Raw genomic sequence first — 72,089 nt, forward strand, 5'->3', positions numbered from 1 at the left:
ATTCTCACGTCCTCCTTCTCAAGTTTATTCTGTGGTATGAACAGAAATAAGAGTATGTAGACAAAGTATCCTCACTCTTTTCAAAAGTGAAATGTGGAACATATTTTCAAATGTGTACCCCTATAAACTAGCATTTTTCTCCTGGGCAAGAAAGCCTATTGGAATGCAAGTGACAGAATAATTCACTAATACCTACATATATATGATTATTATATCTATGAACATGTGTGCATGGGAATATCCACTTCAAAAAATTAACAATTATGGCTTGGCACTCATAGCTCAGTGAGTAGGGCACCCGCCACATATCCCAAAGCTGGTAGGTTTGAGCCCGGCCCAGGCCTGCTAAACAGCAATAACAACTGCAACCAAAAAATAGCTGGGCGTTGTGGCAGGTGCCTATACTCTCTGCTACTTGGGAGGCTGAGGCAAGAGACTCTTTAAGCCCAGGAGTTTGTGGTTGCTGTGAGCTGTGATGCCACAGCACTGTACCATTACCCAGGGTGACAGCTTCAGATTCTGTCTCAAAAAAAAAAAAAAAAAAAATTAACGATTATTTGTAAACGATTACTTGACACATCTCCTAACTAAAAGAGATGCACCTTTGGGTTCAGACATGGTGGTTGAGAGTTGCCAAGGTAAAGATTTCTGATGCCCAAGAAAGGTACACATTGTAGTTCTCATTCTACACTGATAGTGGGGCTGTGGGGTCTTCTCTGCTTTCAGATGAGGTGCTGCCTGGCTTTTGTTTGGCTTTGGGTTGGTGACATGGGAAGCTTCTTGCCAGCACATTTCTCTATTATCCTATCATAAAAGAAGAGAGGCTTGTGGCAGACTTGTGGTTTTTGAGGAAGTTGGGATATTTAGCACATAAAAATTTAGAAATCATAAATTTTTCTGATTATATGTTTGCCAGGAACTTGAACTGGATTGAACAGAAACCCAAACCTGGGGCTGGCTGACCAGCTTCGATTTCTGAAACAGTAAGTTATTAGTTAACCACAAACCAGTGAAGAAATGTTTCAATTTAACCCCCCACAACCTATTCAAAACAAAATCAGCCCTGCGTATTTTATCTAAAACCACAGAACCATAACATCAAAATGTTCTCAAAGCAAACCTGAACTGAAATAAAAATTTCTTGGAGCTCCTGGCATTAACTATCATAGTTGAGATGTTTTTATAACATTCTGTTTGTTTAGTGTTGATGATAATTTGATATACAGTTGGTCCTCTGTCTCTGTGGATTGAAAATATTAAAAAAATGAAAATTAACTATGCAAGAAAAATAATACAAATAAAATTATAGTATAACAACTATTTACACTGTATTTGATTTTTTTTTTTTGGAGACAAAGTCTCACTCTGTTGCCCAGGCTAGAGTGCTGTGGCTCGAGTGATCATTTAGCCTCAACCTCCCGAGTAGCTGGGACTATAGGTGCCCGCCACAATGCCCGGCTATGTTTTGGAGATGAGATCTTGCTCTTGCTCAGGCTGGTCTTGAACTCTGGATCTCCAGCAATCCACCTGCCTGGTCTCCCAGAGTGCTAGGATTACAGGTGTGAGCCATTGTACCCAGCCCTCATCCAATTCTTATTATCACCAATGTAGGTACTGTCCTATACTGTCTTATAGGGAGAGACCCTAAGGTTCTGAGAAGGTCAAGTCACACAGCGATAAATGGAAGACAGAAGTCTTAAAGAGTCCCAGATGGTAACTAGCATGCTATACACCTTCTCTCTTCAGATGGTGTCCTGTTCTTGCCTGTTTATTCCCATATTTCACTCTATTTTGATGAAACTAGCTAAAGACCAAGCTGATTACTTTTAAGCTTTGACAATATGACACTGAAAACTGAGAGGTTATGGACCCAAAGATGAAAGATCATTCCAAGGCACGAGTCGAAGGGAATCTGGAGTCCTGATTTTGTGCAATCAGAGTGGTTTTATTCTACCTGGGTGCAGGTGGGGTGAAATCAGAAAAGGAATTCCACATGTGGGTTATGGCAGATGGGGATATGAAGGAGTTGGAAGGGTGGGACATATACTTGGTCCTTCCTGGGTGGGTCAGTAATCTGATTCTATCAAAAAAACTTTTTTTTTTTTGGCTCAGCTCCTGCAGCTCAGCAGCTAGGGAGTCAGCCACATACACTGGGGCTGGTGAGTTTGAAGTCAGCCTGGGCCAGCTAAACAACAATGGCAACTACAACAAAAAAGTAGCCGGTTGTGTGGTGGGTGCCTGTAGTCCCAGCTACTTGGGAGGTTGAGGCAGGAGAATCGCTTAAGCCCAAGAGCTTGAGGTTGCTGTGAGCTGTGACGCCACAGCACTCTACTGAGGGTGATATAGTGAGACTCTGTCTCAAAAAAAAAGAAAAAAAAAGAGAGAGAGAAAGGGAGGGAAGGAGGAAGGAATTATGGAAGGGAAGGAAGGAAGGAAAAGAAAAGAAAATGTGGTAAAACTACCAAACAAAAATATTGTACTTCTCTCTGGGTTTCACTGTTATACATTTTAAACTCAAAGACTTGGTGGTGTCTGAAGCTCAGTGGGTAGGGCACCAGCCACATACACCGAGGCTGGCAGGTTAAAACACAGCCCAGGCCAGCTAAAACAACAATGACAACTGCAACAGCAACAAAAAACCCCTTTTTAAAAACATTTAATTTTCTTTTCAGAGAGCAAGAGGCATTTATAACTGAGTGAGAGAAAAACCAGGGAACGGCTTGGTTCATTCATTCCTTCTCAGAGGGTTCCCGAATATTAGCAGAGCTCGAGCATCATGAGCCCCAGCCCAGTGTTTTGCCTTGAGCTCTGTCTCAGGTCCCTTCTCTATCCTGAAGTGAAACTGAGGCAGCAAAAAACCAGTGCGTGAACACTAACTATGAAACTGCCCCAGCCTGTGTTTTACCATCTCTTCCAAAATGAATCTCTTAAAACCCTCATATTCCCATTAGGGGATTGTTTAAAACATATTCTCAAAGAGACAAATTTGATTCTTTCTTTCTCCAGGTCTCTTTGGCCCTCTATTACTTTAACTGCAGGCTTACATTTCCTGAAGTATGTCTGCAGTGAAGCCAGGCAGAGCACATTAACAGACCTGGCATGCCACGGCTAAGTAATCCAGTAAAAGTATTCTTGTTGTGCAGTGCATGCATTCATGGGACCATTTTAGTTATTGCTGTCATTAGTTCTGATTCAAGTATTCCGCAGAGAATGAGGTTTCTGGATTGAAAGTGGTCAGATGCAGGTTGACAGTGGGGATGGAGGATGCAGATGGCAGACAGAGCCTGAAGGAGGGATGAGAGATGTTTCTATATGCCCCCATTTGTGGCAATTCTGATTTTTATATGGACATTATTAAAGTTGGTCAAGCTGAAGTGCCATTTGCTGTAAGAGAGGATAATGTAGCCTTACCACTATGCTTTCTAAAAAATGGACTGAAACTGGAAGGGGCACAAGCATGGGATGGTGTCTGCGTCACACATATAACGAAGGGCTGACAAATAGGAAAAGAGTAAGCACACTTTAACTGCATAGTTCTAAGTGAGATTATTTTGGCTCTTGACCTAAGATACAAGATCATCGATCTTAGCTCTGGAAGAGGCCCAAGAGATCGTGCAACCTTTCTTGAATTACAAGTATAATAATTTTTATTGCTGAGTCAGCAGGATATCTACTATGAGCCAGGGACGTCAAGGCATCAGGAGTGTAGGGATAAATAATACACAGGATCCCCGTCCCTCAAGAAGTGCGATGTCCAGTGGAGGAGACAGCAATCTAAATAATTTTTAAAAATAAGATGAGAAGTGGTATTTGGCATGTGTCTCCTGGGAGTTCACAGGGACACTCCTGATGTCTGGGGCAGGGTGCTAGAAGGTTAGGAACGGTGTCAGAAAGGACATTGCCTCTCGAACTGACACTTGAAGAATGCCAGACACCTCTAGTTTAATGGGGTGCATGGTTTGGGTGGTATTCTAGGCATATGGACTCTTGTGTTCAAAGATTTGGTGATGTCAAAAAGCACCTTGCTTTTAGGGAAGTAAGATGTTCAATAAGGGTAGAGCTCACGAGGGACTGACAAAGGTGGGAGAAACTAGATTGTGAAAGTTTGCACCATCAAATTAAGGAATATGGACATCGTTATGTATATAGAAGGGAATTATTTTGGATTTTATTTTATTTTACTATTTTTTGAGACAGAGTCTTACTTTGTTACCCTGGGTGGAGTACCATGATGTCATAGCTCACAGCAACCTCAAACTCCTGGGCTCAAGTGATTCTCTTGCCTCAGCTTCCTGAGCAGCTGGGACTACAGGTGCCTGCCGCAATGCTCAGCTACATTTTAGAGACGGGGTCTTGCTCTGGCTCAGGCTGGTCCTGAATTCCTGAGCGCAAACAATCCATCTGCCTCAGCCTCCCAAGTGCTAGGATTATAGGTGTGAGCCACCTCGCCCTGCTATATTTTGGATTTTAAAAAGAAGAGGCCCATTTACATCTGTCATTTTCTGGTCATTTTTCATATTTTTCTTACTTTAAGAAAAAAGGTGTGGCTCGGTGCCCATAGCACAGTGGTTACAGTGCTAGCCACATACACCGAGGGTGACGGGTTCAAACCCAGCCCAGGCCAGCTAAACAACTGCAACAAAAATTAGCCGGACATTGTGGCGGGCGCCTATAGTTCCAGCTACTTGGGAGGCTGAGGCAGGAGAACCACGTAAGCCCAAGACTTTGAGGTTGCTGTGAGCCGTGATGCCATGGAACTCTACCCAGGTGACAGCTTGAAACTCTGTCTCAAAAAAAAAAAAAAAGAAAAGAAAAAAGGCATATTGCTAAAGTAGGAAATAGCATTGGGGAGAGGCATGAATTAAGGAAGGGGTGGAGATGAGGGTACCTATTTAAGGGACGTTAAAGAATAGAATCACATTATTGATAGGAGATAAAGGAATAGAAAAGGTAAAGAAAACTGCCACATTTATGGCAGGGGAGACTGATGGGATGGGGATGCCATTAGCTGCAGAAAAAGAAAAAAATTCAATTTTGTGAGAGTTTAACTTTGGACATACAAAGTTGGAAATTGTCTGAGATATTCAGGTGGAATGTCCACTTGTCAATTAGAATTATATTTCTGGAACTGAAACTAGATGTCCAACTAGAGATATAGTTTGGGGAGTGAACCAGTCTTAACCAGTCTTTAGATAGCAGATGAAGCCATGGGAATAAATGCCACCCACTGACAGTTTATAAAATAAGATAAAAAGAGGGAACTTCTGGTCTGACAATATGGCAGACCAGAAGACTTGAAAAGCCACCCACTGCAAACATATAAAAATGTTAGATACAATGCAGCAAATTTTACTGAAGTGAAACTATACTCAGAAAGTAAAGGATACTTCTAGAGGGCAAAAATGAAGAGGGAATGAAGAACAATGGTGGTAAGTGAGTGCGCTAAGATGGTGCCCATCTGCTAGAGTGACACGGAGTTTTCAGTAACCTGACAGGTTAGGTTGTGATGCCCGTACAGGGTGAGGAGACGAAGCTTTTGGTCTCACTGAGTTGCAACAGTAAGATTCAAACCCTGTTGGGATCTTCCATGGGGGTCCGTGCCATTCAAATGGCGATTAGAGAGAAAACATGCCCACTGGTATAGAAAGAAGACAGGCAAGCTATTCGGTTTTACTTTGGTTTTGACATGGGGGGCGGGGGGGAGTCTTATTTGGAAATTTTAAAATCAAAATTTGTATCAATATGAATTTGGACAAGAAACAAAAACCTCATAAGGAATGATGAACATAAATACATTCAGACAAGGAATCAGACAATTGCTACATTGAAATATTAAGCAATAATAATAGTAATAATGCAAAGAAAGTAACATTCACACTGTCAAATAAGTGTGTGTCTATTATAGAATGCTTTGACTCTGAGATTCAGTATGGTGTCCTTTTTGTTTCTAGTCCTTATTTTAAACATTGTTATTGTTATTAAAATTGAAACCTTTTTAATTTTGTGAAGGCAAAAAAAATGGAAACCTAATAAACACATGTATATGTAAAAATAAAATAAATAAATATGAGTTTGGGGTTAACATTTTTAATGTCATTTATTGAAAGAAAATTTGCATACTGTAGGTTCTATCTATCTATCTATTTTTCAATAAAGTCTCCTTTGCCCCTGGTAGAGTGCTGTGGCATCACAGCTCACAGCAACCTCAAACTCTTGGGCTTGAGTGATGCTCTTGCTTCAGCCTCCTGAGTAGCTGGGACTACAGGCGTGCACCACCATGCCCAGCTAGTTTGGTTTTATTCTTTTAAAGTGAACAATTTGATGTATTTTGACAAGTGTATATACACAGTTGTGTAATCATCACAATCATTAACGTACTAGAACATTCACATCACTTCAGTAAGTTCCCTTGTGTTCATTTATAGTTAATCCCCTTCTCCTCTCAGCCTCTGGCAATCACTAATCTGGTTTCTGCGCCTCTAGTTTTGTCTTTTCTAGAATGTCATGTCCATGAAATCATGCCGTGTATAGCTTTAATGTCTGGCTTCTGTTACTCCTGATTCACCCACGTTCATGTGCCTGTCCGTAGCTTGTCACTTTTTATTGTCCTGTGGTATACCTCATTATATTTCTGTGACAGAATTTGTTTATTCTCCTTTTGATGGACATCTGGGTTATTTTTAGTTTTGAGCTATTATGATAAAGTTTTTTTATGCAGTTCTTTGGATGTTCAAACTTATATTTTTATTTTTATCTATTTATTTTTCTTGAGACAAGTCTCACTCTGTTGCCCCAGGCTAGAGTACCATGGTGTTAGCTTAGCTCACAGCAACCTCAAACTCCTGGACTCAAGCAATCCTCAGACTCCTGAGTAGCTGAGACTACGGGCACGTGCCACAAGGCTTGGCTAATTTTTCTATTATTAGTAGAGACAGAATCTTGCTGCTCCTCAGACTGGTCTCAAACTCATCAGTTCAAGTGATCCTCCCACTTTGGCAACCCACGGGGAGGATTAGAAGCCTGAGCCACCTCCCCTGGCCTTGCTGTTCAAACTTATACTACATATTTGGTCTGGGAAGTACTCAGGTCAAAATATTAAGGTAAAATTTGATTCTGATCTGGAAATACTCCTGAGGTACCTAATATAAGCAAATGTAAAATATTTTTTGGAAGGACTCATGTCCACCCAGGCTACACAAAAATTCTAAAAAAAATGTAATTCTAAAAAAAAAGAAAATTCATCGGACACAAAAAAAGCTGAATTATGGACCTCAAAACTTTAAACAATAAAGTAGTTTGGTAGATGCCATAACTAAGAAATTTAAAAATGATTACATTTTTAAAATAAATTATTAAAAATCTAAAAAAATGCTCTGAACATAGATTTAAAAGGAAAAGAGTTAACTTCTAGGAATGAAAAATATAGTCTGTGGAATAGAAAACTCAGTTATATAAGGTTAGTCACAGTTAAAGAGAAAAGTGATGAACTGGAAGACAATTTTGAGAAATAATGCTGAAAACAGTTTAGAGAATACACACATAAACACAAAAACAATGACTAATACGGGAAAAATGAAAATAAGTACTAAAATTCTGGACAAATACATCTAGTAAAATGTAAGGGATATTACAATTTTATAGGTCATTGCATTATTTAGGAGAACAGAACTATTCATTAATTTTATATTTTATTAAGTCAAATATAATATTAAAAATTATAATATTCAGGCAGTGCCCATCGCTCAGGGGGTAGGGTACCAGCCACATACACCCAGGCTGGCAGGTTTGAACCCTGCCGGGCCTGCCAAACAACAATGACAACTGCAACAAAAAATAGCCGAGTGTTAAGGTGGGAGCCTGTAGTCCCAGCTACTTGGGGAGGCTAAGGCAAGAGAATTGCTTAAGCCCAAGAGTTGGAGGTTTCTGTGAGCTCTGATGCCACCGCACTCTATCCAGGGCGACAGCCTGAGACTCTGTCTCAAAACAAAAAAAGCTTGGCACCTGTAGCTCAGTGGCTAGGGCACCAGCCACATACATGGAAGCTGGTGGGTTTGAATCCAGCCTATGCCTGCCAAACCACAATGACAACTGCAACCAAAAAATAGCCAGGCATTGTGGCGGGCACCTGTAGTCCCAGCTGCTTGGGAGGCTGAGGCAAGAGAATTGCTTAAGACCAAGAGTTGGAGGTTGCTGTGAGCTGTGATGCCACAGCACTCTAGCCAGGGTGGCAGCTTGAGACTGTCTCAAAAAAACCCAAAAAAACAAAAAACACTCAATAAATATTAGCTAGTATTTTTACTTTTTTTTTTTTTTTTTTTTGAGACAGAGTATCTGTCACCCTCTGTAGAGCACTATGATGTCACAGCTCACAGCAACCTAAGACTCTTGGGCTTAAGTGATTCTCTTGCCTTAGCCTCCTAAGTAGCTGGGACTATGGGCTACTTTTTAGAAATGGGGTCTTACTCTTGTTTAGGCTGGTCTGGAACCTGTGAGCTCAGTGCAATCCAACTACCTTGGCCTCCCAGAGTGCTAGGATTACAGGTGTGAACCACTGTGCTCGGCCTATTTTTTAAAAAGATTTCATTTATTTATTTTTTGAATCATAATCTTTCTGTTGTGCAGAGTTCAGTGGTGTTATCAAAACTCACTGCAACCTCAAATTCCTGGGCTCAAGCAATCCTCCTGCCTCAGCCTCCTGAATAGCTGGGAAAACAGGGCAGGACACCATGCCCAGATAATTTGTCTGTTTTTTGTAGAGATGGAGGGGGGTCTCACTGTTGCTCAGACTGGTATTTTTACTATTTTTTATTCTTCCACATAATGGTTGAAGTTGCCTGGAGATAATTTAAGAGATGAGAGGGACAATGTGAACTGGGTGCCAAAGTCAACAGTGACTTTGAGGTAATGATCTTGACACAGGTAACTGAAATTGACAAAGAGAGGGAGAAGTATAATAAGGTAGCATGAGCTACAGGGCGAGAGTGAGTTTGTGGATAAAGACACAAGAAGAATTGCCTGAGAGTAGCAATAGGCAACTAAGGGGGAATACTGATGTCTCCTCCTCTCCTGACATGGAGTTATAAATTTTGGAGGGAGGACGGTGGGGAGAGGGGACCAGGGCTCTACAGGGAAATATTGATTGGAGCATGAGTGGGACTGTGAAGATACAGGGTTGTAAACATAGGAGGATGTTTACAGGAGGATGAGTCCAACATAGATAAGTGTCTGGAAGGGCTTGCATTTTGCGTATTGTCTGAGGAGAACACGAACAGGTAATGTGGGGGGAGAAAGAGGCATGAAGGAGCATTTGAGATGTCATGGTGTGGTTATTTTAGTGCCCACCTACATTCAAATGACTTTTAAAATCCTAAATTTAATGAGATTACAATTTCATGAATGATGCAATACCAAAACAAAAAGGTCCAGAGGTAGAAATGAGTAAATAACTATATGATGACATAGGAGGGTGGGTGTAATTTACTAACTGGAGTTAGGGAGGGCTTCCCAGAGGAGGTGACAGTTTTAACTGGGTTTTGGCAGATGAGGTGTTTGTCAGAGATGACTGCATATGAAAAGATACTAGGTGTAGGGCTGGGCACGGTGGCTCACACCTGCAATCCTAGCACTCTGGGAGGCTAAGGCAAGTGTATTGCCCTGAGCTCACAGGTTTGAGACCAGCCTGAACCAGAGCGAGAACCCCTCTCTAAAAACTAGCTGGGTATTGTGGTGGGCACCTGTAGTCCCAGCTACTCGGGAGGCTGAGGCAAGAGAATCACTTGAGCCCAAGAGTTTGAGGTTGCTGTGAGCTATGATGCCATTGTACTCTACGGAGGGTGACAAAGTGAGACTGTCTCGGCAAAAAAAAAAAAAAAAAAGAAAAGAAAAGATATTAGGTGTAAAAAAGACTAAAGAATCTAAGCAAGAGCTTGCCTTTTGAATTACAATTAAAGCAAAAAAAATAGAAAAATCAAGAGAGAATAGTAAAAGTTAGAACATTTAAAACTAATACATAATTATTGACAGCTTTTAAGTAATTAATTTAATTTTTGTCTTTTTAAAGAGATGGGGTCATGGTCAAGTTCTCAGGCTGAAGTACTGTGGCATGATCAAAGCTCCCTGCAGCCTCGAACTCCTAGGCTCATGAGATCCTCCTGTCTCAGTCTCCATAGTAGCTGGGATTACAAGTGACAGCTTTTTAAAAAAATAGTGACATAATGGTTGAAAAATTGATGTGCAGCAAGATAAATATGAGCTTGAAACTCTCGATAGACTATTTCTTTGGCCTTTACTTTAACAAAGCTTTCTGTAACACCAACCGCCTGGATTGCTGGCATGCTCCTGCAGACCCAGCTGCTTTGAAGGCTGAGGCAGGAGGACTGCTTGAACCCAGGAGTTTGAGGCCATCCTGGGCAACAAAGCAAGACCTGATCTCTAAAATAAGAAAAGGAAGGAAGGAAGGAAGGAAGGAAGGAAGGAAGGAAGGGAGGGAGGGAGGGAGGGAGGGAGGGAGGGAGGGAGGGAGGGAGGGAGGGAGGAAGGAAGGAAGGAAGGAAGGAAGGAAGGAAGGAAGGAAGGAAGGAAGGAAGGAAGGAAGGAAGGAAGGAAGGAAGGCAGGCCCATGTTTTCTAGTGGATAGGGAAAAAAATGTATACCAAAAACTTCCTTTTCTGATGGCTGATGCCTGTAATCCTAGCCCCCTAGGACGGCGAGGCTGGTGGATTGCTTGAGCTCAGGAGTTCCAGACCAGCCTGAGCAAGAGTGAGACTCCGTCTCTAAAAGTAGTCAGGTGTGGTGGGCACCTGTAGTCCCGGCTACTGGGAGGCTGAGGCAAGATAATCACTTGAGCCCAAAAGTTTGAGGTTGTGAGCTGTGATGCCAGGGCATTCTACTGAGGGTGACAAAGTGAGACTCTGTCTCAATAATAAAAAACAGAAGTATCATACAGATATCTCGCCCATCTCTCAGAGTGCTGGGACTATAGGTGTGAGCTGCTGTGCCTGGCCTCTTGCCCATCTCTCATGTTACTTTGGCTACTGTGATATTATCTCACAATTATTTTTATTTCAGATCTTGATATATTTAAGATGAGTAATTAAAAGCTCTTTTTTTTTTTTTCTTTGAGAGCATCTCACTTTGTTGCCCTCAATAGAGTGCTGGGCATCATAGCTCATAGCAACCTCAAATTCTTGGGCTCAAGTGATCCTCTTGTCTCAGCCTCCCAATTAGCTGGGACTACAGGCGCCCACCACAATGCCTGGCTATTTTTAGAGACGAGGTCTCTGCTCTTGCTCAGGCTGGTCTCGAACCTGTGAGCTCAGGGCAATCCACCCACCTCTGCCTCCCAGAGTGCTAGGATCACAGGCGTGAGTCACTGCACCGGCCATACAAACTCTCTTGATCTTACTCCTACACCTATTGCTGTTGCTTCCCTGTTTCTTTTGTGGGTTCACCTTCATGCAGTTATTAAATTCTGGAGTACATTGAGGTCTCTCTTAGAGCTCTTTTCTTCCTACCCTACACTCTCTTTAGCTCTCCTGGAACAGTAATTGATTGTTGGGGAGAAAAGTTTTCCAAAAGGAAAAATTATATATGGCATTTTCCTTGCCATAACAAGGAAAATGGATGCTGGAAACAGATACCAGTCAAGCAAAAAATAACAAAACGAAACAAACCTAATCTAAAAGTCCACCAAAAATAGACACTCCATTATTTATAATCTAGCTTCAAACTTACCCATTACCTTCTCTCTCAGCCATCCTATACCTAACAGGTTTTTTTTTGAGACAGAGTCTCACTATGTCACCCTTGGTAGAGTGCTGTGGCATCATGGCTCACAGCCTCAAACTCTTGGACTTAAGCAATTCTCTTGCCTCAACCTCCCAAGTAGCTGGGACTATAGACACTCGGCTCAACGCCCGACTATTTTTTGGTTGCAGTTATCATTGTTGTTTAGCAGGCCTGGGCCGGGCTCGACCTGCCAGCTTTGGTGTATATGGCCAGTGCCATACTCACTGACCTATGGGCTCTGAGAACTTTTCTTTTTTTTTTTTTTTTAAAATACAGACAAGGATTTGCTCTGTTACCCAGGATGGAGTGTAGTGGTATGATCACAGATCACTGCATCTTCAAACTCTTTGGCTTCAGTAGGGCTTCTCCTGAGTAGCTAGAACTATAGGCATGTGCCACCACGCCCAGATCACATTCTTATTTATGGTATAGTTGATTCTGTTTTGTGGTTCAGCTTCTAACTAAAGTATAAACTCCACAAGGACAAGAACTATACTTTGTTCATCTTTTTTTTTTTTTTTTGTAGAGACAGAGTCTCACTTTATGGCCCTCGGTAGAGTGCCGTGGCCTCACACAGCTCACAGCAACCTCCAACTCCTGGGCTCAAGCGATTCTCTTGCCTCAGCCTCCCGAGAACCTGGACTACAGGCGCCCACCACAACACCCGGCTATTTTTTGGTTGCAGTTTGGCCGGGGCCGGGCCTGAACCCGCCACCCTCGGTATATGGGGCCGGCGCCTTACCGACCGAGCCACAGGCTTTGTTCATCTTTTTTATCTGTCATAGTGATACCGGAATTTCAGGTTCTTGGTCTCGGCGATTTGAAGAATAAATCAACGGACCACAGGATCGGTGGTAAGTCAGGATTTATTTACAGAAACCAAAAATTACAACACCTACAAAAATCAAACCTCCTGGCAGAGAGAACCTAGGAAGGGAACAAGCTCTCCTACTCCCTCTTCAGGGTCTGTCTTTGGGCTCTCTGCTCAGGGGTTTTTATAGTGGCAGGGGGGTCGTTCTGCTAGGATGTGAGTCCTGTCAGATACAGCCAGCTGTCCAATGAACACTCAGGCCTTGGAAACTGACAGGAAATCCACCAGTCAGAAGTGCACATGGAGGAGATAGCAAGGTGCTATTCATGAAACTGGCCAGTCAGAAGTCCATGTGGAGGAGACAGCAGGGCGCCAGCATCTCCCCCACAGGTGTCTAGCCCTTGCAGCAAGCTGGTTCCTCCATCCACAGGAGCATCAACACCTCCAGGGCTAAGGCAGCAGGTCATGGTGCTGCCTTGTCCTGCATCAATTCTCCCTCTCTGAGTGGAAACTCTAACTGCTGTTAGGGAAAAGGGCGAAGACTCGATCTAACTGCTTCCTCCTGAATCAGGCGATGATAAAAGGGACAGTTAGGGTTTTTCCAGAGAGAGAGCAATATAGGGGTTCAGGTCTTGGATTGGAACCATCTTTACTATGTGTGGCCTGATGACATTTCTGGAAAATATAAATCTGATTAGTATAATCAGTAAAAAGCAAAGGTAGGACAGTGTCAGGTTAGAAGCACAAAGTTAGTGATGCTAAAAGAAAACTATATTAACATTTTTTCTTGCTGTTTTTTAAATAATAAACTTCAAACCTTCTTTTGGCTCACAAGTGTAGGTGGACTGTGCCTGGCTCTCTTCATAGTCTGCTTCTATGGTGGAGCAGTTCCAGGATAGAACTGGAAGGTGGAGGGTTCCAGGATTTTACTCATGAATGATGTATCTAGGAATCCACTCCTGTAACTTTAACAGCTGTAGAAGAAGATAACAGAAAAGGGACCTTCCCAAGTCGGGGTTAGGGAAGGTGAATTAGAGGGAAGAGTTTTGATCATGACTAGATCCCCAGGAGAGAAAAGCTCCTTCAGTGTTGAATGTGAGAATGTAGTTGGGGGGTTTTTGTTGAAATTTAGCTAAAGAAGTGATATGTTTTACTAATTTTGTAGTCTCCAGATCTAGTAATAAATCATTAGTTAAAAAGCATCTTCCTTATAATAATTCAAATGGGCTACAACTGAGCTTCTGAGGAAAATTCCTTATTCTAAGGAGAACAATGGAAAATATTTTAGTCCAAGGGAGCTGAGTTTCTTGAGTTAGCTTTCGTAACTGTCCTTTGATTTTATCATTCATTTTCTCTACCTTCCCAGAGGATTGGGGCCTCCAAGAGCAGTGCAGGTGATATTTTATGCCCAGAACTTTAGATATTCCTTGTGTTACTGTTGCCTTGAAGGCCATCCCATTATCACTTTGCGAACTTCCAGGGAGTCCAAACCTGGGGATAATCTCATGTACTTAAAGCCCTTACCACTTCCTAGGCCTTTCTGTTCTACGAGGGAATGCTTAAACCCAATTAGTGAAAGTATCCACAAATATCAGTAAATATTGTATGCCATGTACTTTAGGGAGGTGAGTGAAATCTATTTGACAATCTTCACCTGGATATCTACCGTGTCTCTGTATACCTGGGGGAGCTAGATGGTGATTTAAAGGATTGTTTCTCTGACATATCTCACAAGTCCTTGTTATCTGTTTTATGGCTTGGAATATGTTTTTGCCTTTAAAGAGAGCCTTCGCCATTTGATAGGTATTTTCAGTGCCAAAATGAAAAGACTGATGTAAAGTTTTAAGTATTTTCCATTGGCTTACAGCAGGTAATAACAAAAATCCACTTTTATTTTGTAACCAGCCTGATGGCAGTAGTGAATAGTCTCTGGATAAAGCCCACTCTTTCTCTTTTTGAGTATATTGAGGTGCATGATTCTCAAGTGATCCCTCCCAAATAAGGGGGAATTAGTCCTTTCTGTGCTGCCATTTTAGCCTCTTTTTTTTTTTTTTTGTAGAGACAGAGTCTCACTTTATGGCCCTCAGTAGAGTGCCATGGCTTCACACAGCTCACAGTAACCTCCAACTCCTGGGCTTAAGCGATTCTCTTGCCTCAGCCTCCCAAGCAGCTGGGACTACAGGCGCCCGCCACAACGCCCGGCTATTTTTTTGTTGCAGTTCAGCCGGGGCCGGGTTTGAACCCGCCACCCTCGGTGTATGGGGCCGGGGCCTTACCAACTGAGCCACAGGCGCTGCCCCATTTTAGCTTCTTTATCAGCAAGTTGGTTACCTTCAGAAATCTCATCTAAGGTCTTTTGATGTCCCTTACAATGAATAACTGCTACTTCTTGTGGAGCATGAACGGCTTGCAACAACCTGTCTATTTCATGATGGTATTTTATGGGAGAGCCATTGGACGATAGATATTGTCTTTCCTTCCAAATAGCAGCATGGGCATGTAAAATGAGGAAGGCATAGTTTGAGTCAGTGTATATATTGACTCATTTGTTTCTCCCAATTTCTAAAGCACGGGGTAAGGCTATTAACTCGGCTAATTGCACACTAGTTCCTGCAGGGAGAGACCCGCTTTCCATTACAGCATACTGAGTAACGACAGCATAGCCTGCTTTTCGTGTTCCATGTGCTATGAAAGAACTTCCATCTGCATATAAAACCATCTCAGGATTAGATAGAGGAGTTTCTTGTAAGTCTTCTCTAGCTGCATAGTTCTGTGCTATAAGGACTGTTGGCAATCATGCCCTACCTCCTCGAGGGATTCAGGGAGGAAAGTGTCAGGATTCAACGTAGCACAGGTACATAATTGCAGCACCGGTCCTTCTAGTTATAAGGCTTGATATTTCTGAAGGTGGTTATCTGACAGCCAGAGATTGCTCTTAGAATTTAAAAGTCCATTTAGGTCATGAGAAGTGTAAATAGTTATAGATCTTTTCCTAAAGTTAGCTTGGTTGCTTCTGGGGTTAAGAGGGCTACTGCCGCTACAACTCGTAGACAGTGTGGCCATCCCTTGGCCACAGTGTCAATTTCTTTACTAAGATATGCTACAGGTTGTAGAATTGGACCCTGATATTGGGCCAAAACTCCTAGGGCAATTCCAGTTTGTTCTGTAATATACAGATTAAACTGCTGGCCAGTGGGAAGACTCAAAGCAGGGGCCTGCAAAAGAGCATTTTTTAACTGTTGGAAGGCCTTATCTGCTTCCAGTTCCCATTCTAAAGTGACTAAACCCCATTTTTGAGCATTTTTAATTAAAGAATAGAGTGGTTTAGCTATTTCACTATATCCAGAAATCCAGTCTACAAAAGCCTGTAATTCCTAAGAAGCCTCGAAGTTGTCTGAGAGTTTGAGGTTTAGGATGAGCCAATATAGGTTCTATACTTTCCTTGCCCAAGGCTCTCTTCCCCTGTGAAATCTGGAGACCCAAACAGTGAACTTCTGGGACATTTAATTTGGCTTTAGCCTTGGAAACTTTGTACCCACAATCAGCTAGAGAGTTTAAGAGAGCTTGGGTAGCTGTGTGGCATTCCTCTGCATCTGATGTTCCCAAGAGAACGTCAGCTACATACTGAATAAGAGTCCCTGTAGGATATGAAAAATGACTCAAATCTTTGGCTAAGCCTTGTCCAAACAAGTGAGGGCTGTCCCTAAATCCCTGGGGTAACACAGTCCAAGTAAGCTGAGTCAGAGGGGTCCTCAAAAGCAAAAAGGTATTGGGAATTTTCATGAAGGGGAATGCAAAAGAAGGCATCTTTCAAGTCTAAGACTATGAAATAGGCAACCTTTTCAGGGATATGAGATAATAACATATAGGGATTGGGAACTACAGGATGGAGAGGAATGACTGCTTCATTTATAATGCGGAGGTCTTGGACTAGTCTCCAAGTTCTGTTTGGCTTTGGCACTCCTAGAACAGAAGTGTTACATGGACTGTTGCAAGGTATTAATAATTTCTGTTATTTTAGATTCTGTATTATAGGGATTAGTCCATTCTTAGCATCTACTTTTAGAGGATATTGTTTTTGATTGGGATAGATAGCGGGATTCTTTAACTTAATTTGGACTGGTTAAGCATATCTTGCTCTTGCCCCCTGTCCCTCAGTAGCCCAAACTCCTGGGTTAATTTCTGTCTCTAATAAGGGAAGACATAATATAGGTTCCTGTCCCATAGTCATATAAATGGTTGTTCCTGCTTTAGTTAGTATGTCCCTCCCCAAAAGGGGAGCAGGACTTTCAGACATGATTAGGAAGGCAGGAGAGAACAGCCAGTCACCCCAATTGCAGCTTAAATGCTGAGAGAAAAATTTGGTAACTGGCTTTCCAGACACCCCCTGTATAGTTACCGATTTGGGGGATAAAAGACCAGGGTTAGGGAGAAGTACCGAAAAGGTTGCTCCAGTGTCCAGAAGAAATTCTATCTTCTGCCCTCCACTATAAGGCAAACCTGGGGCTCCTGAGGGGTGATGACACAAGCTGGAGCCAAGAGATACCCCAGGCACCCTCAGCTCAGTTTGGGTGCCGATGGGATTACCATCCCAGGAGGCCTTCACCTCTGGGGACAGGTCACCCTCCAATGGTCACCCTTATATTCTGGACAGGGGCCAGGTGGCTTGCCCAGCCGGTGGTACTGCTGGGGGCAGTCCTTTCTGAAGTGACCAACCTGACCACATTGGAAGCACTTATCCCTAGCACCTCTGGCTTCCCCCTGCCCCTGGAAGGTGTTCGTTTGTCGGAGTGCCATTACTAGAGCTGTCATTCTTTTTTGATCCCTTCTCTCTTTTTTCTCCTTTTTCTCCTGACCTCGGTTATAAAAGACCATAGTGGCTGTTTTAAGAAGATTCTCCAGATTATGATCTGGGCCTAGAGCCAATTTCTGGAGTTTTCTTTGAATGTCTGGAGCCGCTTGAGTAATAAATTTATCTTTTAAAATAATTTGACCCCCTATGGAGTCAGGTATCAATTGGGTGTGTTTCCTCATTGCCTCCCTAAGGCTCCCAAGAAAGGCTGAGGGACTCTCATTTTGCTCCTGGCAAATAGTAAACAACTTGGAATAATTCACAGGCTTTTTCTTGGACCGATGTAAACCTTCTAGGATACATGTTAGAAAATGTTTACACCACCAATCACTTTCCTTCTCAGGGTCCCATTTGGGATCCCCAAGGGGAACTGCCTGTCTTCCCGTGGGGTATCTGTCCCTGTCTCCAGGAGACATACTGCCATCAGTATTGGACATGAACCACAAATCACCCCACTTCCTAGCTTCCTCCAGGACTTCATTTTTTTTTTTTTTGTTAAACGTTAAAGTTTGATCTAATAGTAACATTCTATCTCTCCAAGAAGAGGTCAAAGCTTTGTCCTAACCCTTGGAGAACATCTATGTACTTATCAGGGTCATCAGAAAATTTTCCTAAAGCAACTTTAATTTGCCTTAAATCTGCTAGAGAAAACAGAGTGTATACTCGCGCACTTCCCCTTTCACCACCCGCAGTCTCAACCAAGGGACACAAAGAAGGATATGGTTGCCGTCTGGGGGTCCCAGAAGGACCAGAAAAAACTCTTGGGACAGCCTCCCTCCTGGGGTTTTCTGAACACATGGAGGAGGAAGGTGTGGGAGAAGTAGAAGGAGGGTTTGAACTAGGGAGTGATGGTGTCTCCCTTGAGAATCTCTGACCATTTGGAGAATGGTCAGAGAGCAGAATCTATCTGACAGGTCTTACACAGCTGGGGAAAGAACACTTGCACATAGGGCACCTCAGACCACTTTTCTTCCTGCTTACAAAAAGCATCTAGCTGAAAAATGGTGTCATAATTAACAGTACCCTCTGGGGGCCATTGTTCACCAGCGGAGAGTTGATACTGAGGCCAGGCCTGGGTGCAGAAGAAAACCCATACATTCTTTTTTCAGCGCCTGGGGATCAAACATGTCCCAGTGCTCCAGAATACAGCCCAGCGGACAGAGAATCCCACCCCGTATTCCTGAGTCGTCAGTGCATCCTCTGACCAACCCAAGAAGCCTTCTGACCAAACAAAAGGAAGCGTCCTTCCAGTGCTTGGGAAAGATCCCTGAGGAGAGCGGCCTCCTCAGCCCTGCCTGCGCTTGTCTGGAATTAGCCACTCTTACCAGTGTAGCGCTTAGTGCCCACTGGTTCTCCTGTGCTTATAATGTGCCAGCAGCGCAGCTCCGAGAAATCAGGTATCAGGGAGCCTCGGTCCCACCTGATGCTTATATTCTGCCCCTTTTTTCCCCTTACCCCCACTAGCCTCAGAGTATCAATCAAAGTGGGGATGAGCCCCATCCTGGAGAAAATGGCTGTGCTCTGTTTGCACATTTAACTCTATAGAATCTGTACAAGCTTTTTCTAAACTCCCCTTAACAAAAAGGAAAGTAGGCTTTCCAGCACTACTTGGTGTTAAGACCACTACTTGGTCTTGGTGTTAAATGCTATGCTTTTCTAACTTCCCTTTCTTTCCCAAAGGTTAGCAAAGCAACAATAAATTAGAGTTGAGTTGAGAGACCCTGTGAAACTTGTTGTATTACAATTATTTGCACTTAGCTGAGGTCCTAGACAAACCTAGAATTATCTTAAATTTCCTCATACCAGAAGAAATTAAATACCCAGGGTCATCCTTGTTGCTCTTCTTTATGTTCAGAAGACTGAGCAGTAGCCAAGGTTCAGGGGCATTCCCAGGAGTCATACCGGGCTTCCCTTCACAGGCCTCTGGTTGCCCAGACAAACTGTGGAGGGGAGTCATGTCGCCCCTTGTTTGGGGCTGACTTCTCTTTAACAAGGTCAGCCCTTGTGTTTTTAGTGACATGAAAACACTAATGAACAGTAAAAACTCTCAACCCACCTACAATATTTGAAACCCCCTTAAAACATCTAATACTTCTAAAAAAAGCCAGAATACACTTACAACATTAACTAAATATATAAACAATTCTTACATTCAAACAAAGCATATTTACTATCAAGGAGAGGGAGAGAATGAGAAGAGGTCTACAGAAATAGAAAAAATTTAGGACCCTGGAAGAGAAGAGAAGATAGTAAAAGCTGGGAAAGCACAAGTTTTCGAAGGCCCTCCCAAGTCCTGGGGTTAGAACTGTTGCTGGGGACCCCAGGGCCTCTGGGTGCTACCTCCTTACTTGGCTCTCAAACAGGGAAAAGAAATAAACAGAGAATAGGGTCAGCATCCTTTCAACACACCCTTTGCCTCCTTTCTGAAGCCAAGGGGAATGAGAAAGTTTGCTCCTCAACAGCCTCTTGCCCGTGACCTGGAGGTCAGCATCTACACTATGCCCAGTTATATGCTGGGGGGAATTGAATTTATTAATCTTCAGTAAGATAGCTACAGAGAAAAACAGGATAGAGGTAAGCTGTCCCATTACTTACCACAGATGTCTTCTTTCTGTCCCCATACAGGCCACCAAATATGTTACCGGAATTTTCTCTTCTCTCCCCATACAGGCTTGCCACATATGATACCGGAATTTCAGGCTTGGTCTCGGCGATTTGAAGAATAAATTGATGGACCCCAGGATCAGTGGTAAGTCAGGATTTATTTACAGAAACCAAAAAGTACAACAACTACAAAAATCAAACCTTCTGGTAGAGAGACCCAGGAGGGGAACAAGCTCTCCTGCTCCCTCTTTGAGGTCTGTCTTTGGGCTCTCTGCTCAGGGGTTTATATAGTGGCAGGGGAGTTGTTCTGCTAGGGTTTGAGTTCTGTTGGTTCCAGCCAGCTGTCCAATGAACACTCAGGCCTTGGAAACTGACAGGAAATCCATCAGTTAGAAGTGCATGTGGAGGAGACAGCAAGGCGCCATCTGCTCTGAAGTCCACGTGGAGGAGACAGCATGGTGCCAGCATCTCCCCTGCAGGTGTCTGCCCTTGCAGCAAGCTGGTTCCTCCATCCCCAGGAGTATCAACACTTCCAGGGCTAAGGCAGCAGGTCATGGTGCTGCCTTGTCTTGCATCAATAGGATTTAGGATGTGGCAATGTTCACAGTAACTGCTATGTAACTTTTTGTTGATTTGATGATTACTGTCTATTCCTATTGAAATTTGAAAGAATTTTTTAAAGTGACAATTAAAAAAAGATGAAGTTCATCTTTAATCATCAGAGAAATGCAAATCAAAACTACTTTGAGATATCACCTAACTCCAGTAAGATTAGCCTATATCACAAAATCCCAAGACCAGAGATGTTGGCGTGCATGTGGAGAAAAGGGAACACTTCTATACTGCTGGTGGGAATGCAAATTAATACATTCCTTTTGGAAAGATGTTTGGAGAACACTTAGAGACCTAAAAATAGACCTGCCATTCAATCCTATAATTCCTCTACTAGGCATATACCCAGAAGACCAAAAATCACATCATAACAAAGATATTTGTACCAGAATGTTTTTTTTTTCCTTTTTTTTTTTTTTTAATTGTTGGGGATTCATTGAGGGTACAATAAGCCAGGTTACACTGATTGCAATTGTTAGGTAAAGTCCCTCTTGCAATCATGTCTTGTACCAGAATGTTTATTGTAGCCCAATTCATAATTGCTATGGAAATTGCTAATTGTCATGGAAAAAGCCCAAGTGCCCATTGATCCACGAATGGATTAATAAATTGTGGTATATGTACACCATGGAATATTATGCAGCCTTAAAGAAAGATGGAGACTTTATCTCTTTCATGTTTACATGGATGGAGCTGGAACATATTCTTCTTAGCAAAGTATCTCAGGAATGGAAGAAAAAGTATCCAATGTACTCAGCCCTACTATGAAGCTAAATTATAGCTTTCACATGAAGGCTATAACCCAACTATAGCACAAGACTATGGGGAAAGGGCCAAGGAAGGGGAAGGGAGGGGGGAGGTACTGGTGGAGGGAGAGTAATGGGTGGGGCCACATCTACAGTGCATCTTAGAATGGGTACAGGCCAAACTTACTAAATGCAGAATACAAATGCCTACATACAGTAACTAAGAAAATGTCGTGAAGGCTACGTTGAACAGTTTGATGAGAATATTTCAGATTGTATATGAAACCCGCACGTTGTACCCCTTGATTGCACTAATGTACACAGCTATGATTTAACAATAAAAATAAATTAATTAAAAAAAAAGAACGGAAGAAAAAGTATCCAATGTACTCACCCCTACTATGAAACTAATTTATGGCTTTCACATGAAAGCTATAACCCAGTTATAACCCCAGAATAGGGGGAAGGGAGAAAGGGAGGGGAGGAAAGGGGAGGGGGGCAGAGGGAGGGTGATTGGTGGGATTACACCTGTGGTGCATCTTACACGGGAAAGTGTGAAACTTAGTAAATGTAGAATGTCAATGTCTTAACACAATAACTAAGAAAATGCCAGGAAGGCTATGTTAACCAGTGTGATGAAAATGTGTCATACGGTCTATAAAACTAGTGTACGGTGCCCCATAATCGCATTAACATACACAGCTATGATTTAATAAAAAAAATGAAATTTTACTTTTTACACTTATTCATATAATTAAGTCAATTAGTAATAGCTGCAGATTTTAGACTCTTGAGAGTGACTATGGCATAAAAAAAGAGCTCTTTCTCTTTCATATTGTTAACATGGGGAAGATACTCTAATTCTAAATATTGTGAGTTTTTTCCCTAGTCTGGTTTTATCTCTAAAAAATGACCTGCCCTTTGGTTGTTGGTGTTGGTCAGTCATGAGCCTCATGTTCTATACAGATGCAAACAATTCTAGACTAACCTCTCTAAACAAATATGTTCTGGGAAAATAAAATCACCACTGTGATAATTTAGAGAGAATACTGATGACCTTCAGCATCAAAACAATACAGTGGCAGCCTCCTGCTTGTATTATTTATGAGAACACTGATCCTATAAGTCATACGGGGAGGGGAACAGCTCATGTTTATACACTGGAGCCAGTCCTACTCAGAGAACATCATAGCTCGTATCTTTTTCTAAACATTGTAGGTCTGGGGTGAAGGTGACCTCAATTTCTCCTTCTCCAAGTCAGTTCAGCTTGTAGGGTTTTTGGATAATGATGTCGGTGAAAGCAACTTTTAATCTGAATATGAGACCCTGACAAATACCAGTGTTTCACATCAGGCTTACTCAGCATTATGTCACATAGAGAGCTGATTTTCTGACTGGTAATAGGGAAGGGACTGATATCAGAGATGCTCTGAAGGGTGAGTAAATGGCCTCTGCTTGTGGTCCCTTAGCTCTCTGTGCTGAGTATGATTTTTTTTTTTTTTTGGGTCGTCTTTTTTGAGAACGACGTGGAAAGTATTTCAATCTCCGCACAACTCTGGATTTCTTTTTTTTTTTTTCCCTCCCTTTGTTATCAAAAAGTAGGAGGGATTTCTTCTGAGGACCCTTCCTGCCTAGTCATTTCTCTGACATGCAGCATCACAATTTCTGAAGCCCCTGGATTCACTGATCTTACACTTACCTCAAATAAATATTATAGCTTTGGCCAAGAACAGAGGAACGCTTTAATATGTCACATTTACAGTACAAAACATAATGGAGTCAATCCTACTCTGGTTGATTAAAATGATGCAAAAGGCAGTTTTTCTTCCTCATTTACTTTAATGTCTTTGTCTTTATGATAACTGAAGTTCATAATTTTTCTGCTGCCTAAATCTTTTTATGAGTATGTGTTTCTGTATTGGTTGAGTCTAAAACAAACTCACCCAAGAACAATTCTTCTTAGTTCAAGATTATGTTTTTAAAGGTATAGAATACTTTGAGAAATAGATTAAACAAAATATACCTGCAAAAATGACATGATCTGGGATGATTGTTTTATAGAGGGATGCTTTGCTTTAATAAATAACTTAGGCTCGCCACCCATAGCATAGAGATTAGGGCGCCGGCCACATACACCGAGGCTGGCAGGTTTGAACTCAGCCTGGGTCTGCTAAACAACAACGACAACAGCAACAACAACAAAATAGCCAGGCGTTGTGGCAGGCGCCTGTAGTCTCAGCTACTTGGGCGGCTTAAGCAAGAAAATCACTTAAGCCCAAGAGTTTGAGGCTGCTGAGAGCTGTGATGCCGTGGCACTCTACTGAGGGTGACATAGTGAGACACTGTCTCAAAAAAAAAAAAAAAAGAAAGAAATAATTAGAACAAAGAAAACTAAATTCCTAATAAGTAATTAAAAAACATACAACTTGAGGGCCAGGTGTGGTGGCTCACTCCTGTAATTTCAGCACTTTGGGAGGCCCAGATGGGAGGATTGCTTGAGCCCAGGAGTTTGAGGCTGCAGTGCCTAATCATTGTGCCACTGCACTCCAGCCTGGGTGCCAGAATAAAACCCTGTCTCAAAAAACAAATAAACAGGGAGGCTCCTGTGGCTTAGTGAGTAGGGCACCGGTGGATATACTGAGGGTGGCAAGTTCAAACCCAGCCCCAGCCAAACTGCAACAAAAATAACTGGGCATTGTTGTGGGCTCTTGTAGTCCCAGCTACCCAGCAGGCTGAGGCAAGAGATTCTCCTAAGCCCAGGAGTTGGAGGTTGCTGTGAGCTGTGACACCACAGCACTCTACCGAGGGTGACAAAGTGAGACTCTGACTCTAGAAAAAAAAAAAAAGACAAACATTCAATGATAAGAATATTGTTGCCTTAAATAGAGAACAAGGATGCTTTTTTTTTTTTTTTTTGAGACAGTGCCTCAAGCTGTCACCCTGAGTAGAGTGCTGTTGCATCACCGCTCACAGCAACCTCCGACTCCTGGGCTCAAGTGATTCTCCTGCCTCCACCTCCCAAGTACCTGGGATTACAGGCACCCACCACAATGCCCGGCTATTGTTTTGATTGCAGCCCTCATTGTTGTTTGGTGGGCCTGGGCTGGATTCGAACCTGCCACTCAGATGTATGTGGCTGGCGCCTTAGCCACTTGAACCATAGGCGCTAAGCCAAGGACGCTTTTTACTAACAGACAAAATTAGACTAGCATCAAGGGGTCATTGATGCACATATTTTGATAAAACCTTATAAACTAATATTCAATCGCGATTAAACAGTATTTGACCCAATAAATTCTCTGTTCTGCAATAGGTAGATTAAAAGCTTTGACACATAAAAGTTCCTGGAAGTTGTGAATATATGATCCATATATGATGCAGAATAACTCGTCAACAGTTAGGAACTTTCCCTAAGTTATGAACAATTTCCCAATTTTTCTGATATGCTTTAGAAACTGTGAAATCCCTGTACACAGCTGGAGAGAATCTTCCCCGAGCCCCTCAGGTCATCAGCTTTCTAGCCTGAGGCATAGATTTCATTATAGCACATCATTATCATAACTTGCATAGCCACAGATGCAAATGATGGTAATTAATCCATTGGCTTTTTCAAAGCAAGGGTTTAGGCGGAGCCTGCAACCTTTCACTGCAGCTCAGGACGGAGTGACCGTGTTGCTACTGATGATGACCTCTGACAGACTTAACATCCTAGGCCTTGTTCCAGTGCACACTTGGAACTGAGATACATCAAGCACACAACTAATGAATTTAACAGCCTCATTAGGTAACTCGGCCTGCCCTTAATAGTTCACAGAAATGCTCTGGGCATTTTAAAACAGGCATTAATGGAGAAAGCTCTGGGGATTTCAGACAAGTGCTTCTGTGCAGTTGCCTTTCTCTTTCCTAGAGGCCTTCCTACCAATGGCTTCACGCTCCGTGCCATCTCCTGACTGCTTGTCAAGTCCTATTTGCCTGCTGGGCCTTCTGCACGACTGCTGAAGGAGGCAATCATTTTAAATGGCTCCAAACGAAGTCAGTTATTACCCATTATTTATTTACTTGATCTTGGAGTCACAAAAAATTATACAGGCCAAGATCTGAGGCGTTTTTCTTTGCTTTGGCTTGGGCTTTCGTCCTTTGAGTATAGTTGGAGACTTTTGCTGTGCTGTGAGCTGCATTTCAAATTGCTCCCTTGCACAGTTTACGCTGGGCCTATGTTGTCTTCATCTTTTGTGTAAAGTTACTTCCCATCCAGCTCTTTCTGTGTATCTTTGTCCTTTTTTATTTTTTTTTGCAGTTTTTGGCCAGGACCGGGTTTGAACCCACCACCTGTGGTATATGGGACCAGCGCCCTACTCCTTGAGCCACAGGTGCTGCCCAATATCTTCGTCCATTTTAGACCATTTTGAACCCCCCATGTCCCTACTTGGGACATCCATTTCTTAACTCTTGTGGTTGGGTCAATGTCCAAGTATCTTTAGTACCATTTTTTCTTGTTCTTCCCGGGATACATAGTTGAACCCTATATATGTAGTGTTACATAAGCAGATAATACATTAATTTAGTCTCCTGAAAATATCTGAAAAATCAAGAGGAATTAGATGAGACCACATTACTTAGGAATTGGGAGGAGAAGAATTGAAGAATCAAGGTTACTCTACAAACCTCGAGACTTGTCTTTCATTTCCAGATAGTAGCAAGAGTAGCCTTTCCACAGAATACTCTGATAAAGCGATCCTTACCTTATCAATGTTCCTCAGTTGTGTTATTTCTGCAAATCTTACATTCAATTTGTCGCTGTATAAATCACTGTCTCCCAGACTTTCCCATGTCATGGTACACACAGAAAAATGATATTTATACCAAACACTGGAAGGAACTGAAGAAGATTTGAGGGTGTCTATATGATACCTGGAGGAAAATTTATTATTTGTTACATTAAATAGTTCTGAGGAGGAAAGGAATGATAAAGCATTAGGGGAGATATTAAATATAATACCAGGCCAGGTAAGAGGCTTATGCCTATAATCCCAGAGCTTTGGGAGGCTGAGGGTAGGTATTGCTTGAGGCCAGAGGGAGCTTTGAGAGCAGCTTGGGTAACACAGTGAGACCACCATCTCTACAAAAAAAAAAAAAAAATTAGCAGGGCAAGCACCTGTAGGCCTGCCTACTTAGGAGGGTGAGGCAAGAGGATTGCTTGAGCCCAGGCATTTGAGCCAGCAGTGAGCTATGATCAGGCCACTGCACTTCAGCTTGGGTGACAGAGTAAAACTCTCTTAAAAAATAAATAAATAAAACCACCAATAATATATTTTCATAATTTTTAATGGCATGAGAACCTTAAATTTGCTTTTAACACTAAGTTTTATATATATATACACCACACATATATGTATTTTTTCTTTTCTTTTTTTTTTTTTTGAGACAGAGTCTCAAGTTGTCACCCTGGGTAGAGTGCCATGGCATCACAGCTCATAGCAACCTCAAACACCTGGGTTTAACTGATTCTTTTGCTTCAGCTTCCTAAGTAGCTGGGACTATAGGCACCTGCCACAACGCCCAGGCTATTTTTTTTTGTTGTTGTTGCAGCTGTCATTGTTTTAGCTGGCCCAGGCGGATTTGAACTCACCAGCCTCAGTGTATGTGGCTGGTGCCCCACCTACTGAGCTATGGGCGCTGCCCCAAGTTTTTAATGTTATTATTATTTTTTGAGACAGAGTCTCACTTTTTCACCCTTGGTAGAGAGCTGTGGTGTCACTGTCATAGCTCACGGCAATCTCAAACTCTTGGGCTCCAGTGATCCTCTTGCCTCAGCCTCCTTAATAGCTGGGACTATAGGTGCCACCACAATGTCCAGCTATTTTTAGAGACAGGGTTTCATTGGTGCTCAGGCTGATCTCAAACTCCTAAGCTCAAGAAATCCACCTGCCTTGGCCTCCTAGAGTGCTTAGGATTACAGGCATGAGCCACTGCACCCAGCCATAAGTTTGTTTTTTTTTTAGAGACAGAGTCTCACTTTATCGCCCTCAGTAGAGTTCTGTGGCATCACAGTTCACAGCAACCTCCAACTCCTGGGCTTAGGTGATTCTCTTGCCTCAGCCTCCTGAGTAGCTGGGACTACAGGTGCCCGCCACAACACCTGGCTATTTTTTTTTTTGTTGCAGTTCGGCCAGGGCTGGGTTCAAACCCGCCACCCTCCATGTATGGGGCCAGTGCCCTACCCACTGAGCCACAGGTGCCTCCATAAGTTTTTAATATTAGATGTTCAATGGATATATGCAACTTCTTGAATTTCTGATTAAGACTTTTAAATAAGGCTCAGCACCCGTAGCTCATTGGTTAGGGTGCTGGCCACATACACCAGGGCTGGTGGGTTCGAACCCAGCCCAAGCCTGCTAAACAACAATGACAACAACAACAGAAAAAATAGCTGGGCATTGTGATGGGCACCTGTAGTCCCAGCTACTTGAGAGGCTGAGGCAAGAGAATTGCTTGAGCTCAAGAGTTTGAGATTGCCCGCCACAACGCCCGGGTATGTTTTGTTGCAGTTTGGCTGGGGCTGGGTTCGAACCCACCACCCTTGGTATTGCTTGAGCTCAAGAGTTTGAGATTGCTCTACCGAGGGCAATAAAGTGAGACTCTGTCTCTAAGAAAAAAAAAAAAGAACAGAAAAATTATTTCCAGTAGAATTCAAGTGTTATAATTTTTTTAGTAATTATAAAGATTGATTTAAATTTTTATAATATATTTGTGGAAAGAAATCTATTATAATGTTGACCATAAAAAATATTAAAGAGATTGTTATTTAAAAGTCTTTTTTTTTTTTTCTGAGATAGAGTCTATGTTGCCGTCAGTAAAGTGCCGTCAGTATTATGCCTGTAATCCTAAGCACAGCTCACAGCAACCTCCAACTCCTGGGCTTAGACGATTCTCTTGCCTCAGCCTCCTGAGTAGCTGGGACTACAGGTGCCCGCCACAACGCCCGGCTATGTTTTGTTGCAGTTTGGCTGGGGCTGGGTTCGAACCCACCACCCTTGGTATCTGGGGCCAGTGACCTACCCACTGAGCCACAGGCACTGTCCCTCTACTGGAAATAATTTTTCTTTGCCTGCCTTTATAAATTAAATATTGAGATTTCTGGGCAGTGCCTGTGGCTCAAAGGTGTAGGGTGCTGGCCCCATATGCCGGAGGTGGTGGGTTCAAGCCCAGCCCCAGCCCAAAAAAAAAAAAAAAAAAAAAGAGATTTCTTATGATAATATGATTTGCATAAAACTTTTTCATATCAAGTATTTCAATACAATAATAGCTACATTTTGCAGAACGTGCTTGCTCTGTTAGAGTGATCACTTAGGGACTATTAATAGCAATGTGATGACAGAGATTGAAGCTACTGCCTGCTCAGTGCCTGCCAGGAGTCCCCATCCAACCTTATGGAACAAGCAGCCAGTGGAACTGCTGTAGGAGTTCATGTAACAGGTGCCTAAGTGCATTCTGGCCAGTGGTGTTAGGGCCCAGAGTGGTGGCTAGGCTCATGGGGTTTCTGGCAAACACTGGGCAGGCAGTGGCTAGAATCTTTGTCATTGTATGTACTGAATACATCTATATACATCTGTTGATTTTGATGTGTGCTAAGTAGCCCTCTAAAAAGGCAAGCACCCTCTTTAACTGGAATTTCTTTATTTTGAAATAATATAGAGAGTTGGCTCTGAAAGTCAATGTTCAGGCTACAAAACACTTTTTGAGCTATGCCTAGTGATTTGATTGATGGAGCAGCAAATACCAGATAGTTGTCATTTTTGGCTATTCCTTGCAGACACTACTGAGATGTGTCCCACTGAAGATCCTCAGAGGAGGCTGTTCAAAGCTGGAGGTGACTAGCTGGAGGAGAAGCCAGCCTAGCTGTCCTAGGTGCCAAGAACTTAGTATCCCTCAGCAAGCCTGTAATCCACCTGCTGTTTACCAGTGTATTTTGGCACCTTGGTTAGCAAGTTCTAGTATGAACAGTGTTTTAAAGGAGGTCTCTGTAGCCTATTTTCTCTGCCGTCTGTATGCCGGACTACAATGCCCTAAAAATAAGTTGAGCCTAACTGGGATCAGGACAACCTGAAAGTCTGTACCGATGGGGAGTTCTGCAAAGAGACTTCCCCGCCTGCCTTACTTAGAGCCATGAGTGGGCCATGGGGTGTCCAATAACGCACTCAACTACACCTGACTGAGTTGTAAAAGCTGATTGTAGTTCTTCAGGTGGAGCCCAGGGAAACTTCCTCAGGGCATATCAGTCCAATAGATGCTGTTCCTGTGAGTGGAAGACGGGAGAGATTAAAGAACTACTTTGAGCTTTGAAGACATAAGTTAGAAACTTCCTGACCTTTAATATACAAATTTAGCTGCAGCGCTATTGGCCCCTCTTCTTGCAGAGGTGGAACACTTCTTCTTTCCGTCAGGGCAGGTTGCATTTGCGGTTTCCACTTTTTTTTTGTACCTCCTATGGACTCCACTTTTCTCATCTCCACCCTGTTTTCACCTGCTCCTTCCTTCTCTGATTCCTTCCCTTCAGCTTGTCCTTGTTTTGTTTTGCTTTTCCTTCCCGCAGCAACTCTTTCTTCACCTGCCATCTTCCTCTGACTATCGTTCAATTTTTCCTTTCCCTTTTATTAATGTTTCTGAAGCATGCTATACTTCAATTCATTTCTCAGATACTTAAATTTGACTTCTGCCTTAACTGCTGTGCTGGACTGATCTCATTGTGGTTCCCACTGACCTTCATATTATCAGATCCAATGTACATTTCCCAGCCCTTATCTTAGCGATCTTTTTGCTGCATATACCACTGTTAATCATACCTTCTTTGGGAGATTAAATAGGCTCAAGAATTCTTTGACACTCCCCCCAAGAAGGGATTATGGTTTCCCTGTCCCTTGCCTTCATATCTGGGCAGGCTCTGAGTGCTGCAACAAATAGAATGTGATGGAAATGATACTTTGCCAACTTCTGGTCCCATGCCTTTGCTGTTCAGCTTCCTGCCACTGGGAAGATCTATTCTTGGATCCATGAGCTTCCATGTGAGAAATCTGACTATGCTGTTGTGAAACCGCACGCAGAGCCCAGAAACTACATGAAGAGAGAGAGAGAGGCTTAGCCGAGCCGACCTCCAGCCAGCTCCCCAAAGGCATCAGACGTGAATGAGTCCAGGACAGTGGACTGCTGGCTGAATGCCACTCAGTATCAGGTGGAAGAACCGTCCAGCCAAAGGTTGCCTTAGTTCCTGTCCCACACAATCAAAAGATATAATAAAAGGGCTTTTGTTTTAAGCTACTAAGTTTGTTACTTAGCAATAAATAACAAGAAAACCACATTCCTATTTAAAACTCAAAATAATTGACTTCTGCTGTGCTCCTCCCCATCTCTCCCCAGACTCCTGACTTCTGCTCCTCTCTCCTCTGGGGTCCGTCTTTCTAGAGAGCCATCCTGAGATGTCAGCGTGCTCTAGCATTCTGTTCCACCAAAAAGCTCTTCCTATTTCTCCTAGACGTAAATAAAAGTTTTCTCCCTCAAAATTTCATAGCCTCTTTCTTAAAAAATGTAGCAAGATTTTCATGTTCTCATCTGTCTTATTTACTATGTTCATATTTTTCTGCTTAGCTAGACTGCAGATTTGTTAAGGGCAGGGTCCGTGTCTAATTTATCTCTGTATCTTCTTATCCTATGGTTCCATTACTTTTGGGGCAAATATTGGATTATGCATGTTTCTCACTGTGTTGGTTATATATTTATAGGTCTGCCTTTCTTATAAGACTGACAATACTGAAATTATGTATTTTTGTCTTTATATTTCTTAGCAATATAAAGACAAAAATACATTTTTGAGCAATGTTAAGTATATAGTGAGTGATTAATAAGCGCTTGCATTTTTAGTATGAAAGGAAGCTAGCTATTCCATGGTACATTTCAGATGAAACATCAGTAAGTGTTAAGTAGTAATCATAAGCAATTAAAGATTGTGGGAAAGTGTAGAAAAGTTTGTTTTCCTTCCTTTTCTTTTCTTTTTTGAGACAGAGTTTCATTTTGTCACCCTCAGTAGAGTGCCGTGTGGTCATAGCTTACAGCAACCTCAAAGTCTTGGGCTCAAGTGATCCTCTTGCCTCAGCCTCCTGAGTAGCTGGGACTACAGGTGTCTGCCACAATGCTTGGCTATTTTTATTTTTTATTTCAATTTTTTTAGAGACAGAGTCTTATTTTATCGCCCTCGGTAGGCACTTGGTAGAGTGCCATGTCGTTACAGCTCACAGCAACCTCCAGTTCTTGGGCTTAGGTGATTCTCTTGCCTCAGCCTCCCAAGTAGCTGGGACTATAGGCGCCCTGCCACAATGCCCGGCTTTTTTTTTGTTGTTGTTGTTGCAGTTTGGCCATGGCTGTGGCTGTGGCTGGGTTCGAACCTGCCACCTTCGGTATATGGGGCCGGAGCCGTACTCACTGAGCCACAGGCACCACCCAACCCTGCTATTTTTAGAGATGAGGTCTCTCTCTTGTCCAGGCTGGTCTCCAACCTGTGAGCTCAGGCAATCCACCCGCCTCGGCCTCCTGGAATGCTAGGATTATAGGCATGAGCCATCATGCTTGGCCTGAAAAGTTTGTTTTCAACTGGATATATTTATCGCATCGTCAAAGGGATATGTTTTCATCTCTAAATGTTTCCTAAAGCTTGGTGATATTTATGTAGGATTAGACATCTTTTGTAGATGAAAATAGACTTCTAACTCTTTGAAATTATAACTTCTCATGACAGTAGAAATATAGAAAGGAAAAAAAGAGTGTGAGTCAAAATACTTCTTTAAAGTTCTCTTTTTCTCCGAACATTTGACATTTAAAACTCATTCTCTCTTGCTCCTTGGGTCTCAGTGTTGACCTCGAGAACTCTGTGGAAGGTACAGGAGTTAGAGGGCAAAGAGAAGCACAAAAAGGTGAAGTGAACAAAAGTAGGGGGTAGAGAGATATAACCTGAGCTTGAGGATGTCAAATTCAGACCAAGATCAGGAGGGAATTTATGGGATGGATTAAAAAGAAAGGGATGTGTGATGGGGAGAGTAGCAACCTTAAATTGGAGAAGACAAGAAAGATTAGAGAGGCCACAGGAGGGAAAAATTTCCAAAATTACAATTGTTATTTTTTGATTTTTAAAATTGTACAAAATATTGGTAATGAAAAATGTGAGTAAAATTCTCCTCCAACACCATCTTCCTAGCAAATCAAACCTTTTTGGCTTTTTTTTTTTTTTTCAGGAGAATGGAAAATATTTAGATAGGAGTAAACCTATCAAACATGTCTATAAATAACTACGTAGTTTCTACTCCCATTTATTTATAATTCCTGATGCATAGTCACAAATTTTCTTCCTCTTCGGAGAGAAAGGGAACATTTTCCGAGTTGAGGACTCTAACCGTCACTTAAACTGAATTTAGACATCCCTCCTTCAAGATGGCTCTCCTAATTCCCAAATATTAGAAACCTGGAATTAGGTTAAGACTATTGGCTCAAGGACAAACTTTTCATGCAATTACTTTCATTAATTTGATAGGCATACTGGAACTTTGAGTCACCTATTGTTCTCTGTCTTAACACAATTATTAATGCTCATAGATGTAACACACCTCAAAGCATATTTTAATTTTGAAAAATCTCTTCTTCAGGCTGAACATGGTAGCTCACGCCTGCGATCCTTACATTCTGGGAGGCTAAGGTGGGAAGATTGCTTGAGCTCAGGAGTTCAAGACAAGCCTGAGCAAGTGAGACCCATCCCTACTAAAAATAGAAAGATTAGCCAGGCATTGTGTTGGTGTCTGTAGTCCCAGCTACTCAGGAGGCTGCGTTAGGAGGATTGCTTGAGCTCAGGAGTTCAAGGTTGCTGTGAGCTAGGCTGAGGCCATGGCAGCCTAGCCCTGGTGACAGCGCAAGACTCTGTCTCAAAAAACAAGAAGAAAAAGAAAACGAAAAATCTCTTCCCCTCCTTTAATTTGTGGAGAAATGGAGCACTGATATAATTCATAGTTTTCTTTTCCTTTCTTTCTTTTTTTTTAGAGGCAGAGTCTCACTTTGATGCCCTCGGTAGAGTGCCATGGCGTCACAGCTCATGGCAACCTCCAGTTCTTGGGCTTAGGTAATTCTCTGGCCTCAGCCTCCCCAGTAGCTGGGACTATAGGCACCCGCCACAATGCCCGGCTATTTTTTTGTTGCAGTTTGGCCGGGGCTGGGTTCAAACCCTCCAACATTGGTATATGGGGCCAGCGCCTTACTCACTGAGCCACAGGCTCCACCATATTCATAGTTTTCATTGAAGCTAGTAGTACTTACTACTTATGGACCACATACAGACAGGGGGCGAAGCAGATTAGATATATTTCCGGTGGAATTATTTGCAACTTTTCCATCTCTAACTCAGAAACGATAACAGATGTCAGAGAAGAAAAATGATAATACTGTAGGTTGATGGGGCATATCTTAAATATATGGTAATTTATATATAAAATATCATTTATAAGTGCTTGGGTTTTGTGATTTGTCATGTTATTTGCAAGTCACCTTTCAGTTGGTCTCAATGCAGCTGTTCATGACAATGGCTGGGAACAGTTACTCTAACACAACACTGTAATGAACAGTTACCGTGAAGATGTTTAACCCTCTGCCAATGAAGTCCATGACTGTGGACCTTGAACTAGTTCTTGAATATCTGATATATTTTCTTACCTCGTTATCAACATAAGCCACTTTTATATCTCCTGGGAACCCACTGGCTCAAATTCAAGGCCTTTCTCTAAAGCCAAAATCTACAATCTCCATTTTATTAGATTTTAATACACTTAAATGTCAAAATGCATTATGACAATTTTGTCAGATAAAGCCAAAAATATCCATCTTTTATTTTCTGAAATAGTCAGAAAATTTAACATGCGAAGGAATATGTTATATTAGAAATGCTTCTCTGAAAACCTTAGCATCATGATTGGCTCTGCCAAAATTTTGCAGTATGGTGTTTATAGCACAGTGTCCAAGGAGGGAGGGAGAGAGGTTCTAGTGAATGAGTTGTACTAGGTATAAGTCATGCTTGAGTGTATGCTCTCTTTTTCTTTTTTTTGAGTCTCACTTTGTTGCCCTCGGTACAGTGCCGTGGTGTCATAGCTCACAGCAATCTCCAACTGTTGGGCTCAAGCAATTCTCTTGCCTCAGCCTCTCTGAGTAGCTGGGACTACAGGTGCCCACCACAACACCTGGCTATTTTTAGAGACGAGGTCTCACTCTGGCTCAGACTAGTCTCAAACCTGTAAGCTCAGGCAATCCATCCACCTTGGCCTCCCAGAGTGCTGGGATTGCAGGCATGAGCCACTGTGCCCAGCCGAGAGTATTCTTGAATGTGTATGTTTATTCCAACATTCGACTAGACCAGGTACAAAGGATCAGAAGCATACTTCAAGTTATTGAGCACCCTTTATTAACAATATGTATTAATTTTTTTCTACTTAGGTTCTGGTTTTAGGAAACACTAAATGATATGGCTTCAGTCTGAACTTTGAAGAGGTCAAAGTCTAGATGGGGGAAACAAAAATAAACAGTTGATAATGGAATATGCCCAAACCCTGTAATTGAAGATCTGTGTTGCAGGTCACTACGTTTGCCTTCCCAGAAGGGAGGAACTTTGAGCGGGGCCCTGAAGAGTGAGTTGGAGTTTCCCTGAGAAAGAAGAAATTTAATAGTCATTCAGCAGGAGGAAACAACATATTTTGAGAGTAAGAGTTCAGAGAAAAATGGGAAGAATTCTGAGCAACTACAAGTAGTGTGTTGTGGTGCCCGTAGCTCAGTGGGTAGGGTGCCAGCCACATAAACCCAGCCCTGGCCTGCTAAAACAACAATGACAACTGCAACAACAACAACAACAACAACAACAACAACAACAAAATAGCTGGGCATTGTGGGCGGCACCTGTAGTCCCAGCTACTTGGGAGGCTGAGGCAAGAGTATCATGTAAGTCCAAGAGTTTGAGGTTGTTGTGTGCTGTGATGCCACAGCACTCTACCCAGGGTGATAGCTCGAGACTCTGTCTCAAAAATAAAATAAAATAAAATAAAAGCAGTGTGTGACAGTATTGGCTTGAGCCTTATTTATATTTTTCTGAGCATTCTCTGTGACCTCTCTTTCTTGTCCTACAGGGGTGTCCAACCTTTTTGTTGTCTGCCACACCTTGGGAGAATGACAGTTGTCTTGGGCCACGTATTAAACATATAAACACTAATGAAAGCTGATTAGCCGGAGCGAGGTCCAAGCATACTTTTCGAGATATCCAACACCATAGATCAGCAGAAAAAATCCACACAAAATCTGCATGCAGCCTGCAGGGCGTAGGTTGGACACCCCTGGTCTACCACTTTCTGAGGCTTAATAAATAGTGATCCAAGATGGACTCTACTCCCAGGAGCCTTCCACTGTATTGTGGGGCAGATGAAAATGAATTCCTAGGATATCTATGGATCGTCCCTTTAAAGGGCTCACAATAGATTAAGACAAGCCAGAAGCATTTTGCTTCTATTTACTGGCGATGTGAGAGAGGAGGGAACTGAAGCCTAAAGAGCAATGGATAGGGCAGTGCCTGTGGCTCAGTGGGTAAGGCACTGGCCCCATATACCCAGGGTGGTGGTGGGTTTGAACCCACCCCAAGCCAAACTGCAACAAAAAATAGCCGGCCATTGTGGTGGGCGCCTGTAGTTCTAGCTACTCAGGAGGCTGAGGCAAGAGAATTGCCTAAACCCAGGAGTTGGAGGTTGCTGTGAGCTGTGATGCCACAGCACTCTACCGAGGGCAATAAAGTGAGTCTCTGTCTCTAACATAAAAATAAAAATAAAAAAAAATAAAGAGCAGTGGATGATTCCTTCAGGAGGAGTCAGACTATAACTTACGACCCCTGACTTCAAGGGAGAGCTTGTTTTGTATCTGCATGCTTCTCAGGAAGGGAAGGCACATAAAAAGAACAATTGTCTCTGCCAACTTGAGATCCTTTTTATCCTGAAAATAGTGAATCATCTGTATTCACTGTTTACCACCCACCATGAAGGCAAGTGTTCAACAGTTCAATCTCTAGTATCACAGAGCCTTAGCCTGTGCTCAGCATGATCTGAAGGGACTTGGACATCTACCCATAAGAAATATCATTTACCCTCCTAGAATTTATAATTGTGATGGGGGGACAACCTAATTAGAGTTTAATTCCAGAATTGGCCACAGAGACACAGGCATTCTACCTTTTCCTGGATGATCAACTTCTAAAACTTTTTCCTGAATCAGAATTTCTTTTTATTTCCTTCTTTTTTTTCTTCATTAAATCATAACTATGTACATTGATGCATTTATGGGTAATGATTTGATATACAATGTGAAATGCTTATATCAAACTGATTAACACATCCATCACCTCACTTACTTATTTGTTGTGGTAAGACAATTATACTCTTAATAGTTTTGAAATGTACCATTGCATTATGCGCATTGGGTAAGGTCCCACCAAATGCCCTCCCTCCTTCCAGCCTCCCCCCTCCCTTCTCCTCTCCCCTCCTACTTTCTGGATAGTTATGTTTCACCATTCATATGAATATGTAGGTGACTATATATTGATTTCATAGTAGTATTGAGTACATTGGGTACTTTTTTCCCCTTTCTTGAGACACTTTACTAAGAAGAATATGTTCTAGCTCCACCCAGGCAAACATAAAAGATGTGAAGTCTCCATCTTTTTAAGGTTGCGTAGTATTCCATAGTGTACATATACCACAATTTGTTAATCCATTCCTGGGTTGATGGGCACTTGGTCTGTTTCCATGTCTTGGCAATTATGAATTGGGCTGCAATAAACATTCTGGTGTAAATGTCTTTGTTGTAAAATGATTTATTTATTTTTTGGCAGTTTTTGGCCAAGGCTGGGCTTGAACCCACCATCTCTGGCATATGGGGCCGGTGCCCTACTCCTTTGAGCCACAGGCGCCACCCTGTAAAATGATTTTTGATCATTTGGGTATATACCTAGTAGAGGAATTGCAGGATCGAATGGTAGGTCTACTTTTAGTTCATTGGTATTCTCCAAACTCCTTTCCAAAAAGGCCATATAAGCTTTCATTCCCATTAGCAAGGTAGAAGTGTTCCCTTCTCTCCACATTCACACCAACATCTTCTGTTTTGGGATTTTGTTATAAAGATGATGAGCATTTTTTCATGTGTTCGTAGGCCATGTGCCTGTCTTCTACAGAGAAGTTTCTGTTCAAGTCTCTTGCTCACATAGAAATGGGGTGATTTGTTCTTTTCTTATTGATTAGTTTGAGTTTTCTGTGAATTCTAGTTATCAGACCTTTGTCAGAAGCATAACCTGCAAAAATCTCCCATTCTGAAAGTTGTCTGTTTGATTTACTTATGGTGCTCTTGACTGTGCAGAAGCTTTTTTGTCTGATCAGATCCCAGTAATATATTTTTGGTGTTGTTTCAATGGCCTGGGGTGGGGGTCCTCCTCATAAAATATTCTCCCCACGCCGATTTCTTTTTTTTTTTTTTTTTTTGCTTTTTAAACTTAATTTTATTAAACATTTAATACATGCAGAAGAATATTACATCATAAGTTTAAATTCTAAAACATTTTAGAAAACACTCTACTTATGAAACATAAACATCCTCATATATTGTCTTCTTTTGCTGAATCATAATTTCATCACTTCCCGGTCAATCCAGGCCGATTTCTTCAAGCATTTTCCCTGCACTCTTTTCTCGTATTTTTATCATTTTGTGTCTGAAGTTTAAACCTTTATCTAGTGAGAATCTATTTTTGTTCTGAATCAGAATTTCCAGTTGCCCCTTGAACATATTTACCAGGATGTTCCAAAGGCCCTTCAAATTTAACAGAATCAAAATTAAATTCATTCTTTTTCCCCATAAACCCTATCTCAGGTGTTTCCATTGCATATTTAGATCTTTGGGGACCATATTTGACTTATTCCTTTCCCTTACACCTTGATATCCAACCTGCCACTAAGTCATGTTCATTTAATTGTCAAGATAATTTTCAAATTTCTCTTTTATGTTGGTGATAATGTAATATTTTGCAATTCATATTGTGCCAAAAATGTATAGGTTCCAAACTCGGGTAGCAATGGGTGGTGTTATTGGAACACCTGACAGTCTATATAGGTTCAGTTTCTTCCAGTTAAGCTCATTCCAGTTTTTCTTTCTTTTTTTTTTTTTTTCAAGACAAGATCTCACTCTGTCACTCAGGCTAGAGTGCAGTGGTGCCATTTTAGCTCACTGCAACCTCTGACTCCTGGGCTTGAATGATCCTCCTGCCTCTACCTCCTGAGTAGTTGGGACGATAGGCATATACCACCAGGGCTGGCTAATTTTCCTTTTTGCTTTTTTGGTAGAGATGGGGTCTTGCTCTTGCTTAGGCTCCATTTCAGGTTAACCCAGTCTTCCAAGATTTTTCTTCTCTCCTAATTTCTTCCCAAGAGAGCATCTGGGTGTGCCAGAAAGCTAACTTATATAATGGGTGAAGTATGATTGGTGTATTGGAGGTGAAAGTAGAGAGATTCACATACTATCTTCTGAATTCTTACTTGTCTCCAGCTGAGGTGTCCTTTGCTTTTCCCTAGGTATCAACCCATGTTCTCACTAAACTGTCAGTGATTTAATTAGTCCCACTTGGTCTCTGGCATGTATTAGCAACCACTGTTGCTGAGCTGGGGCCCCACCATGGCCACCGGTCCTAAGGCACCTGGTCTTTGCGGCTGCTGCATTTTGACCTCGGGTCCCTGCAGTGTTTCACGTTCTTTCAGCGTGTCTTTGCCTCTGGGCAGGTGGAAACTCTATATCTTTTGCACACTGTGCTCACTGTTGACTAAGTCTACTTTGCTGGACCCCTCTCTGTCAGTGCTATGTCTGTATCTTCACCATTAGCCCTCGTGTTCTCAGACCTGCTCATAGTTACTTGGATTTTCTACGCCTCATCCTTTGAGTTTGCACCTTTTTACTCCACTTCTGGAAGATAAAGGGCTTTCTCTAGGGTCAGGTTAGATGGTCCTCTATGTGGAGGTAGTCTTTGACCACCTTTCCCTGAAGTCATAAGATGATAGGATGGTAGGGGAAAATTATAGAGGAAATAAAAACTTATATGTTGACTCTTTTTGAAATACTATTCTCACCACAGACAGACTCATTCATACATTCATACATTTTTTTTTTTTTTGAGACAGGGTCTTAGACAGTTGTCTGGACTAGAGTGCAGTGGCATCATCATAGCTCAAAGCAACCTCAAATTCCTGGGCTCAGTGGTCCTCCTGCCTCAGCCTCCTGTAACTGGGACTATAAGTGCAAGCTGCCATGCTCAGCTAATGTTTCTTTTTTTCTCTTTTTTTTAGAGATGGGGTCTCTCTATGTTGCTTAAGTTGGTATCAAACTCCTGGCCACAAGCAAATCTCTCAAAGTTTTAAGATTACAGGAATCACCATTCCTGCCGCCTCTGTACATTTTAGTTAAAATTATACTTTATTTATTTATGTATTTCTGAGACAGAGCCTCAAGCTGTCGCCTTGGGTAGAGTGCCGTGGCATCATAGCTCACAGCAACCTCCAACTCCTGGGCTTAAGTGATTCTCTTGCCTCAGCCTCCCCAGTAGCTGGGACTAGAGGCACCCACCACAACGCCTGGCTATTTTTTGGTTGCAGCCATCATTGTTGTTTGGTGGGCCCGGGCTGGATTTGAACCCGCCAGCTCAGGTGTATGTGGCTGGTGCCTTAGCCACTTGAGCTACAAGTGCTGAGTCGAGTATATTTATTTTTTAACCAAATAATATATTTTGAGGTACTTTCAAAGTCGGGACATTCAGATATCCACCATGCCCCGGTCTTTATTCCTTTTCTTCCTTCCTTCCCTTTCTTTCCTTCCTTCCTTTCTCCCTTCCTCTCTCTCTCTCTTTCTTTCTTAGACTGGGTCTCACTCTGTTGCCCTGACTAGAGTATAGTGTGTCATCATAGACCCTCAGCCTCCTTGGGTCAGGCGATACTCCTACCTCAGCCTCCTGGGTAGATGGGACTACAGGTGTGCAACACCATCCCTGGTTAGTTTTTCTAGTTTTCCATTGTAGAGATGGGAGTTTTACTCTTGCGTAGGGTGATCTCAAACTCCTGACCACAAGCAATCTTCTGGCCTTGGCTTCCCAAAGTGATAGGATTATAGACATGAGCCACTGTGCCCAGCCTTCCCCATTCTTATGAATGGGTACATAGTATTCCATGAATATAACAGAATTTGTCTATTGGGGGACATTGTATTTTCTAATATTATATTTATGTGACAGCTATCTTTGTACATTGAACAAGAAAACTTACAATTTCTATAGTTCTCTTATAATTTTGATGGGTTTTTTTTTGTTTTGCTTAAAAAGATTATTTTCTACTCCAAGAAAAAAAAATATTTTCTCTTTTCTTTTGTACTTTCAAGTGTTTAATTCATTTCAATTTTATTTTTTACATATTTTGTGATGTAAGTAGCATTAATATTTCCCCTACATTTTAGAATTGTGTATCTTTTGTAAACCGGTTTTTCACAGAAAATTTTCTGCTTAGAATTAGTTACATGGGGAAATTCACATTGAAGGAAGTTCTAATTGTTCTCAGTTTCACAGTCAGCATTTCATTTCTCTGTCTTTTGTCTTAAACTACACTTGCCAAAAGTCCTAAATCTGTCTTTGGGATAAGGTAGAGATAAATTTTCATCCCCTTTGTTTGCAATATAGGTTGTTAATTACCTGAGTACTCAATCTCAGTTTACAGATCCCCACAGAGAGTGGGGTTAATGTACAAGCAAGGTACATTAAAAAGGCCATTTAAAATCTTTGTAGAACTCCAAAATGAACTCCAAAAGTTAGAATTTGTGCAGCTTTATCATAATGTTAAAGACAATTTCAATAGGCCATGCTCAGGGGCTCGTGCCTGTAATCTTAGCTCTCTAGGAAACTGAGGCAGGTGAATTGCTTCAGCTCAAGAGTTCAAAACCAGCTCTGAGCAAGAGCAAGACCCTATCTCCACTAAAAATAGAACTAAGGTAGGAGGATCGCTTGAATCCTGGAGTTCGAGGTTGCTGTCAGCCATGATGATACCATGGCACTCTACTCAAGGTGCCAGAGTGAGGCTCTGTGTCAAAAAAACAAAGAAACAAACAAACGAAGAACAAAACAAAAAACCTGAAAAACTACTCCCCCCAAAACCAATTTCAACAAATACATTCATAATAAAATGTAAAAGCAGAATTGTCAAAATCTGCATTTTTAAGATACTTGTTATATGATTGCTGTTTTTGCAAGAGAGAATTTGTTTTTTTCCTAAGTATCTATCATCTCTCTATCTTCCTATCCATCTAATCTAATCTGTTTATATATATATATATATATATAGTTAAAGAAATTGGGAAACAAAAAGACATGTACAAAGGAAAAAATAATTCACTGACCCTTAGAGAAAGTTCTGGTTAACATTTTGGCTAATTCGCTTTTCATGTTGTATCTACACAAGGCACATGTGTTTTTTCTTCACAAAGTAGAAAAGAGTGCTAGGATTACAGACAAGAGCCACTGCACCCTATGTTTTTATTTTTAAAAACTTTGTATGGCAGCGCCGTTAGCACAGTAGTTATAGTGCCAGCCACATTCACCAAGGCTGGCAGGTTCGAGTCTGGCCTGGTCCAGCTAAACAACAATGACAACAGCAACCAAAAAATAGCCAGGCATTGTGGCTGGTACCTGTAGTCTCAGCTACTTGGGAGGCTGAGGCAAGAGAATCTCTTAAGCCCAAGAGTTTGAGGTTGCTGTGAGCTATGACACCATGGCATTCAACCCAGGGTGACATAGTGAGACTATGTCTTAAAAAAAACAACAAAACTTGTATGCATGTGATGTTTGATATAATCAATGGGCAAAATTTATCCATAAGCTTTGGATTTAGACATATACCAGTGGAGCAGTGTAACTAGCTTTCACGTTGGCAAAACCTCTGAATTTCTCAGTTCTTGCTCACTTTAGACATGCCAGGGTCTGCATCTTTAGTGAAGCCACGTGACCTGAAGCTTTTCACAGTAGGTGTCATCGTGGAATGCTTTGGCTCTGGTCAATAAACCACTTTCTCTGCAAGGGACCACTTGTTAGGCAATCCTGTGCTATGGATATTAAACTCTGCAAAGGATAATGCCAAGGTTTTCTGCTGGATAAGCAGCTGTTTTTTCTTTTTCTTTTTTCACTGGCTCCTCCTCCTCATTTTTGGCCATCTTATATGAGCACATGGTCAGGCAGTTCCCAAATCTCTGACACGTCATGTTGTTGTCCTTGGCTGCAGAAGAATGATGGATGTGGCCACAATCTTGCCTCCACAGCTGGCAATTCTGTTCTTTTATGCTCTGCTATAATTACTTCCTGAGCACACATAACTGAAGGATGTGAACTGAACATATGGCTGAGATCCTTAAACCACTCAGAGCCCTGTTTGTTCCATTGTCAATGACAACACCTTTCATTACTGATTTGCTATTCTATAAAGATTTCTTTAATCACATTACTGTGTGAGATTGTTGTCAAGATTGAGAAATTTTTTAATGTGAAGGTAAAACCAAAGGCAGTTGATTTCGTCATTAATCCATGGTTCTGGTGTGTAGATGAAAAACTTTGGTTTCTAAAAGTTCACATGTCTAATATACCAAATATTGAATATATTTAACAACAGGATTAACCTTTTTGTGTAGAGTAAAATACACTCAGGTAAAATTTTTTAAGTAACATGATTTTTAGAATTTATATCGTGGGCACATGTCAAAAATCCATAATTTTCAGTGCCTGAAAATAACTGGATTCTATAACAAACACTTTGATAAGCATTTTGTTTAAAATTCCAGCTTTTTATAGGTTCTGTACTATAGTTGCTAGTCAAATATGTTGTATAAAATTTGCTCATAAAGGCTGGGGGAGGTGGCTCACGCCTATAATCCCAGCACTTGGGAAGGTGAGGCGGGTAGATTGCCTGAGCTCACAGGTTCGAGACCAGCTTGAGCCAGACCAAGACCTTGTCTCTAAAAATAGCCAGGTGTTGTGGTGGACATCTGTAGTCCCAGCTACTTGGGAGGCTGAGGCAAGAGAATTGCTTGAGCCTAGAGTTTGAGGTTGCTGTGAGCAGTTATACCACGGCACTCTACTGAGGGTGACAAGGTGAGGCTCTGTTTCAAAAATAAATAAATAAATAAATAAAAATAATTAAAAAAATTTTTTTTTTATTTTTAATTTCAGTGTGCTTGTTCATTCTTCTTTGTTTGAAGTACTCCTCTTTTGTTGATTTTCTTCTTCCTCTGGCGGTGCTGGCTGTTTTTGACTTTGTTAGTAGAGATGGGGTCTTACTGTGGCTCACTGTTGCTCATACTGGTCTTGAACCACTGAGCTCAGACAATCCACCCGCCTCGGCCTCCCACAGCACTGGGACTACAGGCGCGAGCCACCACGCCCGGCCATAAAAATAAAATTTGCTCATAAAATATGTTTGAGTACCTTATTTTTCTCTAGCTCTTACCGTTTTCATACAAATCATCTAGAATCATAAGTTTTTAGGAGTAAATATTCTGATAGTAACATATAACTCTGTTGACTGATATTACTTTAAATTTATAACTTTGAACCACAAATTTGACTTTCTTGGTACCTGGTAGTTATGCTACACTTTCTTGGTCTCTTGGAATAATGGTTCCCAACCTTTTGGCACCAGGGATCGGTTTCATGGAAGACAGTTTTTCTACAGACAGGCTTGGGGGGGTTGGTCTGCAAGCAATTGATTTGTTGCACTGTCTGTGCAGTCAAGCCTTTCTGCTAATGATAATTTGTATATGCAGCTGCTCCCCAGGGCTGGCATCCCCGCCTCAGCTCTGCTGCCGCCCATCAGGCATTAGATTCTCATGAGGAGTGTGCAATCTAGATCCCTGCATGTGAAGTTTACAGGGTTAGTGCTCCTATGAGAATCTAAGGTGCCCCCCGTCTGACAGGAAACAGCGCTCAGGCAGTAATGAGAGTGATGGGGGAGCAGCTGTAAATACAGACAAAGCTTTGCTTGCTCACCCACCGGTCACCTCCTGCTGCCTGGTGTGGTTCCCAGCAAGCCCCAGACCTGTACGCATCTGCGGCCAGGGGTTGGAGACTACAGTCTTGGAAGACTCATTCACTCTTTCTATATTTCAATATTTTCTCTCCATCTTCACTTTGCTGACCCTTCTCTTACAAACTGAAGCCCTTGGAAGAAAAGTTCCTAGATATCCACTCTCACACCTCCCCACCTATGAGCCTGTGTTCCCACTAGTCCACCTTCTTCCTTACCCGCTGGCCGATGAACTCCCTGTGTTAGAGCTGAGTTAGTTCTGCAAGTACAGAGATCTTCATTCCACTCCTCTATCCAAACAGCCTTTCAACAATTCTTCCATCTTTTACAAAATCTTTTTTTTTTTTTTTGCTTTTTACCAGGTCGTTTCATCATTAGAAGACACTTTACTACCTCTCTCATCTTAGAATAAAGTCCTTGGCAACAGCAGTTCTGTTAGCTACACCTTTGTTCCCTTTTATAGTAAAGCTCCTTAAAATTTTTTTTCTATATTCCTTGTCTCCAATTATTTTCCTCTTAAAATATGTGTAAATTTTGCTTAAAATTAATACATACATGAAAACTGAGACAATACAGACAGTAAACATAGATATCTAATTTTTCTTTCTTTTTTATTATTAAATCATATCTGTGTACGTTAATGGGATCATGGGGCACCATACACTGGTTTTATAGACCATTTGACATATTTTTCATCACACTGGTTAACATAGCCTTCCTGGCATTTTCTTAATTATTGTGTTAAGACATTTATATTCTACATTTACTAAGTTTCACATGTACCCTTGTAAGATGCACTGCAGGTGTAATCCCACCAATCACCCTCCCTTTGCCCACCTCCGCCCTCCCTCCCTTCCTCTCCCCCTCCCCCCTATTCTTAGATTATAACTGGGTTGTAGCTTTCATATGAAAGCCATAAATTAGTTTCATAGTAGGGCTGAGTACATTGGATACTTTTTCTTCCATTCTTGAGATACTTTACTAAGAAGAATATGTTCCAGCTCCATCCATGTAAACATAAAAGAGGTAAAGTCTCCACTTTCTAATTTTTCTTTTAATTTTAGTTTTCATTTTTACATTTGGATGTATTGCACATCTCTCGTGTATCAGCTTGGGTTCTCTTGGCCTTGCCTGCCATGGTGGCCCTTGACCACTTACATCAGACCCCGTGGGCCGCAGGGGTCTGGTTCTGCAGCTGAGCCTCTGCCAGCATCTCTGGCTTCTCCCCACTGAAGGGCTGCAGGGCTTGAGATCTGGGTCACTCACAGTCTGCCGTAAGGGTCAAGTACATGAAACCTAGGTACAGTAATTAACTGTCTCTTCATTCCCATCCTACCCATGGACTATTGTGAGGCTCTGCATGTTTCCTCTGTCCTGTCCTCTTGGGCTCCGCCATGGCTGCAGTTTTCAGAGCTGCAGGGCCGGACATACTTCTCACCCTCTGCTCCTCCCTCCCCCTTTCCCTCCCCCTCCCTGCATAAAGCATTCATGCTTAGGTCTTGTTTAGACTCTATTTTTTTTAGAGAATCTTGGCTAAGACATTGGCTGTTTACCTTTTTCCTCCCTCTTGTGAGACTTGCTTGTGCACAGCCTGTGTTCTTTTTCCTCTTAGGAAAATTTATATTTTGCCTAATGATTTGCAACAGGTTTTCGTTTGGTGGAGGCTAATATTTTTGTCATTTATTTAAAAATTTTAGTCTGTTTTAAACTTAAAAAGTACTTTTCCTTTTCCTATATTTTGGGGTACATTTAAAAAATTCTTTCCTTATGTTTTCATTTGAACTATATCATACAGGTAGAAGAGTATTCAAAATATGTATCTTAGTATAACATGTGTTATACTATCTTAACTATAATATAATGAACAACTATGTAATTATCCCTATTAAGAAATGGATCATTGCCAATACCATAGAAGCCCCCTCTATGGCTTTCTCCAATCACATCCCTCTTTTTCTCTCTTCTGTAATCATTCTTGTGATTTTTTTCTTTATTCTGTGTGTATGTGTGTGTACGCACGTCTGTCTGAATGTATATAGGTATGTGAGTATATGTACAGACATGTTCATAAACACATGTATACCTACATGCGTGCACATGTATACACACAGGATGAAGAAACAAACGTTTTCACGACACCTTGCCTTCCATCTTTTTAGTTGTTTTTCCTACTTCTTTCTTATCCACAAACGATCTCCATTTAACGTAAGCTGTAGAAACACAACACACACTCAGGGAGACCAGAGGTCAAGATTATTCCTCACGTAACTCAGAATTAGAGCCAAAAGGAGAAAGAAGCAAAACTCCCACTGAAGTCATAAACATTTCAGACCTTCATCCTTGGTATCCCTAAACTACTCTAAGATGAGTTTTAGCCCTGGATGTTGATTTCAGGAGGGAAAGAAAATTGAATGACTCTCGCAAGTACTACACAGACACGATGGACTGAGAAATAACGAAGGTAAAATAGTGAAAGAAAAATCATTGAAAGATATCGAATGTGCACTAAAATTTTGTCTAATGCCTATAGATATATAATCCTCTGTTACCTATCATTTTCTAATACAGTTGCCCCACTTCCCTGGTAAAGATGACCATAGATGTGTGAGAACAGGAGTTGAGCAAGGGTTCAACTGAGCATGGGGGTTCACCTTTGTATTTTCAGCTACTAGAAGCTCAGATAGGAGAATCCCTTGAGCCCGGGAGTTTTAGGCTGCAGTGTTACGGTTGTACCTGAGAACAACCATGGCATTCCAGTCTGGGCAATATAGTAAGACTCAGTACCAACCCCCTGGGGAAAAAAAAAAAAAAAGGAAGCATTAAGTTCTTATATGTTTGGGAGTGATTTTATTCCAGTCACAGGACTTGAAAATTTGGGGCTATATAATTCTTATATTCAAGGACCATCATCAACCTTGAATTTAGAATATCATTTTGGTTTAATTAACTTCCCTGCAAATGACTTTATTGTCACTTAGAATATAAAACTATCAGAAACAGCATGTGTGTATAATTGTTTTACATTGCTCATATCAGAGAAGGTACTTAAATGGATTTTGGTTAATCTAGCTCAGCTAAAAGTTTGTCAATTTCATTGATCTTTTCAAAGAACCAACTTTTGTTTTCATTGACTTTTCTCCATTGTCTTTGTGTTTCCTATTTCATTGATTTCCACTCTGTTTTTTTTTTTTTTTTGAGATAGAGTCTCACTATGTCACCCTCTGTAGAGTGCTCTAGCGTCACAGCTCACAGCAACCTCAAACTCTTGGGCTTAAGCGATTCTCAGCTTCCCAAGTATCTGGGATTATAGGTACTGGCCACAACACCCGGCCATTTTTTTTGTTGCAGTTGTTATTGTTGTTTAGCAGGCCTGGGCCGGGTTTGAACCCACCAGCCCCAGTGTATGTAACCACTGAGCACTGACGCCAAGCCTCCACTCTGAATTTTGTTTTCTTTTTTCTCCTTGTTGTGAATTTAGTTTGTTCCTCTGTAGTTTCTTCAGGTAGAAGCTCAGATTCTTGATAAGAGAATTTTTTTTTCTATTCTAGTTAAGGTTTTTATAACTGAAATCTTTCCCCCCATGTCTAGTTTACCTCCATCCATAAATTTTGATATGTTTAAAAATGACACTTGATTGCACATTCTCATGATATGAGATACCATTGTCATCTAACTCGCAGTATTGTGAAATTCAAAACCATTCCCATGGGGTGGCCTCCCCTCTCTTTGTTATCTTGTAGATCTTTTCTTTATTCTTAGTGTTCACTGCTATGTGCCATAGTGTGATTTATTTTCATCCACTCAAACGTGCTGGGTAGGTGGTGTCTTCTTTCAATCTAGATACTCAGGCCTTTCAATTCTGAAGATTTTTCTTGCACTGTATCCGTGATCATTTCTTTATCTCAATTTTCTCTTTCTCCATTTCTCCAACTCCTATCCTATTCAGATATCTAATATCTCTTTTGCTTTCCTTGGCTTCTTTTTACTTTTCTCATTTTCTGTTTTGCCTTCTTGATCTACCTACAGAATAATTTCTTAACTATATTTTTCTACTGAGTTAACTCATCTTTGTCCTTTAAAAAGTTATTATGAAGAGGCCTTTTTATTGACTGTTGCTTTTTTTTTTTTGTTTGTTTTTGAGACAGAGTCTTACTATGTTGCCCTCGGTACAGTGCCAATGGTGTCACAGCTCAAAGCAACCTCCAACTCTTGGGCTTAAGTGATTCTCTTGCCTCAGCCTCCCAAGTACCTGGGAGTACCGGTGCCTGCCACAATGCCTGGCTATTTTTTTGTTGCAGCTGTCATTGTTGATTTTAGCTGTCCTGGGCTGGGTTTAAACCCCCCAGCCTCCATGTATGTTGCCGACGCCCTATCCACTGAGTTATGGGCACGCTGTGACTGTTACTTTCTAACATCATTCTTTCTTTCTTTTTTTGAGACAGAGTCTCAAGCTGTTGCCCTAGCATCAAAACTCACAGCAACCTCCAACTCCTGGGCTCAAGTGATCCTTTTGCCTCAGTTTTTCTATTTTAGTAGAGATGGGGTCTCACTTTTTCTCAGGCTGGTCTTGAACTCCTGACCTTGGACAATTCACCTGCCTTGGCTCCTAGAGTGCTAGGATTACAGGTTTGAGCCACTGCACCTGGCCTAATATCATTATTTCTTCTTCTTTTTTTTTTTTTTCCTGAGCCAGAATCTCATTCTGTGGCATCATCACAGTTCACTGCAACCTCAAACTCCTGGGCTCAAGTGATCCTCTGTCTCAACCTCCTTAGTAGCTGGGACTACAGGTATTGACCACAATACCTGGCTAATTTTTTCATTTTTGGAAAAATTGGAAAAATGTTGCACTTGCTCAGGCTGGTCTCCTCAAGCAGTCCTTCTGCCTTGGCCTCCCAGAATGCTAGGATTGTAGGAGTAAGCCAGTACGCCTGGCCTCTTTTCTTATTTTTTTAGTGATATACTCTTGTATTTCTGAAGACATTGATAGTTTCTTTGAAGTTTTTATTTTTAGCATAGTCTGTTCCCATTAATGCTCCATCCATCTTTCTCTCTCGTTCACTATCTTTTTCTCTTGCTTTCTTTTCTCACATTGGAGATTGTTGCTCAGCTGCCTAGTGATTTTTGGCTGTTGTTCATGACTAGGAATGGGGTGCACAAACACTGTTGGGGACCTGTGTGTGTGTTGGTGGTTATCCCTGGCTGTTCCCCTTGTTCCATTGTGGTTAAACTGCCTGTTTAGAGCTGCTGTTGCCATGCCTGTTTGTTAATGTTATGACTTTTACAAAAGTTTGTGCTTTTTAAAAGTGTAATTTTAGTATGAAATCACTAACTCTGGCCAGATGTAGTGGCTTCTGCCTGTAATCCTACCAGTCTGGGAGGCTGAAGGGGGTGGATCACTTGGCTATTATGAATAGTGCTGTCATGAACGCTGGGTACAACTGTTTATACAAGCATATGTTTTCGGTTCTTTTGGGTATAAACTATTAGTATAACTATTAGTATAACTAGTTACATGGTAACTCTATGTTTAACATTTTGGGGATATACCCATCTGTTTTCCAGGGTAGATGAACAATTTTATATCCCCATTAGCAATGTATGAGAGTTCCAATTTCTGTACTTCCTCGGCAACACATTTTCTTGTTGGTTGTTTTGATGGCAGCCATCCTGTGGGGTGATTTTTATTGCGGTTTTGATTTTCATTTCTCTAATGGATAATGAGGGTGATCATCTTTTTGTGTGCTTGTAGTAGAATCTTAAGGGCTGTGAAGTTAGTAAAGGTTTTAAATCATCTTGTGTGAGAATACTGTGGACAGCAGCTGGTCCACCAACTACCCTGAGAATGCTGTGGACAGCAGCTGGTCCCTGGGGCACGAGGAGGCAGCTGGGGCTGACCTGAACCTACCTCACAATCTGGAGCAAAGACCAGCCAACCCCCACACTTGGAGCAGGAGAAACAAATGTTTGTTCTCATATGCCACTGAGATTTGGGACTGTAACACAGCGTTCATGTAGCAATAGCTGACCAAAACATGTAAAACATATGTGTAGTTTAAAAAATATTAAGAAACTCCTTTGTAGCTGCTACTCTGATGAAGAAAAAGAATAATACCAGTATCTAAGTAGTTTCCTGCCAACCCTTCCCCCATCCCATCCTCTTTAGTGATTTCTAAATCATCCCTAAGCAATAAGTTTTTTTTTTTAAAGTTCAGATTAATATGGGTTACATATGATTAAAGTTACATAGTACACTTGTGTCCAAGTCCAGGTTGTAGTTGTGCCTTTCATCCAGGAGGTGTACAGTGTACCCATTGGGTGAGAATTTACCTGCCCCTCTCCCCTCTTTCACCTTACTTGAATATAATTGAGTTTTTTTCTTAGGTGTGCATGTAGTTATTAATCTACTGGCTCTAATTAAGTGCTGAGTGCACGTGGTGCTTACTTTTCCATTTCTTTGATACTTCACTTAGGAGAATGTTCTCCTGTCCGGGTCCTGATCCTGGGGCAGGGTCTGCTAAGACCTGTGGAACTGGTGACCGACTGAAGAAATATAAAGTTAGAAACAATGGTAAAGAAAGAGACATGAGACACAGAATTAAAGGTGGGAACTCAGGGTGGCCCAGAGGGTTTGCTCCACTCTGCTTTTATTGAAGTCTATTTGCCCAGAGGGTAAGATGAGGGAGGGAATAAAGACACCAGCAGTTTCTCTGAGTGAGCATCTCAGCTGCTATTGTTATTATTTAAGGGTTTGAGAAATCTGAAATCTGAGCCTTGTATTGGGGGAGCCTCCTGCTTGAGCTCACACACACAGATTTCTAGGGAGGTGTTAAACTCCCCTAGTTCCCTGTGGAGTAAAATGCCACTGGCATTAATCTCCTCTGAGGAATCTGTAGGAGGGAGGGATTTTCCTCCCATCACCACCACAGAGGATCTTCCTCTGTGATAAGGGATATAAGCTCCTCTGCCCATATCTCAGGGCTGGAGCTACTCCCTTGATCTCTGCCCCAGGCAAAGGCAAATCTCCACAATGGTGATCTGCTTTGCCTGTTTGTAAGGCAGACGACCCAGTTAATGTATCTTTCTATGTCTTTGTCATAGCCTCTTCTGGCCATTTTTCCTCAGACTGCTCACAGACCCAGCAGGGGTGTTTGTAATCTACACTACATGCAGCAGTGTAGCTTAGTAGAATCAACATTGTTGACATGTCTATACTACCCAAAGCAATCTATAGATTTAATGCAATACTCATTAAAATACCAACATCAAAATCTTGAAAAAGTTCTATGTTTCATATGGAAGCAGAAAAATCCTGAATAGGTAATGCAATTCTACAAAACAGGAGAAAATATGGAGGTTTTCCATTCCCAGATGTCAGTCTATCCTACAAGTCTGTAGTGACCAAACACAGCATGATATTGGCATAACAATAGAGATATAGATCTATGGAACAGAACAGAGAATCTAGAGATGAAACCAGGCTCATAGCACCATCTAATCTTTGTTAAAGCAAACAAAAATAATTTTTTTTCTTGGAGAAAAGAATCCCTATTCATTGAATGGTTCTGGGAGTACTGGTTAGACACATGTAAAAGAATATACAGTAGTTTTATTTTGTCTTTATGTAAGTTGAATCATACTACGTATTTCTGTTTTGTTTTTTTTTAATTTTTGGACTGTTACTAACAATGCACCTGTGAACATACATTATTGGGCATGGCATAAAAGGTTCTCTCGGGTATATACCTAAGATTGAAATGGTAAGGGCAAAATACATACACATTTTCAACTTTACTAGGCAATGCCAAATGTTTTCCAAAGTGGTTGCTTTAAATCACACCCCGCCGCAGCAGTGTACGGGAGTTCTGCAACTTGAATTTACATTGATGTCTTTCTTGGCTGTGGATGTGTTATAGAAGAGCACTGCAGTTTGTTTCCCATTTCCCTCACTGCTATTGAGTATAACTCTCTTTTTAATTTGTTTGCATGGTCTCTTTTGTCAAATGCCCATTCAAATATTTTTTTTTCTATATTTTCTCTTGGCTCTGTGGTCCTTTTCATTAATGTTAGAACTTTTTCATGTATTCTATGTGCTAATTCTTTGTTATACATGTTGCTAGTGTACTTTCCCATGTGTGGCTTTTGTTTTTAACATTGTTTATGGCATCTGGTTGATAAACAGAACTTTTTTTTTTTTTTATCTTACCAAGTATTTAATGAGCACTTAATATGGAAAAGGAACTCTTCTAACATCAGGGCATCAATATACCTCTTTGCAACCTCTAGCTCCTGAGCTCATGTGATCCTCCTGCCTCAGCCTCCCAAGTAGCTGGGACTATATGTGTGCACCAACATGCTTGGTTAATTTTTCTATCTTTTGTATAGATAGGGTCTCACACTTGCTCAGGTTGATCTTGAACTCCTGCCCTCAAGAAATTCTCCTGCCTCAGCTTCACAGAGTGCTAGGATTATATGTGTGAGCCACTATGCTTGGCCTGCCAATGACTTTTAAGCATTGCATCTTCCTGTTAATATAGGAAAGATATGCATCAATTTGATTTAAAAAAAGGATGCTTCCTAAAACCAAAAGCAAAGCTACTTACAGCCTGTTATCTTCCTAACACAAACATTACTCCTCAAGGAAGGCAGGGACTATCTGCTTTGTTCATTGGCATCCCTGACACAGGCTGCTGGTACGTGGGTCACTATGAAAGTTTTGAGATACACACAAAAAAACTCAAAAATCATAAAATGTGCATGGACAGAAACAAATGAAACCCTCCCAGCAACACCAAACTTGCACAGCTGAATCAGAAAGAACACCATTGATTGTGTTTCTTGGAAATGAAAGAATGGACCGTAACACAGTCTGCCTCAAAACTTTTGTAGTGACCTACACATATACATAATAGGTACACAGGAAATATTTAAGCAAGCAAATAAACAAATATAATTTGTATGTAATTTTAATTTGCATTTTATTAACTTTTCTTCTAGGCAATGTTAAAAAGGAGAATGCAAAATAATTGACATGAAGACCTGTAATCCTAGCACTCTGGGAGGCCAAGCAGGTGTATTGCTTGAGCTCAGGAGTTTGAGACCAGCCTGAGCAAGAGTGAGACCCCATCTCTACTAAAAATAGAAAAATTAGTGTTTCAGCAGGTGCCTGTAGTCCCAGCTACTTGGAAGACGGAGGCAAGAGGGTCATTTGAGCCAGGAGTTTGAGGTTACTGTGAGCTAAGTTGCCACGTGAACTCTACGTAGGGCTACAGAGCGAGACTCTGTCTCAAAAAAAACAAAAAAACAAAAAGTCCCTAGCAGCCACGAAAAAGACTGGGAACTTTAGGGAGAAGTCATGAGCACATCAGGAAATGGATGCAGAGATTGCCCCATGAGTGAGATGGATGTCTGCATAGGCAGACATCAGCTTTCTCTTCCCACCTCTCTACCTCTTGCTAGGAGATGCCCTGCAGTGAGTGGTGGGTTTGTTTTGGGCACTTACTTGTCAACCCTCTGTGGAAGGCTACAGCCTCAGCCTCAGATCAGTCAGTTTGCCTCCTGCCTGCTCTGGGTCATCTCTGCCACTAACTGGCTGACTCTCTGCTTTTTCTCTCAGCTTCCTGAGAGCACCGTCTCCTGTGAGGCAGGAATCAGACAGCTGCTCCCTAACATTCCTCCCCGTTTACTGCAGTTCACTGTGCCTCAGTTTCTGCAACTCTCCCATAGAAATAAAACTTCTGCGTTACGTGGAAAAAAGCAAATCCGTAAGAGCAAAATGAATAACTGCAAGATTTAATGGGCTACTCAATACAGTAAATGATTTAGAAATGCAAAATATTCTTATCATCCAGTGCTCCCTTCTTTTTTATCCCCTTGCTTCCAAGTTTCTCTTTTAGTTACACCTAGAATCATCTAGAACAATCGTTTTCACCACCACCTTTTAAGAAAAAACATAGCATCTTATATTCAAACAAACTTCCCTCGTGTGAAAACCCAGCCTGCATATCGCAGAAATGGCGGTGCCCTGGAGGGGTGTGAGTGGGAGTCAGCACTCTACACAAACCTAGCAATGCCCAATGCCACTATTTGTAGCAATTCAGTCCAGCACCGTGCGTGGCAATAAATCAGCTAAGACAGATTCAACACAGTTATTTCCTTAACAATTACATACTGGATGCCTCAGAAAATGACTGCTTCGCTGTATGTTCATTTCAAACAGTATTAGGGGAAGGAAATAAAATGGAATCAAATGCTGAGAACAAGGGAAGCTATTTATGCTTCATCTTGTGAAATACTCTATTTTCCCTGGGGATTTTAATCTGACCATACGCAGAAAGGTGATCATTAGAGTAAGATGGTATCTCCTTTTTTAAATGCTCCATTACACTGTACATAGTAGTAATTGGTACTCACACGCACACAAACGAAGGAGATTAAGTTGGGTCTAGGCAGCATCTGCTTCTGTAAAACTCACATTCTCAGGAGAAGCCCAGGTTGTACCAGGAAAAGCAAGAATTCAGGTTCACAAGAGCAAACCACTAGCTGGCTGTAAAAACTGAAGCAAATCCCTGAGACGTTGGGGCCCTTGGTTTTCTAGGTATAAAATATGGATAGTAATCCTCACTCTGCCTTCTTTGCGGAGGGAGTGGTACTGGGTCTCAGTCCCAAAGGGAAGGTACTCAGATCACATAATGTACAGGATTACAAAGTTCTAAACAAAGAGCGGTTTTTATTATGCAAGTGTTTGCAAATATTTGTGGGTGAGGCACAATGGTCCACTGTGCATAGAAGATTCATTCTCTGAGGCTTCTGATATTTCATTTCCACATTTCTGTTTTCACAGAGATCTACAAATATTAGGCACCATCTTGGACTCAGTGACTATACGTGGGGTAAGATCTTTTAAAGCCCAGGTTGGCTTGTTAGAGCGCTCGTTGGCAATATTTAACGAGCTCTTCCCATGTACTCCTGTGCGCACTCTGTATGTGCTTAATAATGTGCAATGTTTTTCTGGATCTTCCCCCCACTTGATCTACTTGGTCTAAATATCCTCATTTTACAGATGAGAAAACCAAAAGACCATCAGGTTGGTAAAGGAGGGAGTCTGAAATGAAGATTGATATGCAGGCTCCAGAGTCCATTGTTAACACTTGCAGACCAATTCCCTTGGGGGTCAGGGACATGCAAAAACAAACCATCCTCCGCCTCCCCATGGTATGTGGCTTTATCATACTAAGTATCTATAATATCCTTATGCAGAATTTTTTCTTTTTTTAAAGACAGATTCTCACTATTACACCTTTGCTAGAGTGCTGTGATGTCACAGCTCACAGTAACCTCAAACTCTTGGGCTTAAGAAATTCTCTTGCCTCCTAAGTAGCTGGGACTCCAGGCGCCTGCCATGATGCCTGGCTATTTTTCTGTTGTTGTTGTAGTTGTCATTGTTGTTTAGCAGGCCTGGGCCAGGTTCGAACCTGCCAGCCTTGGTGTACATGGTGGGTGCTGTAACCACTGAGCTACGGGCACCGAGCCCTTATGCAGGAATTTAATACTCAAAAAATACTACACAACAAAAACATTACCCAAGGATAGGTAACAAAGGGAAACAAGCTCATATTTGCTGCTCTGTTTCATCCTCTCTTAGGGGAGTCTTGGCTCATGTGCTTTCAAATTCTTTGATATTCTTTTTTTTTTTTTTGTAGAGACAGAGTCTCACTTTATGGCCCTCGGTAGAGTGCCGTGGCCTCACACAGCTCACAGCAACCTCCAACTCCTGGGCTTAAGCGATTCTCTTGCCTCAGCCTCCTGAGCAGCTGGGACTACAGGTGCCCACCACAACACCCGGCTATTTTTTTGTTGCAGTTCGGCCGGGGCCGGGTTTGAACTCGCCACCCTTGGTATATGGGGCCGGCGCCTTACCGACTGAGCCACAGGTGCCTCATATTCTTGAGATTTTCTTCTCCATAAGATATCATATAAAGATCTCCAACTAGGTTCCGTGCCTGTGGCTCAAGGGGCTAAGGCGCCAGCCACATATACCTGAGCTGGCGGGTTCGAATCCAGCCTGGGCCCGCCAAACAACAATGACGGCTGCGACCAAAAAAATAGCTGGGCGTGTCGCGGGCACCTGTAATCCCAGCTACCTGGGAGGCGAAGGCAGGAGAATCGCTTGAGCCCAGGAGTTGGAGGTTGTTGTGAGCTGTGATGCCACGGTACTCTACGCAGGGCGACAGCTTGAGGCTCTGTCTCAAAAAAAAAAAAAAAAATCTCCAACTAGAATATTGTTGGTGGGGTGGGGTGGGGTGGGGGGCATTCTACTTTGGGTACCACTAAGGTGAAGTAGAAGCTCTCTTTTTCTTAGGAGAGACCATGATTTCAACTTGAAATAATGCCACTTCGTGCCATTGGTGGGTGACCACACAACTCCTTTGTCCCCTCAGCTGTGGTCCTCAGTGGGAGGGAAGGTCCTCGGTGGCAGGGAAGCAGGGGTATGTCTGCCTAGCAGGGAAGAGGAGGCAGTGGTGGCAGGGGCTCCTGAACAAGTGCTGCTGATAGTTCTGTGGTGTGCAGAGAGGTGCAAGTTTGGGGAATGACAGGGGCAGAGCAGGGGGAAGGAAACAGGTGACTATAATTCTATGGAAGCAGAATCAGCCACAGGGCTGACAGCTTTTGGCAGCAGGAAATTGGACATTATTTCTGGAGAGAATTTCCTGTCCCAAAAGGATGAACTTATTCACTTCTCACATTTCCCTACTTGTGCTAGGAGCTTCCAAAGGAAGAAATACTCTCGTGTGTGGTTCTTATGTCTTTAGGGGTCTGTGGTAGGAGCTACTCTCCAGGAAATCCTTTGGGGGAACCCACAGGCTGGACATTCCTCCTCGCCTCCCCAGTGACCACTCCCATCCCACTGATTTGTCCGAAAAGGTAATTGTCACTAATTTTATTGGACACCGAGCTTTTAGGGCGAAATTGTGTCTTCCAAAGTTCATAAACACTACCCACTGCAGCAACATAACCACCTGCAAACCTTTCTGGAAAGTTTCCAAGCCAGCAGCTGATCGAAACAAGGAGTATGATACAGAGGCGGGACGGAAATACAAAGCATCAGCTTTCATGAATTAAAATCAGCTCTTTGAAACAACATTTAAATATTGTTCAAATGATTTTTATGTTATCACAAAATATATTTTTTACAAGGAAAATGGAACCTCATCTATTCCTTGCCAACCAATGAACCTCATTCTTCTTTTTCTTTGTTTTAAGCCATTTCTGAGTCTTTCCTACAGACAGATGGTCTCAGTTATGTACAGTAGCTTCTAACCTCTGTGTTGCTATGCAACAAAATGCATCCTATCTGCACGTCCTTTCTCTGTGTATCCCGTTTCCGTTCAACAACTCAAAATAACTAGCCGAGTGCTTCAACATGCTACTTCCTTTTTTTTCTACAGAGTTGAATATCTATCAAGTATCTTCCTGGGCTTCCTATCTCTTCCTGTTACAGTCCTGAAAAAATGTGTTTGCTCCAATTTGATTTTCCTCATCACTTCCTATTTACATCAGCCCACTCAGTGCTAAGGCAGGCAAAACACACATCAGTGAGTCATGCAGCTGTTGGCCCATAGGAAAAAAAATCTGTCATCCAATTGTGTGATGTTTGAAACCAAGATTTTTTGTTGCTGTTAGGTGAATGGTTCCTGTTTTTCCTTTTTATCATAGCTTTGTTTCCTAACAGATACTAGGATGTAAAAAAAATATCTATTAAAACAAACAAATAAACCTAAAGGCAATTCTTTCTTCATTGCTAGGCTTAAGAAAGAGGGTAATAAAGTTGATGATTCTTACAGAGGACATGAAAATATTCTGCATTTTGAAGACAGGAAATATGGAATTTGGAGAGAACAAACCCCTCAAAAAATGGGAAAAATACATTTTTTAAAAAAGGATTGTATGTTATGTTAAGGTTTTCTCTCTTATTTAATTATTAGGAAGTTAGACTCATTTATAAATTCTTCTAAAGCTCATTTCACGAGCCTTTAATTCATGTTATTTTTCTTTTTTTTTTTACCTTTTTCTGCAATTAATTTTTTTTTTTTTATTGTTGGGGATTCATTGAGGGTACAATAAGCCAGGTTACACTGATTGCAATTGTTAGGTAAAGTCCCTCTTGCAATCATGTCTTGCCCTCATAAAGTGTGACACACACCAAGGCCCCACCCACCTCCCTCCTTCCCTCTTTCTGTCCCCCCCATAACCATAATTGTCATTAATTGTCCTCATATCAAAATTGAGTACATAGGATTCATGCTTCTCCATTCTTGTGATGCTTTACTAAGAATAATGTCTTCCACGTCCATCCAGGTTAATGTGAAGGATGTAAAGTCTCCATTTTTTTTAATGGCTGAATAGTATTCCATGGTATACATATACCACAGCTTGTTAATCCATTCCTGGGTTGGTGGGCATTTAGGCTGTTTCCACATTTTGGCGATTGTAAATTGAGCTGCAATAAACAGTCTAGTACAAGTGTCCTTATGATAAAAGGATTTCTTTCCTTCTGGGTAGATGCCCAGTAATGGGTTTGCAGGATCAAATGGGAGATCTAGGTTGAGTGCTTTGAGGTTTCTCCATACTTCCTTTCAGAAAGGCTGTACTAGTTTGCAGTCCCACCAGCAGTGTAAAAGTGTTCCCTTCTCTCCACATCCATGCCAGCATCTGCAGTTTTGAGATTTTGTGATGTGGGCCATTCTCACTGGGGTTAGATGATATCTCAGGGTTGTTTTGATTTGCATTTCTCTAATATATAGAGATGATGAACATTTTTTCATGTGTTTGTTAGCCATTCGTCTGTCATCTTTAGAGAAAGTTCTATTCATGTCTCTTGCCCAGTGATGTAAGGGATTGTTGGCTTTTTTCATGTGGATTAATTTGAGTTCTCTATAGATCCTAGTTATCAAGCTTTTGTCTGATTGAAAATATGCAAATATCCTTTCCCATTGTGTAGGTTGTCTCTTTGCTTTGGTTATTGTCTCCTTAGCTGTACAGAAGCTTTTCAGTTTAATGAAGTCCCATTTGTTTATTTTTGTTGTTGTTGCAATTGCCATGGCAGTCTTCTTCATGAAGTCTTTCCCCAGGCCAATATCTTCCAGTGTTTTTCCTATGCTTACTTGGAGGATTTTTATTGTTTCATGCCTTAAATTTAAGTCCTTTATCCATCTTAAATCAATTTTTGTGAGTGGGGAAAGGTGTGGGTCCAGTTTCAGTCTTTTACATGTAGACATCCAGTTCTCCCAACACCATTTATTGAATAGGGAGTCTTTCCCCCAAGGTATGTTCTTGTTTGGTTTATCAAAGATTAGGTGGTTGTAAGATGTTAGTTTCATTTCTTGGTTTTCAATTTGATTCCAAGTGTCTATGTCTCTGTTTTTGTGCCAGTACCATGCTGTCTTGAGCACTATGGCTTTGTAGTACAGACTAAAATCTGGTATGCTGATGCCCCCAGCTTTATTTTTGTTACAGAGAACTGCCTTAGCTATACGGGGTTTTTTCCAGTTCCATACAAAACGCAGAATCATTTTTTCCAAATCTTGAAAGTAGGATGTTGGTATTTTGATAGGAATGGCATTGAATAGGTAGATTGCTTTGGGAAGTATAGACATTTTAACAATGTTGATTCTTCCCAACCATGAGCATGGTATGTTCTTCCATTTGTTAATATCCTCTGCTATTTCCTTTCTGAGGAGTTCATAGTTTTCTTTATAGAGGTCCTTGACCTCCTTCGTTAGGTATATTCCTAGGTATTTCATTTTCTTTGAGACTATGGTGAAGGGAGTTGTGTCCTTAATTAGCTTCTCCTCTTGACTGTTATTGGTGTACACAAAGGCTACTGACTTGTGGACATTGATTTTATATCCTGAAACATTACTGTATTTTTTGATGGCTTCTAGGAGTCTTGTGGTTGAGTCTTTGGGGTTCTCTAAGTATAAGATCATGTCGTCAGCAAAGAGGGAGAGTTTGACCACCTCTGCTCCCATTTGGATTCCCTTTATTTCCTTGTCTTGCCTAATTGTATTGGCTAGAACTTCCAGCACTACGTTGAATAGTAAAGGTGACAGAGGACAACCTTGTGTGGTTCCAGTTCTAAGAGGAAAAGCTTTCAGTTTTACTCCATTCAGTAAAATATTAGCTGTGGGTTTGTCATAGATAGCTTCATTCAGTTTTAGAAATGTGCCACCTATGCCTATACTCTTCAGTGTTCTAATTAGAAAAGGATGCTGGATTTTATCAAATGCTTTTACTGCATCTATCGAGAGGATCATGTGATCTTTATTTTTGCCTCTGTTAATATGGTGGATAACATATATAGACTTGCGTATGTTAAACCAGCCTTGCATCCCTCATGTTATTTTTCTTATCCGTAGTCACTAATCTCAAATAATTATACGAAAGTTGACTCAACTGAAAAATCAGTGGATGTGGAATGTGGGAGGTGGCAACATTGAGGTCAGAGTGGTTGGGGAAAATGTTTTCATCACTCCTTGATCCTCAGTGATTTTGAATTCCAATTTCTGAAGAGAAATGGGATGTTAAGGGGAGAAGCATGCACGCATTTGATAATTCAGAGAACATATGTGATTCACATCAGTGTTATTTTTCCTGATTTTAAAAATGAAGGTGTTACAACACTGCATGATTTGAAATGAAGTATAAATCACTTAATAGAATTATCATGCCATACAATTACCATAAATTCAACAAAAAGTATTTATTGTCTTAAATGTATGTGAAATTGTGTGACAGCCTCTTCAGAGGTGGGCTGTGGATCTTCTTTTCTGGAGAATTTTGGTTTCTCAGTCAAGTATTCTCTGCAGAGCTGTTGGGTGCACTTGACATTCATTGTTGATACTCTCATGACTGATCTGGCTGGATCTGTGTTGGCCTTTTCCTGAAGAAGGTTCTGATAGTACACGCCGATGATTACCAGAAGAGGAGATCACTGTGGCCAGCTGCTTTACCACACTGTTTATCTAGAAACTTAGGAGGTTGCAAATTATTGTTGCAAGGCCAGAGAGAAGCCAAGTCATGCTGAAGACCTATGTTTCATAGCACTACTCATTGGAGGTTACTGTGGTCTCTGGTTACTGGTAGGACCTTATCACACATGTGCTTATTGTCGAGCACCATGTGCCCCTCTGAGGACTCTGCCTGTATTCTGTGTGTCAGATAGAACAAAGGGAGGTGATGACGTTCGCAGTCATGATGTCAGATTGGATCCAGCAGCGATCAGGCGTTGGGATGGAACTACGTATGTACCTTTCACGCGGATGTTCATGACTGTCCATGTTGATGGGGAAATTCTAAAATTATTTTCTAGATAAGTTTCTGGTGTTATTTGGTTGTATGAAAAAGAAGAAGGGACGGAAGACTGGTCATGTGGATGTGTTAAGTTCATAGATATGTATACAGGGTGGACATAAAGTTCATGTGCAAATTAAAATAGGTTAACGTAATAAATTGCACACAGACTTTATGGACACCCTGTATATTGTATATAAATATCTTTGTGTGTGTACGTGTGTGCACACATGTATATGCGTGTGTATACATATGGAGAAATAGCTATGAAAATTATAAAACCCACTCAGAACAAGTTTTTTGTTATTATTATTATTTTTTTTGCAGTTTTTGGCTGGGGCTGAGTTTGAACCCACCACCTCCGGCATGTGAGGCTGGCACCCTACTCCATTGAGCCATAGGCGCCGCCCTATTCTTGTTATTTTTCAGAGATGGAGTCTCACTCTATCACCCAGGCTGGAGTGTTCACTGTGACCTGAACTCCTGGGCTTACGAGATCCTCCCACCTCAGACTGAGACGCATACTACCGCTCCCAGCTTCAAAACAATTTGGGATCATTCCTTCAACATGTATATCAAATGCTACCTTACCTTTCATCCTTATTTTATCTGTGGTTTTAAAAATGTTAGTAAGGTATAACTCTTTTATTTATTTATTTATTTTTTGGTTTGAACCCGCCACCTCCAGCATATGGGACTGGTACCCTACTCCTTGAGCCACAGGCGCTGCCCTAACTCTTTTTATTTTTATTTTTTTATTAAGTCATAAACACATAGATCATGTATACATTAATGCATTTATGGGGTACGATGTACTGATTTTAAATACAATTAGGAATGCTTACATCAAACTAGTTAATACAGCCTTCACCTCATTTACTTAATTGTTGTGTTAAGACATTTATTCTCTATGCTTAAGGTATAACTCTTTTCTATTAGGTATTTAATATATTTAAAGAGTTGTAGGACTGTACAAACTTCATCAGATCTGTAAATTTTTTTTTTTTTTGAGACAGAGTCTCACTATGCTGCCCTCAGTAGAGTGCTGTGGCATCACAGCTCACAGCAACCTCAAACTCTTGGGCTTAGGTGATTCTCTTGCCTTACCCTTCCAAATAGCTGGGACTACAGGCACCTGAGACAATGCCCAGCTATTTTTTTTGTTGTTGTTGCAGTTGTCATTGTTGTTTAGCAGGCCCAGGCTGGGTTCGAACCCACCAGCCTCGGTGTATGTGGCTGGCGCCATAACCATTGTGCTACAGGCACTGAGCCTAATTTTTTTTTTTTTTATCTTGGGTTTGAGAGAGTTTTTTGTGTTTTGATTTATATCACAGCCAGGACAAAGATAGTTTCCACTAAGAAAGAAGCTCATTTTTGAACTTCATTCTATTTTGGGGGCTCAAAAACAGTCTCTCCTTCATCATTTCCCTTGGAATATTTCATCATATCCCTTTAAACCGCAAGTCTTAAAAACGCCTTTCCATCTTGAACACGGTGTGTGTTCTAGGCTAGATAGTGAAGCCACAGAGTACAAGTCATGAATCTTCCCCGGAGTCCAAGCCAGCGCTCAGGACACGTGAGGGGAGCAGCCGGGAGCAGGAATGCATTGACTTGGGGAAAAGCAACCTGAGTTATGTTGACATTTCCGCACAGAAGGGGTGACCTGGTCTAATGGCTTATCCCTAAAATCCGCGGAAGCTGGCATATAGAGAGAATGTCAGAGAGATTTTTTTAATGTAAATAATTTCAGTTACTTCTCTTAATACCAGAGCACAGCATGTTCACTGCAGAAATGTGAAAGCAGCAGCAGGGAGGGAAGCACATGTGGCGGTGGGCTATGTTCCCCTCTTGCTTTCCGTTCCTTCCATTATGCTTGCTGCGCACGTGGCTTTCTCGCTGTTTCCCCCTACTTATCATGAATGGGTTTCCATGTCACTAAATACTCTAAAGTCTCAGTGACAATAGCTACACATATATTCTGTAAGGGTAAATTCTTTTGGCTTTTAAAACTAGTCACACATTTTATTGTGAAATAATGAAACATTGTGACTAAGCCTTGCTTTGCATCAGGTGCCTACCTTTTTCTTTCTGATACTCCATCTTATCTTTTTCTTTCTTTCTTTCTTTTCTTTTTTTTTTTTTGTAGAGACAGAGTCTCACTGTACCGCCCTCGGGTAGAGTGCCGTGGCATCACACAGCTCACAGCAACCTCTAACTCTTGGGCTTACCCGATTCTCTTGCCTCAGCCTCCCGAGTAGCTGGGACTACAGGCGCCCGCCACAACGCCCGGCTATTTTTCTGTTGCAGTTTGGCCGGGGCTGGGTTTGAACCCGCCACCCTCGGTATATGGGGCCGGTGCCCTACTCACTAAGCCACAGGCGCCGCCCGGGCTCAGTTAATTTGTAATAGAAGACAGCAAGCAACACATACTCTGATACTTGTAATTAACTTTTTTTTTTTTTGTAGAGACAGAGTCTCACTTTATGGCCCTCAGTAGAGTGCGGTGGCCTCACACAGCTCACAGTAACCTCCAACTCCTGGGCTTAAGCGATTCTCTTGCCTCAGCCTCCCGAGTAGCTGGGACTACAGGCGCCCGCCACAACGCCCGGCCATTTTTTGTTGCAGTTCAGCAGGGGCTGGGTTTGAACCCGCCACCCTCGGCATATGGGGCCGGCGCCCTACTCACTGAGCCACAGTTTTTTTGAGACAGAGTCTCACTATGTCACCCTCCGTACGGTGCTACGGCATCAACAACTCACAGCAACCTTAAACTCTCGGGCTTAAGGGATTCTCTTGCCTCAGCTTTCCAAGTAGGTGGGACTACTGGTGCCCGCCACAGCGCCTGGCTATTTTTTTGCTGTAGTTGTCATTGTTGTTTAACTGGCCTGGGCCAGGTTCCAACCTGCCAGCTCCAGTGTATGTGGCTGGAGCCCTACCCACTGAGCTATGGGCACGGAGCCTGATACCCCATCTTATCTTGACATCAAACACCTCAAAGATGGCGCATTCAGCATTACTTCTTCCAGAAGAATCTGAAACTTGAAAACCAAGCCGTTCTTCTGAACTCAACAGAGTCTTTTATTTCAAGGCTGTCCTTAGAAAGCCTAATTTTCCTGGATGTTTGGATTTCAAAATGGATACCTCAAACGCGAAGTGGAGCTCTCATAGCATTTTAGTTAGTGCATCCTCAGTGTGTATTGTGTCCTTTGGAGGAAATGGGCTGCTCTGTCAACATTGGTGGGCAAGAATTGTTTCCCAATTATGCCATAACTTTGTCTTTTCAGTAATGGTGTGAGTTTCCTTAGCAGAAGTCCAGGGAGGGAAACTTTTTTTGTTCCTGCTCAAGGCTCAGCACAATTCTTGGCGTATTGCAAGTGATAAAAATCATGAACACGATAATAGTACTTTTAAAAGCAGTTTACTTAATTTGAATGCTTAGATAAGACCCTCAAATGTGGGGGTAGTTCGTCTTAGCAAAGAAGAGATTTTCCTCATAATACTGCTCTAGGGGCACAGGTCACAAAGAGGATGGCCGGAGGAGAAGCATCCGCAAAGTTTGCCTGTTGAACAAGTGGTTCAGTGATAGGAAGCGGAATGGTTAGGCTTACATCTAGGGTTAGAACATTTTGTGTACATTAAGTAATTTTGAGATAATAGACCTCAGCGTGATAAGGCTGTTGGAGTTCCTAATTATGATGGCATTCTTTTCTGTTGAACCATGCTCAGCTAAACAGATAACCGTGGTCATCAGAATCACACATCCATGAGTGGAAGATGAATAATAATCTCTTTTGAATAATGGAGATAGGAATTAGGCCTTTGCCTCTACTGCTGCTCTCTCTAAAATATTCTTTGCCTCTTCCAACAAACTCTCAGTCATCCTGCAAAATTCAGTTCAAATATTCCTCCCCACACATACTGACGGCCCTAGCTCAAGCCTGCACACCCCAAGGCTTTCTCTTTAGTGCTGTCACTGCGTTCTTGCTCTGTGTTCACAAATACCACATTCTGGGCATTATACTGGCACTGAATGTTCCTGTACCCTGACTCTACTGTGAATTGGGCAAATATAGGGACCATATTCTATTTTGCTTTGCATACCACACACTTATCACAGCCCATTGTTCATAATGGGTACACAATAAATTTTATCAAGTGCATGAATGATGTTTCATGAGTCATGTTGCAAGTTATTGACAAAGCCAATAAAACCAAGCACAACAATGGGTTTTATTATGGTTTCTTTGGCTATCTTGGTCAAACACTCGAACAAATAGGGTGCTCAGCCTTGTTTTATGACATCCACAAGGCCCTGGTTTCCTTGCTTCCCATTCTTTGCCTTCGATCACCTTTCTCAAACCTTAGTGGCCTTTTTTCAATGTTCTTAAATATACTGAGCGCATTCCTATCACAGGAGCCTTTTCTCTTTTATTTTTCTCTGTCTGGAATTATTTTCCTCCAGCTATTTGCCTGACTAGTTCATTTCATTATGCCTCACACCGTCAGAGACCACCTTGTTTAAAAGAGCAAACGTCTCAACTCTTTGACTTTAACCTGATTTGTATTTCCTTATCACACTTCATGCTATTGCACATTATGAAACACATTTTTTACTTATCTATTTATTGTTGGTCTTCTCTTTTAGAATATAAGCTCTTAACGACTTTGAAATTTGTTTTGTTCATTGTTGGATCTCCTGCAACAGTGCAAGAACAATTCAATGAAAGAAGAATGAACCTTTCAACAAACAGTGCTAAAGCAATTGGACATCTATAGGCAAATATTGAACCTCAAACCAAGCTTTGAAAAGCAACTCAAAATAGATCATGCAAAATCAAAACTACAAATCTATCAAACTTTCAGAAAAGAACAAACGAAAATCTTTAGAGCCTAGGGCTGCGCAAAGAGCTTATAGACTCGACACTAAAAGGATAATTAATAAAATGAAAAATTGAGAAAATGGACCTCCTTGAATTATAAACGTTTGCTCTACGAAAGCTCCCATAAAAAGGATGAAAAGAGAAGCTACAGATTGGGAGAACATATTTGAAACCCATGTATCTGACAAGGGCCTATATCTAGAACTCACACAACTCAATAGTAAAAGCACCTCAAACAATATAATTAGAAAATGGACAAAAGACATATGAACAGACATGTCATTGAAGAGGATGTATAGATGGCATATAAGCAGGTAAAAAGCTGCTATTAGGGAAGTGTAAATTAAAATCACAATGAAATATCATTACATAACTATAAAAATGACTAAGATAAAATCTAGTGATAATACCAAATGCTGATGAGCATGAGGAAAGACTGATCACTCAGACACTGCTGGTGGAAATGTCAAATGTTACATCCACTCTGACGTTTATAAACAGTTTGACTTTTTTTAAAATACATACATACATGCATACATACATAAAAAATACACTTATCATATAACCCAGCAGAGAAATAAAAACTTATATTCACACAAAAATCTGTGTGTGAATGTTCTTAGCAGCTTTATTTGTAATAGCCCCAAACTGGAAATAACCCTCAACAGGTGAACAGTTAAGCCAACAGTTGTAATACATCTATACCATGGAATACTACTCAGCCATGAAAAGGAATAAACTATTGATACATGCAATAACTTGGATGAATTGATTGCAAGGAAATTTTTCTGAGAAAAAAAGATTATATACTTAATGATTCCGTTTATTTAACAGTCTTTAAACAAAATTATGAAGTGTTCCTCCCAACTCACCTTCCTGAACACCTGGGACTGCAGGGGCATGTCTTCATGCCTGGTTTGTCTCTTATTTTTATTTTATTTGATTATTATTATTTTTCTTAAGACAGAGTCACACTATGTCGCCCTTGGTAGAGTGCCGTGATGTCACAGATCACAACAACCTCAAACTCTTGGGCTTAAGCAATTCTCATGCCTTAGCCTCCCAAGTAGCTGGAATTACAGGCACCCACCACAACGCCCGGGTATTTTTTTGTTGCAGTTGTCATTATTTAGCTGGCCTGGGGCGGGTTGGAACCTGCCACCCTCGGTGTATGTGGCCGGCACTGTAACCACTGTGCTATGGGCACCGAGCCCCTATTTTTATTTTTTAACAATATATCTATGTAACAAAATAGGCTTATTTCTTGTTTACAGTAGTGGTTGCATAAATTTACAAATATGATAAAATACTGCATATAACTGCATGCATATACAGATACACAAATGAGCATACGTAAAACTGGTAAAATCAGAACAAACTCTGGACTGTACCAAAGTCAATTTCCTGGTTTTGACACTGTATTTTAACTATATAAGGTGTTACTATCGGGAGGAAGTGGTGAAGGGTACCTGGGATCTTCCACTACATATTTTTTCAACTTCCTGTGAATCTAAAATTATTTCAGAATAAGTTCTGAAAATCCTTCTTATACATGCACAGTTCATTTCATATGCATATAATTTACCTTGGAAACAAGTGCATAGCAATCTTTGCACCTATTCAAATATTTACATATTTGCAGACACTTGCAATAATTGTCCTTCACTTGTGAGAGGGGGGCGGATTCTTGAGTCAGTCCTACTGGGCTCCTAGCCACAGGTCTGCCTCTCAGAGCTTGTGCTGTGGCCTTGGAGTCTCAGTTGCTTCTTTTGTGAAATGTGGGCGATTATGCCCACCTCATACGATTATTGTGACAATGAACTGGGCTACCACATGTTGGACACGTGATACTATTCTTATGCTCATAATTAGCTTCAACAAGAGAAAATATGGCTATTTTTATTTATGTATTTTTATAAGAGGCAGATTCTAGCTGTATTGCCCAGGCTGACCTTGAACTCCTGGGCTTATATGAATGTCCCCTAGAGGGAAAAAAGGACAACACTTGGGCAGCAACTGTGGCTCAAAGGAGTAGGGCACCGGTCCCATATGCCGGAGGTGGCGGGTTCAAGCCCAGCCGCAGCCAAAAACTGCAAAAAAAAAAAAAAAAAAGAAATATCTGGACCAGGACTGGCATTTTGATAACTCAATGCCTTTCATATGAGCTGATAACTTTTGGGTTTATTGTGCTGTTTGGAATGCTACCTAAGAAACTAGCAAAGGACATCCCTAGTTTCTTTTGAGGGGTGATGGAGAGGACAGGGGCTTCATGGGACCTCGATGTTACAATGCATTGTTTATATTACTTTTAACTTTGTGATGATATTACCCATTCAAAACAAAATATAGAAAGATAAAATTTGAAGAAATATAACTTAAAACATTGCAGATTCTGAAAACATTTCAAATTGTATATAAAGCCAGCACATTGTACCGCATGATTGCATTAAGGTACACAGCTATAATTTAATAAAAAAAAAAAAACCACTGTAGATTTTATCCCAAATTTCCACTTAAACTGTAGTTACTGCAGTCTATGTCTCTTTCTTTCTTTTATCATGGTAAAATGTGCATAAAATAAAATTTACCATTCTAACCATTTTAAGTGTACAGTTCAGTGGTATTAAGTACATTCATATAGCTTGCAACTGCTATCCCCAATCGTCTCTAGAATATTTTCATTTACACAAACTGAAACTTCATGCTTAGTAAATGTAACTCCTCATATCTCCCCTCCTTCACATCCTGGTAACCAACATTCTACTTTCTGTCTCTACCAATTTGACCACTCTAGGTACCTCATATATGTGGCATCACATAATATTTGTTCTTTCGTCTGACAGCATTTCTTGTATTGCACTATGTGGGATATAAAAGATGTGGGTAATTTATGAGATAATTTAGAATTAAATTCTAATAGGACATCCCTTATATCCCAAGTTTTGTATAATTTGCAAAGAATTTGAATCCCAAGAATCTGACCTATTGACATGGATATTGCCTGGAATAAATATCTAAATTAAAAATAAATATATGGTAATAATTCTTTTCATTCAATTTTGTTCACAGGGTACTTACTAGACCTTTTGTTTTCCATATCCTGAGTTAGACCCTCCCCAGGGTTGCAAATTCAAATAACAATCACCACTAACCCCTACATAGGATGGATGTTTGATGCTCGGTAGGGAGAATCCTGGGTCTTACAACACTCCATCTGTATGAGAAGAGAAGCATCACAACATCCAAGAGTACCATTTCTGATTTAGAGATAGTGGGCTGAAGGCAGAGGAATTAGTTTGTCAATTAGATGTTTGAGGTATTATGGAAATCCTGAAGACAGGCACATCTTTGCAAAATGGCAGATGTCTATATATTATAGAGAGAAAAAAATTTTTTTTTTTTTTTTTGAGACTGACTCTCACTCTGTAGCCCTGAGTAGAGTGCCATGGCATAATAGCTCACAGCAACCTCAAACTCTTGGGCTTAAGCGATTCTCTTGCCTCAGCCTACTGAGTAGTTGGGACTACAGGCACCCTCCACAAGCATTGGTTGGTTTTTCTATTTTTAGTAGAGATAGGGTCTTGCTTTTGCTCAGGCTGGTCTCTAACTCTAGGAAGTCCACTGCCTCAGTTTCCCAAAGTGCTAGGATTACAGGTGTGAGTGAGAGAATTTTCTAATGGCTGTTGTATTGGTTTCCTAACACAGCTGCAACCAATGATTGCAACTGGGTGGCTTAAAGCAACAAAAATTGATTCTCTCATAAGTTTGAAATCAAGATGTCAGCTACGCCAGGCTCCTTCTGCAAAGAATTTGAATCTTAAACGTCTGACCTGTTGATATAAAGAAAAATACCTAATTAAAAATAAATTTACAGGCCATGGGCAGTGGCTCACGGCTGTAATCCCAGCACTCTGGGAGGCCAGAGGGGGTGGATCGCTTGAGCTCATGAGTTCAAGACCAGCCTGACCAAGAGTGAGACCCCCCCCATCTCTACTAACAATGAAAAACTGGGGCAAGAGGATCACTTGAACCCAAGAATTTGAGGCTGCTGTGAGCTGATGCCATGGCACTCTACCGAGGGCAACAGAGTGAGACTCTGTCAAAAGAAGAAAAAAAAAAAGATTATATACATATATATGCACACACACATAGTAATGATTCTTTTCACTTACTCATTTTGGGGAGCAGTAAGAAAGATTAACATCCCATCTCTGGAAAGGAAGGAAAAGTCTCAAAGGAAAAAAAACTACCCCGTGTGTCTTTCTTGGCTTCTTTCTGGTGGTTCCCTGTGGCCCTTGATATTCTCCTGTGCCTTATTTCTTTTGAGGACGCCAGCTGTTGGGGTAGGACTTACATCTGCAAAGACCTTATTTGAAAATAAGGTCACCGTTAAGAAGTAATAGGGTTCACGACTTGACTATACCTTTTTGAGGGACACAATTCGACTCACAAGGCTGTCATTGTTTTCTTTAGGCAAATGATAAGGGGCAGAATCTTGCATTGACCTTGAGGCAGGATGGATCTTTTTGCTGTGGCCAGTAGTTATTTTAGAAAATATGCATGTCTGTCCACATGGAAAGTACTGGTGGCCACTTACTGGTTTTGAGGAGCAGTAAAAAAGATAACAGTCAACATCCCATCCTCGGAAAGGAAGGAAAAACATCCATATTGTTAGGATTCTTTCCAGTTATCTCTGCTATAATACCTTTTACCCAGTTCACACAGCCTGTAACAGTCAAAAGACTCAGCACTTCTGTGATTCAAATTCAGCAACTTAGACTGAACCAAAGGTCAGTTTTCTTCCTTTGTGGACCTGTGTGTGACGATCTAGCCAATATCACTAGTTCCTTTGTTTTGGAGCTAATATAGGCATTCATTTTAGGTGAACGTCATTTATAGGGCAAAAAATGAGGATAAAACATGTCTTTACACCATGATGCTTTTAACTGGGGCAGGAAATCAAATCAAGAGCCTGTAGCATATTCTTTCTGGAAAGTCTGTTACAGGAAGGAAGTTCCCTGAGGGATTTTTAATCCTCTTGCTCAGGACTTTGTTTTTAGAGGGCCACAAAAAAAAATTTTGTACAAAATACCCTACAGGGCATTCATGACATCCTTAGGAAAAATTTATAATGCTATAGCATTATGCTAAAAAGACATAGTACCCAGTGTCCTCCTCGAATCAGGGTCACGTTAAGAAACCGCAGGTGTCCTCAGCATTTTTGGACTAGGTAGAGTTAGTAGTGACAGG

Source organism: Nycticebus coucang, chromosome 10 (genome assembly GCF_027406575.1).
Source record: "Nycticebus coucang isolate mNycCou1 chromosome 10, mNycCou1.pri, whole genome shotgun sequence".
Lineage (NCBI taxonomy): Eukaryota > Metazoa > Chordata > Mammalia > Primates > Lorisidae > Nycticebus > Nycticebus coucang.